Source organism: Erigeron canadensis, chromosome 7 (genome assembly GCF_010389155.1).
Source record: "Erigeron canadensis isolate Cc75 chromosome 7, C_canadensis_v1, whole genome shotgun sequence".
Classification (NCBI taxonomy): domain Eukaryota; kingdom Viridiplantae; phylum Streptophyta; class Magnoliopsida; order Asterales; family Asteraceae; genus Erigeron; species Erigeron canadensis.
In genome coordinates, this window is record NC_057767.1 from 17,784,179 (window position 1) to 17,856,267 (window position 72,089).

The 72,089-nt window shown below is 35.5% G+C and overlaps 2 protein-coding genes across 2 annotated transcripts; one reads left to right on the plus strand and one right to left on the minus strand.

Annotated features, from left to right (window-relative positions):
- Nucleotides 1-35,360: 35,360 nt before the first annotated feature.
- Nucleotides 35,361-54,521, minus strand: LOC122606822 (transcriptional corepressor SEUSS-like). The gene is made up of 10 exons (XM_043779688.1): nucleotides 54,184-54,521; nucleotides 52,627-53,857; nucleotides 52,431-52,550; nucleotides 50,962-51,010; nucleotides 48,953-49,167; nucleotides 48,785-48,853; nucleotides 48,468-48,565; nucleotides 47,674-47,767; nucleotides 47,146-47,215; nucleotides 35,361-36,915 (listed from the first exon to the last, which is right to left on the minus strand). Exons 2-10 carry the CDS (start codon nucleotides 53,635-53,637, stop codon nucleotides 36,023-36,025), a joined length of 2,619 nt encoding a protein of 872 aa, XP_043635623.1. The 5' UTR covers nucleotides 53,638-53,857; nucleotides 54,184-54,521; the 3' UTR covers nucleotides 35,361-36,022.
- A 987-nt stretch (nucleotides 54,522-55,508) lies between these two features.
- LOC122609037 lies at nucleotides 55,509-56,343 on the plus strand. Its single transcript, XM_043782099.1, has 3 exons — nucleotides 55,509-55,738; nucleotides 55,879-56,051; nucleotides 56,147-56,343. The coding sequence occupies exons 1-3, from the start codon at nucleotides 55,509-55,511 to the stop codon at nucleotides 56,341-56,343; spliced, it is 600 nt and encodes a 199-aa protein (XP_043638034.1).
- The last annotated feature ends 15,746 nt before the right edge of the window (nucleotides 56,344-72,089 follow it).

Here is a 72,089-nt window from a genome sequence, read left to right on the forward strand (position 1 = left end):
TCATTTGGAAGATGTTGATATTGAATAAGGGCGACACTCTGCTCCGGTCCCCGACTTCATTTAATCACGTTGTGTCTAAAGCTATCTTGCTTGATCATTAATTTGATCCTTATTCATTTTCTTAAGACACATTTGAGTCATATCTTTGTGATATTATTGCATATCTATGTGATATAGCCGGAACATTTGTAGTGATATCTTAATTGATATTCCACAATGATCAAATGGAAAGCCTACCAATGCTAACATATTTTCCAACATTGAACGTAGGTCTCATAATTACATTGATGTGATTATTGAGTGAACGAGAAGTCTATCAGTGACCTCGGATGTTTCCTAACAAGTCTTTAAGGATAATAGATTGTGGTTATCGAACGCCTTAGGTAACACTGACCATGATTTCTATTCTTTGAAGCAATCTCGTAGTTGAAAAGCTACAAGACCGAGCTATGAGTACATAGGAAATCCGAAAAATGTCATACATTTCTTTCGGTCATTTCATTAATCCTTTTGATTTTTGAACATGTTAACGGATCATCCTTATCCGGTTTTTCCATTTATCATCTCACAAACACAAAAACCACCAATATCATACTATAACATTTGTATCAACAACTTCAACCTTACATTTTAGTTACCCTTAGGATTCTTTGGGCTAGGAATATTGAATTGGGTTGATGTGTTGTTGTTTGATACTTCTTCATGCAAATCTAGTTTTAACTTGTGATATTTCTTTTGGTATTCGATCAATCAATGTTTGCATAATGACATTGGTTCCCAACTTTGTCATTATGAGGGGGAGAAAAAGATTATGATTGATTGAGAAAGAAAATCTTTGAGCTTGATTTGTGCAAACATGGAGTTAGTAAGAAGGTTGTAGTGAGTGTATGGAGGTTACGGATAAAAGATAAGAGAGAATATTTAGTGTATGGGATTGATGGGAAAATTTGAAATTAATAGAAATTCAGTCAATTGAGCTCAGATTTTCAGAGTTGAGTTGTTCATTTTCAGAATTGAGTTCTTGACTTGGAAAAAGGATAATTACAAAGATAAGGATATGATGTTCAAAGATGCTCCAAAATGCTTACACTCATGAATTGGGGGGAGCATGATTAATTCAAGTTTTGTTCAAAAGTTTACTCTCCAAAGTGTTTAAGTCAAAATGACAAAGATCAAAGCTACAAAAGTTGAAAGATTGATTGGAAGATTCAAGACAAAGAAGTAAAACTTCCAAAGAGTCTTCATCAACACATTTCATTCAAGATCTTCTAAGTCATATAATAATACTTGATCAAGAAGCTTCAATGCATATATCAAGGGGGAGAGTTTAAGTTTTTGATACTTCATTCCAAGGAAACAAATTTTCATTCAAGAATCGAAGATTGAAGAACCAAAGCCAAATTTATACCTTCCGTACTTCAAAAGACAACTCTGATTCATGGTTCAACAATTTTCAAAGATTCTAGACTCATTCATTTTATTCTCTGTTCAAAAAGAACATTGAGAATTTCATCATGTTTTAACTACAAGAAGTCCAAAACCAAGATTGATTCAAGTTCTCCAGAGACAATGAGAAAGCTTTGAAGACTTGTTTCATCACACCAATTGTCTTCACCATCGGGCTCATCAACTTACTTCCTACAAGACAAAATAACACGTACTTCATTCATTACAATATATCACTAAGGGAGAGAATGTTAAAAATCCAATAATAGTGATAAATTGTAATTTAAGTTAGTGGATGTTATTGTTGTTAAGACATGGTGAAATTATTTATAAGGTTGAGGGACTAGGAGTGTCAATTAGCTTAATTGTAGATTTAGACTATAAATACCCTCAACTCCTTAGAAATCATAAGCCTTTAATCCATTTTTTACATACAACTTATTCAGATCGTCTCTCTCTCTCTCTCTCTAGAAAATCACACACTAAACACACCAAGAACACACACACTTGAACCGCCATTGTTGAGATCGAATCAATAGCAGAAATCGTGTTGTTACATAACGATAAGAATACTTGGTCAATATTTATGACACGTGAAGACCCTCGAGTGTTTTGATCCACTTACAACTGTTACATGACGTGTCATGACTTTTTGAGAAGAAAATTCTAATAACCGACTTAGAAATGTACTAAATAAGTTCCTCAAATCGTACATTCGCCATTAGAACAATTAGACAGTTCTATTTAAATTAAGTTCTTGATATATTTGGACCCAATTATGTATTTACATGAAGGTCAATTTGATCTTAAATCTTGATTTAAATGACGAATTTATGATTTAATACGATAGAATACTAAAGCTCGGGTCGTAAACGTTCGTGTTCATAAAAGTTCTAGTCCAAAATGTTCACAAATAGTTCTTACATTTATTAAGTTCATTTAATGTTGGAAAACTATAAATAGAGGGTTTAGAGAGAGAAAGCATCAACCTTCATCTTCTTCTTCTTCTTCCACTTCTCTCACTAAAAACACACACTGCAGCCACCAAAAACACACACAAAAGCATCTCTTGATTTTGGATTGTTAAATCAAAATCGTTTGTACTTTTAGCATCCTCGTGATAATCAAAACACACTTCTTGAATCATTTTACAGGTAACAACAACATTTGATGAGCTTTTGATCAAATTAAAAATGTACTTTTTCAAGTTTATGTTCTTGATGATTTGGTCCCATTTTTGAATGAAAATCGTGTTAATAGTTAATGGGTTTGTGTCTAAATGTGTTTAGTAACATTTGTATGAACAAATTTGAGTCATAACATGCTTTAATCTACAAAACCCATTTTTTTTTTTAAAGTGAAAGTACAACTTGTTCTTGAGGTCACAATTTGTTCATAGCATGTTTTGATCTTATAATTAGTATTGTGTGAATATGTGCTAGTTTTATGACCCAACAAATCCTGAAATCGGTCTAGACCTTCGTTTTGTGTTCTCGTGCTTGTCCGGCCCGCTTGGTGAATGGGACGGTCCTGATGGGACGATCTTGGTCCCAAGATCGTCCTAGGGCAGCCTGTTCGTTCTTGTGCATGCTCGTTTGGTCTCGTGTGAAAGTTGTGATGTGTTGTGGTGTTGGAACACTCCTGGGTAACTGATCTTCTAAGATTGGTTTTGCTCAAACAATTGTTCTTGGCGCTAGGAAGATCTTGCCAGGAAGATCTTGCCAGGACGATCTTGCCAGGAAGATCTTGCCAGGAAGATCTTGACACAAAACGATCTTGTTTTATAACTTGGCATGCTTGAACTTAAATCAACTAGATCTTGTACTTAACCACTAGACCAGTACATTAAAACTCATAATTCATCTAAATCATTTAAAGAACAAGTTCTATGGTCGATCAAACTAAGTTCTTAAGACAAGAAAATCATTAGTAACGACATGTTCAACACATTACCATTATAACTACATATGTGTGTGTGATCATTCAAACTCTTTTTGAGTCAAAACGTTCAAGGATCTTTAAGGACCAAATCATCAGTTCATCAAGGACATTCCAATGATTAAATAATCACATGAATTGATACGTGTGTTCATTAATGATCAATGATCTATATATAGGTTTCCATCAAGGTGTACATGGATTTTGATAGAGATAACCTATCTATCTTGGTGCTTGTTCTCTGTGCTTATAAACCGTGCTTGTACCAGATCATTGTGAGTTTCATAGCCCCTTTTTACTTATATAAATAATTTGGGGTGAAAGGATACTCGTGCCTTTGTGTCTATCATCATTTATGGCTATATGACTGTACTGTATGATGTGCACTATGATACTTGATACTTGATGCTTGATACTTATGTTGGAGTTTGAGATGCTTGATACTTGATACTTATGGTGGAGTTGGAGGCACCAGTTGAGATACTTGATACTTGCACCGTTAGGCCTGGTATACCGTAAGTGCTGGTTGCATAGAGATACTTCATTCTTGCTATCATAAGTAAGTTGTTAGCCATATTGCTGTGTAGATCTTGATGATATTTCGACCTGGCACCATTCTTAATACTTGTTTACAAAACCTACGAACTCACCAACCTTTGTGTTGACACTTTTGAGTATTCCTTTCAGGTGTTCAAGCTAATCGTGGCTAGAATTGGAACTTGGGACTTGTAGCAGACCTCAGGCATAGGATTTGGAGTTTTGTATACCTTCTTTTGTGCTTGATGGCATTAGGCCTAATCTCTTCCCCTGTGTGGGAATTTATCTCATACTTTATTTGAATGCTTGTGAACTGTGTTTTGCATATTTGAATTATGAAATTGACTATCCATGCTTAATTTATGCACACATATAGCTATTCCTATGTAATATCCATGTGCGCGTGTGCTTTATCTTGCATTGCGAGTTTTCCGCCTTAGTCGGGGTGTGACAAAAATGCACTTTTTATTGGGAAAATAAAAGTTAGTGGGCACGTGGAGAAGTTAAGCCGTCGTAGCATTTAATGATGACACGGAGAATTAAATGTTTTGCTTCCAAATTCAAATTAATTTTTATAAAATATCTTAAAATTTTGATTTTTGACATCAAAATATTCTTGGTATTTCTTTGGGATTGTAAATTCAGTCTATAAATACCATTTATTTACTCCAAAACACATATACTTTCTTTTCAGATTCCTCATTTACTTCCCAATCATCAAAATTGTTAGGTCCAGTTTTTGCTGAAAACTGGAGCCTCTCCAGTTCGAACTGGAGACCAAAGAATTGTCCAGAAATATTAGAAGTCTAGTTGCAATGTACAGTTATGCAACTGAAGACTTCCTCTGGTTGAAGATCTGTAGAACACACCTGAAGACATTCCAATTGAAGTCACTAGTGTAATTGAAAAGAAGAAAAGGACAATCCAAGCGTCGTATCAGGATCACAAAAGCTGGTTCTGAAACTAAAAGTGAAACTTGTGATCTTGGTAATCTGTATGAACTTTGTTATACAGAGTAGGTGGAGCTATACAATATCATAGTAGGTATGCCTGGAATTCATCAACAGACTGCTTTTGAAGCCATAGAGAAGAACTTTGATATCATTAAAAAGTTCAATATTGATATCTCTGGGCTGCCAAAACCAAAGACATATGATTTGGCTGGAGAAGATGAGTCAATTGAGCCTTTAAAGAAGAAAAGAAAAAGTGTTGTTGGACCTAAAGCTCCTGGAGGTGATCATTCAGAATTTCTCAAAAATTTAAGTCCTTCAGAGTTCCTTGGTCAACTAGCACCTAATTCAATTGATAAGATGCTTGACCATCTCGATCTGTCTCTACCTGCTGGTGTAGAAAATCCAAAGTGTGGATTGTTCATTGAAAAGCCTGAGCATGGAATGTATTTTGTGAATGCAAGAGGTAAGCTGGTATTTCAAAGAACGACTGAGCTGAAGAAGGTACCTCATTTGCATTTCTATACCCTTTACAGATTCTGTCGTACTTTTAGTGAAAACGGAAATGGTTACGAGCAATATGTCATAAGTGAAGGCCTTGATAGAAAATTAAATGTAACCATTGCTCCATCCTTTGAGGTGAAACAAGAAGCTGTAGAGATGTTAGGAATTTGATTGTAATCAGCAATTCATGTAATTCCTCAATGTAATTTCAAGTTATCAAAATAAAGCAAGTTCTCTATCACATATCAAATTGAAAAGAACCCGAAAGATTCAAATGGTCACAATTTATATGTCTAAGTTATTTGATTCTTTGCAAGCTGATAGTTAGAAAAATGTGTTAGGTTTTGTCACCGTCAAATAGGGGGAGATTGTTGAGTCCCAATGATAATGTAAATTTACTGATGACAAATATGATGTATAAACACTTAGTAATCTTTGAGTTCTTGTAATCTGATCTGGGTCAGTGTGAGCTGACACAGCTTGCGATCTATCTTTGATCCAGATCATACTTCATTCTTTGTAATTGTAATATCTTTTGGAAGCTAGTGTTGTTCAAGCTGCATAAACATGCAATAGCATTCAATCCAAGTCGAAGAAGAGGATTGGAGATAGAAGACTAAGCTGAGAGTGGAAGACAACTTAGGATTAGCAGTTAGCTTGGAAACACTTAGTGCAGATTGGTGCTTCGATAAACGGCCCAATTTGTGTATGACAATCAAGTGAAGATAACAATCTGGATTTGTTGATAAAGATAAATGATGTGACTAGGATTATTTCCAGTATCCAGGTTGGTGGTTGTATTTACATGTGCATGTCCATACAGCGATTGGTTGAAGAGAGAATGTGTAGCAGTACGTGGGGACCACAAGTACGATGAAGAAGCATGATTGATTATTCCTCTGTCACCCAACCAGAATGATTTACGTGGACAATTTGGACACCAAGTGATGAAGAGCCTTCGCCTATAAAAGCTCTACTCCTTGACAGCATATGTGTGGCATTACTAAGAATCATTCTTCACACAAGTTTTTCTACTCATAAACACAAATTAGTCTATAGAAAATCAGCTTGGGCTGATTCTTTAGAGTTGAAACTTATTGATTGTTGTTTGTCATTTTAAGGGTTGTTTAGATATTTGTAGGCTATCTTGTTTCCGCAACAACCATGTAATTCTTTGTATAGATTATTTATTGAATAACAAATTACACTTGAAAACCACAATCTGTGTCCAAGTATGTTTTTACTTTCTGCTTTACTGTTTCATTGATTCTATTATCTACTTAATATATTTACCTTAACTGAATCACTAAACTTACTTTAAAAGTTTGTAAAGATCGAGTAAAGTTGTATTCACCCCCCCCCCTTTACAACTGTTCTGTGTACAATATACTCTGTATATTGATACACCGTGGGATGTGTCAATTAGTATCAGAGCAGGGGTTAAGAATTAACTTGGCTAGATCCTTACTCATTTATCTTTTAGTAAAGCCAAATGTCATCTTACGTTGATAATGGTTCATCGACTCGACCACCTATGTTTGACAAAGATGATTTCAGTGGGTGGAAGGGTCGTATGTCTTTTATCCTTGAATCCATTGATAACAATATGCCTGACATCCTAATGGATGATCCCTAGGTTCCTACACAGATTCTTGTGGTTAATGTTGTGGTTAGAGATGGTCAACTAACCATTCCTGCCACAGTAAAATCCATTGTTAAGGACAGGGCAGATTGGGGGGATGAGGATAGGAGGTTGGCAAATCTGGATGTGAAGGCTAGAAATTTCATTGTCCAGGTTGTGCCCAAAGATATTTACCATTCTATTAAAATGTGTACTACTGCTAAGAAAATGTGGGGTACTTTGAGTGTCATGTTTGAAGGTTGCTCTACTTCCATGGAATCTACCATAACTGCTTTAACCAGGAAGTATGAAAGGTTCTTCTCCTTGAGAAATGAATCATTAACTGACACTCATACCCGCTTTAATGCTTTGGTTAATGATTTAGCTGCTGTTGGAATAACTAAGACTAATGATGTTTTAAAGAGCAAGTTTCTTGACTCACTACCACCTAAATGGAATAATTATATCTCTTCTATGAAACTAAGTTCTGTGTATAAAGATCTTGATCTCCCTGGACTTTTTGGTTTACTCTGTTAGAAATCCAAAAATAGTGATACATTGTAATTTAAGTTATGGACATACTTGTTGTTAAGTCATGAGTTGATGATTTCTAAGGTTGAGGGGCTAATACTGTTAATTAGCATAGTTGGATAGTTTAGACTATAAATAGCCCTCAATTCCTTAGAAATCATAACTTTTGCATACCATTATACCTGAATAACACACTCTTGATCCCAATTCTCTCTCAACACACACACAAACACCAAGAACACACACACTAACCAAACACCATTGTTAATGTGAATTCGGTTGATAAAATCGTGTTGATTACATTTGGTATCAGAGAAAAAAATCGTTTTGATCTCGATCCATAACTGAATTCAATCACATCTCATCAAAAATCACCTTTAATTCTGTTTTTTTTTCTGTTTCTGTTCGTCATTTTTTTTCTTCTGAAAATCCAAAAATTAACATCTCAAATCACATAAAATCACAAATGTTTGTTCACCGTTCGATTCCTCATAGTTAAAAACATAATCATCTCAAGTTTCGTGTTAAAATTCAATCTGGAACAAAAGTTCAGATTTTGAGTTTTTGGCGCTAAAATTTGGGATTTGATTCTGTTGTGTTATAAGCTAAGTTGTGTTTATCGGATCATTGCTGAGGTGAAAACAAACTGTTTGCAAGTGGTTTCATGTTCCAATTCTCAGAAAATCAAAAGATATTGAAGCTTTAAAAATCGATAATGGAGGTGTTCATGTTCAGAGGTTGAAGACGACTGTGTGAAGCTAAACGATCTAATTTAGATCGTTTTAGTTTTTCTGTCCTTGATACATACATTTTAGTTTGTGACTTGTAAAATGATTCAAATTTTGATCGTTTTGACAAATGTGGTTGTTGAGATAAGAGTTGATTGTGGCTAACTGATCCTTTGGATTGGTTTTGGTCAATTCAAGTCTTGAAAAATACACAAGTTGTTAAGAAATTATAAAGAGGAACCAAAACGATCTCTTTTAGATCGTTTCAGTTCTCTTAGAAACCAGAACGATCTCTTTTAGATCGTTTCAAGTTTCACTTGAATTTTCTTTGGTTTGAGTAATTCCTGAAGAGTTGTGTTTGGAAATCATACTACTTATGGGTAACTGATCTTCGTGATTGGTTTTGCTCAATTCATTTCATTCAATTTCATACCAAAACTCTGCCCAAATCATTTCAGAATACTTAGAATTTTTCCTTCTTCTGAAAATCGTTTTAAGATTAGATCGTTTCATTCTTCATTCAATTCAGATCGTTTCATTCTTCATTCAATTCAGATCGTTTCATTCTTACTTCAAATCAAATCGTTTCATTTTCATTTTCATTCAGATCATTTCATTTTCATTCCAAAATTAGATCGTTTCATAGTTTCCTAATTTCTTCAAAATCAATTCAATTCTCAACACAAATCAATTTCAAATGACTACTCGTGAAGCATTATCTCTGGGTACTGATACAAGACCACCAGTTCTTTATCGTGGTAATTATGGACTTTGGAAGAAAAGGTTCATGGATTACATTGAACGTCAGACAAATGGTCACATGCTTAAGGACTCAATCATCAATGGACTTGCTATGCATCGTCATCCTACTACCCGTACTATTTTGACTCCTGATCTTTTAAATGCCGAACAAAGAGATCGTACTGCTGCTGACAACAGAGCTAGGTCATGCTTGTACCAAGCACTTCCTGATGAGATCTATGGCTCAGTTGATTCTTACGACACAGCTAAGGAGATTTGGGATGAAGTTGCTAGACAAATGGAAGTTTCTGATGTAACCTCAACAATTCGACTGACAAATGTCTTAACTGAGTTTGACAATTTTCAGAACTCTCCAAATGAATCTCTTGAGTCCGTCTACTACAGATTTTGCAATGTGATCAATGAACTGAGAAAGAACAAGGTCAAGAAAGATGAGATTGAGTTGAACATCAAGTTTATCAAAGCACTTGGTTCCGAATGGGAAGAATATGGAACTCAAATCAAACAACATCAAGATCTGACCAAATTCACCATTCATACTCTTTATGAATCTTTCAAGTTGAATGAGAGCAAAGTTCTAAGCAAAAATTCATTCAACAAAGTGCCAGAAGTTGTATCTACTGATCCTTTGGCATTGGTTGTTGAACAAAAGGTTTCTGAGGCTCTTAAAAGACAAATGACTATTGTTTCTTCGTCTGATGAGGAGGGAGAAGATTACTTGGCTCCAAGAGATGGTGTTCCTGATGAATTCTACCAAGCTCTTGCCGTTGTTACCAAGCATTTCAAGAAAAAATATTTCAAAGCGAGGCCAACTAACAACAATCTTCGAACTTCATCAACAAGTGCATTTCCAAATAAGGAACAATATCATCACAAGAGTTTTGAACAAGGTGAAACAACTGGATCCAAGAAAAGAGACAAGAAAGCAGAAAATGAGAAACAAATCATGGAGAAAGAATAGACATCTGACAAAAAGTGTTACAACTGTGGAACTCCTGGTCATTTTGCTGTGGATTGCAAACTGCCTCGCAAAAAGGATTATGCATACTACAAGCAGAAGATGCTTCTGGCAAAGCAAGTTGAAGCCGGACAAGCCTTGATTGCTGAAGATGACAAGTGGCTCTTGCTTACTAATGATGAAGATGAAGATCTGTCTGCCAATGTATGTTTCATGGCAAGGTTGAGCAAAGATAAAATGCTGGAGGCTGACAACACTGACGAGGAATATCCCGATGATGAGGTAAATCTCGACTCTATTTTTTCATCAATCAAGGATAAAGAGTCTTGTAGAATTGCCTTATCAAACCTGACGAATCATTACACTTATTTAGCCAACAAAAACAAGAAATTGAAAAATAGCATTGTATTTTCAAAAAGGGAATACACAAAACTTCTTGAAGAAAATTCTAAACTTCTTTTTGAGTATGATGCTATGAAATAAGAATTTCAAAACTATAAAGAACAAATGTTGGTTAAAAGAATGTGAAATGAATGCGTCTCCTGACTCTAAGTTATTGGAAAAGTGTCATAATTTAGAAAAGACCATTCTTGATCTTGAAAAAGCCAATCAAGATCTTGAAGTTCAAAAGACCAATGAATGGCTTCGTGCAAATGCAAGACAAATGGATGTTGATATTCTAAATAAGAAGCTTCAAGAAGCTACACCAAAAACAATTGAACTCGAAAGAAAAGTTTATGATTTAAATCATAACTGTTTTTTAAAAGGCATTGAGATTGAAAATCTTGGAAGACAAATTGAGGAACATAAAAAGAATATACTTTTCTATCAAGAAAAGTTGTACAAAGTTGAACAAAACCCTCTTTTGGATTTCACTGCCTATTTCAATAAGTCAAAAATTGATAGATCAGAACTTCTTCTTGGGTTGGGATTTGAGAATATCACTCCATTGCAAAAAGCCAAAGACAAGATCGAACCCTTGTATGATGAAAAGTTTTTGAGACTTGGTATGGTTCAACAATTCATTCGTCCATTGGATAACGAATTTGAGACTGATGAAGTTGAGAAAATTCAAAACAATAAATTTTTGGTTAATTATGATGCCATCAACGCTTCTTACGAAATGAAAAAGTCATCAATTTTTGAATTAGAAGAGATTGCGTCTAATTTTCAAAACCAAGAATCTGTCGGTTTCCCATCTAAACCAGCCAAAGTGTATGTTCCATCCACAATTTTGGAAAAACAAATAGAAGGTTTACAACAAAAGGTGGAATCTCAACAAAACCTTATCAATAATCTAAAGTCTCAAAGTCCGAATTCAAAGAATGAATCAATTATTGTTGATATCAAGAAAGTCTGTGTGAATGTTTCTACACAAACTGATTTTAGTATTTTAGTAGACCATTCAACTCAGACTGCTTGTGTTTCATCTACTAGTTCCTCCACCCAAACCTTGACTGATTCTTTTGAGTATTCATGTCAAAATACTGCTACTAAAATAGCTGATGATTATGTGCAATCTGGTTTATCGAATGACGAACTTGTGCATAGTTTAGTTTTGATATGGTACTACTTTAGGTTTTTCACTTGTGAGTTTCCTGAAGAGTTAGTTGTTCACCCTAAGCCTTGTGCTAGTATAGGTGTTGATACTTCTACTCAATTTTCATGTGAAACCAAAGAAGCGTCAGTTCAAGTTGATTATTTTCCTGAGACAACCAATAGTGTGAAGTTGGAAAACAAAACTCCTGATTTTTCAAAATTCTCTCTGGTTTCACCATTCAACAAATCTGATTTTGATAAATTCATGGAGGGAGAATATGTTTTTGATTCTGAAACTGAGAAAAAGATTGAATCTACCAAAATCAAAGTTGAATCAAAAAAGGAATCTGAATCTCCAAAATCGTTTTTCAAAGCTCCAACTTCATATTATTCAAAGAAACGGATTATTTCCAAACCCATCAAGACTGAACCAAAGACTGTCACCAAATCAAGAATCAATAAGTTAAAAACAAAGTGTCCTACCCTAGAAAAGCACATTAAAACCAAGCAAGATGAGACCAATCCCAAAATAAAATACAACAAAGTGAAACTTCTGGAAATCAATTCAAATGTTTCTTTGTTTAGCTCTCATTCTAGTTCAAATTCTAAAGTATCTAAGTCTAGCTCAGTTTTGCTAACTAGGGATGCTTCAAATGGTGCAACTAGGTATAGGGATAGATATGGCTGGTTTTCTCATGATAAACCTAAGAAACAAGAAGTTTCCGCACCTCCAAAAGAGTCTAAAAAGATAAAAGTGCTTCAAAACTCTCATTCTAATCTTCTTAATGCCAATCCAACAGGTGGAAAGAGCTTGATTAGTGAGTCTAAAGGGTAGCTAAGTCATTAGTACCTAAGATCACTAATGTTGATAAAAAGAAGAAAAGGCGAAGAAGAAAAGATGGTAGAAAGAAGAAGCATGTTTTCGTTGAGTCAAACAATTTATCTTTTAAGTCCTCTGTGTTAAACAATGTTAATGGTGCCAAGGCTAGGCCTTGTGAAGTTGTAAACAATGTTAATTCTTGTTCTCATATGCATGGTTTGAATGCTAGTAAACATGTTACTTTTGATTCATGCGTTAATATTAGGTTGTTTAATCCAAATGTGCTTGTTGATAATGTGCTTGTTAACAAGTATGTTGACATGAAAGCATGTTTGTATGCATCTCCTAAGTTATACCCCCTGCCTATTTTAACTAACCACAAAGGACCCGTCTTTAAGTGGGTACCTAAAGTCGGTTAAATTTTTGATTGCAGGATATAACCATCTGTCTATGGATACTCGACTCCGGGTGTTCAAAACACATGACTGGCAATAAATTATTGCTCAAGAATTTTGTTGAAAGATTCATGGGAACTGTTCATTTCGGAAACAACAATTTCGCTCCAATTCTAGGTTATGGAGATATTGAAATAAACGGAATTGTCATCAAGAAAGTTCATTATGTTGAAGGCCTGAGTCATAACTTGTTCAGTGTTGGACAGTTATGTGACAACAATCTTCAAGTTCTTTTTCGACAATCTCTGTGCAAAGTCCAAACTCTAGATGGAGTTGATATCCTATGCGGAGATCGTGAAGACAATCTTTTCACAGTTAATCTTGATGATAACCAACCAACTGATAATATCTGTCTTGTTTCAAAAGCTACTTCGAAAAATTCTTGGTTGTGGCACAGAAGGCTTTCTCACTTGAATTATCAAACCATCAATGCTTTAGTCAACAAGCAACTTGTTGAAGGCTTGCCTGACTACAAATATGAGAGTGAGCATGTCTGTCCTTCTTGTACAGTTGGGAAGATCAAGAGAACTTCTCATAAACCAAAGAAAATTCCACACACTTTGGCACCTCTTCATTTGCTTCACATGGATCTTTGTGGGCCTATGAAAGTACAAAGTAGAAATGGGAAGAGACATATTCTGGTTATCATTGATGATTATTCTAGATACACTTGGGTCAAGTTTCTTGCTTCAAAAGATGAAACAACTCAAATTTTGATCGATTTCATCACTTCCACTCAAGTGAATCTTCAACTTCCAGTCCGTTATATCCGATCAGATAACGGTACTGATTTCAAAAATGCCATCTTCAATGAATTTTGCAAATCAAAAGGCATTACTCACCAATTTTCTGCTGTCCGAACTCCGCAACAAAATGGTGTTGTTGAAAGGAGAAATCGTACGCTGGTGGAAGCAGCAAGAACAATGCTTGCTTATTCCAAGTTACCATCAAACATGTGGGCTGAAGCTGTTGACACTGCCTGTCATACTCAAAATCGGTCCATCATCAATCAGCGTCATGAGAAGACTCCTTATGAGGTTATTAACAAACGCAAACCCAACATCAATTACTTCCATATTTTTGGGTGTGTCTGTTATACCTTGAATGATCGGGAAAATGTTGGAAAGTTTGAAAGGAAAGGTGATGAAGGTTACTTTGTTGGTTACTCAAAGACATCAATTGCATATCGCATCTTTAATCGTCAAACAAACACGATTCAAGAAACCATGAATGTTTGGTTTGACGAGATGTCTGGCATGATATTTGAACAAGAAAGTTTGCTACCAACACTTAGTGATCCAAGTACTTCAAGTGCTTCCTCAAGGACGTCTACCTTATCTTCAAAATTCAAGAAATATCCAACTCCAACAAGTGAAGAGCTAGATATTCTTTTCGAAGAATTCTATAACTCAAAACCGATTCAAGAAAAGGAACCTCAAGTCATCAATGAACCAATGCCGACCAATAACCCCATTCAAACAAATGAATCCGTTCCAGACAACAATCATGAATCATCTTCAAATGCTACAGAGCAAGACGAATCATCTTCGAGTTATATTTATTCTCAAAAGAATGATCAAGAACAACCTTCTCAAATCACCCAAACAACAAATCCATCAAATTCTCCAAATGTGTATGTACCGCTGGATTTTGATCATCCAAATTTTGAGGAAAGAGTTCTTCCAAGCTATGATTCTATTGCTCAACAGAACTCTGAATTTAATGATGATAATGTTGACCTTCATCAACAAGATCCTCTTCCTCATGACAACAAGTGGTCACGTATGCTCAAAGATCATCCTACAGAACAAATCATCGGAGATCCACAAGCTGGTGTTTCTACCCGTACTACAGTCAATGAGTGTCTTGTTGCACTTTCACTGAGTAACATTGAACCCAAAACCATATCTGAAGCTCTTTGTGATTCAGAGTGGGTTAAAGCAATGCAAGATGAATTAGCTCAGTTTGAGAGACTGAAGGTATGGAGATTGGTTCCAATCCAAGGAAAGAAGAACCAATTCGCACCAAGTGGATTTTCAAGAACAAGAAGGATGAAAATGAAGTTGTAGTAAGGAACAAAGCTAGATTGGTTGCAAAGGGTTACTGCCAACAACCTGGTGTGGATTTCGACGAAACATTCGCTCCTGTTGCAAGAATGGAGGCCATTCGTATATTCTTAGCTTATGCTGCATTCAGAAACTTCACAGTGTTTCAAATGGATGTGAAGACAGCATTCTTGAATGGAGAACTCAAAGAAGAAGTTTACGTGGAGCAACCTGAAGGTTTTGTTGATCCTAAGAAGCCAAACCATGTCTACAGGTTAGACAAGGCTCTCTATGGTTTGAAGCAAGCACCCCGAGCATGGTATGATTCCTTATCTACTTTCTTACTCAAAGGAGGCTTTACCAAAGGTACTATTGACCCTACCCTGTTTATTCGTAAGCAAGGTAAACATGTTTTACTTGTCCAAATATATGTTGATGACATTATTTTTGGGTCAACCAGTCAAACTTTTTGTCGAAATTTTTCATCTCTAATGGTCAATCATTTTGAAATGAGCATGATTGGGGAAATGAATTACTTTTTGGGTCTACAAATCAAACAATTACCAACTGGTATTTTTATATCACAAGGTAAGTACATAAAAGATATGTTGAAAAATTTTGAAATGACTAATTGTACTTCAATTTCAACCCCAATGGCTGCTCGTACAAACATTAATGCTGATAAAAATGGAAAACCATTTGACCAAAAGAGGTACAGAAGCATGATTGGTTCATTGTTGTATCTCATAGCATCTCGCCCAGATATAATGTTTGCAACATGTATGTGTGCTAGGTATCAAGCCGCTCCGACTGATTTACATTACCAAGCTGTGAAACGAATTTTTCGTTATCTGAAGGGTACACCCAATCTTGGTCTCTGGTATCCAAGGGATACTGGATTCAATTTAACTGCCTATTCAGATGCAGATCATGCAGGTTGTAAGCTTGATCGCAAGAGCACATCTGGTACTTTTCAATTCTTAGGGGATAAGATTGTAAGTTGGTCATCCAAAAAGCAAAATTGCGTATCACTGTCAACAGCGGAGGCTAAATATGTAGCTGCTGCTAGTTGTTGTGCTCAAGTGTTATGGATGAAAACACAACTTACCGACTATGGTCTAAAATATGATCGTGTCCCTATCTATTGTGATTCACAAAGTGCCATTGCAATTGCTGTCAACTCAGTCAATCACTCACGTTCAAAGCACATTGATGTGAGATATCATTTTCTCAAAGATCATGTTGAGAAAGGTGATATCGAACTCTATTTCGTGGGAACTGACCACCAACTCGCTGATTTGTTCACAAAACTAGTGGACGAAAAGAGGTTTAATTTCTTAATCTCTAAACTTGGTATGCTAAATCTTGATCCTTAATTATCTTTACCATGGAAGGAATTCTTGATTCATTTTAAAAAAAAAAAAATTAAAAAAATTAAAAAAAAAATCAAATACAAAAATAAAAATTTTGAAAAATAACAAAAAGATTTTCTTAATTTTCTTTTCTTTTATTTTAAAGTGGCTTGCATATACTCAGTATGCAACCCGTTCTTCATTGAACTATTTATGTTTCAAAATTGGAAATAATTCATGTTGTTATACATATAAATTGATATAAGATAACACGGAATTGAACGCCTTTGTGTACTTCCAAGTGGTCTTATATGAATGCATATGTGTAATACAAGATGTTAATTGCAATTTTGTTACATCTGTTTCAAAAACTCTCAATTGTTGATATGAGAAGCAAAGGATTGAACGTCTTTGTGTACTCCTGAGTTATCTCATCTTGAACGATTGATTGAGTTCATTTTTCATAAAACCTGTTTTGATTTCACAACAAATCATTTTTGCTCCACCTTTTCTATGAGAATCTTTTTGATCTATCTTTGCATAGATTACGGGGGAGTTTGTGATTTCAAATCTCTTTCAAACTTCAAATGTGTTGTTTAAAATTTTTTTTTCACATTTGATGATTTTTTTTCAAAACATTTGCTTCAAAGGAAATTTGGTGTTTAGTTTGCACATGAGCGACTAGGTTTTTCTCAAAAAATTCTACTCCATGAATTTCATCAACGCCAATGAGTTCTAACCCCGGAGTATTCACTTCTTTCATTAGATAGTGAGGGTATTTTTGAGTGATGATGAAATTGTGCAACTAAGTTGGAGGGAGTAAAGTCGAAAAGTGAGAGGTTATGATGATAATGTTGTGAGAAAAGGGTTAAAAGAATTGATACCCTTCCCTAAAATTCTCAAATCGCCGGGTAAAACACATTTCTATCGGATGTCATTTGTTGATATCTCGGTATTGAAGAAGCCTTCATGGACCCAATGAAGCGATGCACATCTTTACCTAACCACTCAAGTGTTTCTTAACAAATGCTTGTTTTATTTCTCACGGAGGTTTTCTCATTTCTATTGACTCTTCATTTGGAAGACGTTGATATTGAAAAAGGGTGACACTCTGCTCCAGTCCCCGACTTCATTTGATCACTTTGTGTCTAGAGCTCTCGTGATTGATCAATAAATTGATCGTTATTCATTCCTTAAGACACATTTGCGTCATATCTTTGTGATATACATGCTTATCTTTGTGATATAGCCGGAACATTTGTAGTAATATCTTAAATGATATTTCACGATGATCAAATGGAAATCCTACCATTGCTAACATCATTTCCAGCTTTGAACGTAGGTCTCATAATTGCATTTTTGTAATTATTGAGTTAACAAGAAGTCTATTGTGACCTTGGATTTTTCCTAAAAATCTTTAAGGATAGTATAACATGGTTATCGAACGCTTAGGTGACACTGACCATGGTTTACATTCTTTGAAGCATTCTTGAGGTTGAAAAGCCAAAAGACCGAACTATGTTAGAGGTTTGCTTTGTGCTTTTCTCAATAATACATAGGAAATCCGATAAATGATAATACATTTCCTTCGGTCATTTCATTAATCCTTTCGATTTTTGAATGCAAACGGATCATTCTTATCCGGTTTCTTTTCTCATCACCTGAACACAGAAAACACCAACACCATGATACAATGTTTATCCCAACAACTTCAATCTTACATTTTAGTCATCCATAGGAACAATTGGGTTGGTTTATATGGATAGATTGATGTTTTGATGGTTGATAATTCTCCATAAGCATAATAACTACATTTCAAGTCATGATTATCTCTTTTAATATTCTTTTCAATCAATGTTTGCATAATGACATTGGTATTTGTCATTATGAGGGGGAGAAATTAGAATGATTGATAAGGACAAGGAGAAAAGTTTGTGTTTGGTTGTTTCAATTGCTTTCCTAGATACTATCATTCAGTTTCTTGATTGAAAGTTTTCAAGTTTATTTGAAGTTCTTTTCTCTCAAATTCTATTTGTGATCATTTTTCTTCAAAGTTTGTTAGTCAATTTCATTCCAAACTGCAAGGGTTCCAAATTCAACTTGAAGTCTATACATCTCGAAAGAAAAAGATATACATTCAAGATTTAACGAAGAAACTGTGATTACTCATAAATTAAGGGGGAGCATGATTACTTCATAAGAAACTTTTCAAAAACCTTATTGAAATATTTTACTCTCAAAAGTGCTTAAGATGATGTGACAAAGAAGAAAAGCTTCAAAAAGAATCTTCATCGAAATAAAGAATCTTCACATCATACAACAAACACTTCATCTAAAGTTACATGGCACACATCAAGGGGGAGAGTACATGTTTCTGAAAATTCATTTCAAGATTTCAAAGAAAAGAATTCAAGATTCGAAGATTGAAGAATTCAAAACAAATTCATACCTTCCGCACCTCAAAAGACAACTCTGATTCATGATTCAACAATCTTCAAAGATTCAAGACACACACACTCATCATTCTCTGTTCTATAAGAACATTGAGAATCAACAAATGATTTAACTTCAAGAAGTCCAAGACATAGACTGAATCAAGTTCTCCAAAGACAATGAGAAAGCTTTGAAGACTTGTTTCAACACACCAATTGTCTTCATCACTGGGCTCATCAAATTCATTCCTACAAGACAAAACAACACGTACTTCAGACCGAACAATATATCACTAAGGGGGAGAATGTTAGAAATCCAAAAAATAGTGATACATTGTAATTTAAGTTATGGATATACTTGTTGTTAAGTCATGAGTTGATGATTTCTAAGGTTGAGGGGCTAATAGTGTTAATTAGCATAGTTTAGACTATAAATAGCCCTCAATTCCTTAGAAATCATAACTTTTGCATACCATTATACCTGAATAACACACTCTTGATCCCAATTCTCTCTCAACACACACACAAACACCAAGAACACACACACTAACCAAACACCATTGTTGATGTGAATTCGGTTGATAAAATCGTGTTGATTACATACTCCATAACCAAGAATGTTCAGAGGCTGAGAAGCTAATTGCAATGGGTGATTTTTATAATCAGACTGCTACTGCACTTGTTGCATCATTGGCTGAACATCCCAGTACAATGTCTGATGAGATCATTCCTGTTGTCAATGAAGTTGTTCCTACAATTTCTAACACTAATACTATTTGTTCTGGTTCTGAATGTGAAGATTCTGATGGTGATGATTTGGCTGAAGAGGTTGCTATGTTGGCTGATAGAATCAGAAGAAGATCCCTTAATAAATTAAAAGGAAAAGGAAAAAGTGGCCAAGCTGATAAGTCCAAAAAGCCATTTGATATGTCCAGTGTCACTTGTTACAAGTGTGGCAAGACTGGACATATGGCTGGTGACTACAGATCTAAAAAGACTAAGCAAGCTGGGTCATCCAAAGGTGAAAGAAGTGAAAAATATTCAAAGCTCAAAAGAAATACAAAGCCTTGAAGGCACAAGTTGATGAGCTGAGTAAGATGGTTGAATCTGATGAGAAAAGTCTTGTTGCTAAAGATTGGGCAGAAAGTGACACCTCATCTGATGATGAGTTGTACGAAGAAGCACCATGTCTCATGGCTAAAGAAGATACTCAGAAGTTTGTTGAAGATCTTGAGAAAATACAAGAGCAATCTGGGTCAGCTCACAAAGCCTCAACCAGTCAAACTGATTCACCTGAGGTAATTACTTTTTCCAATCTGTCTGATAATGAAAAGCTATCTAGACTTAACCGATTAAGTGATGAGGTTCTCTTACAAAAACACTTTAATCAAGAACTCAAGCAGGAAGTTTCTTTGTTAAAACTTGATATTAGTTCTAAGAGTCACACCATTGAAAAACTTGAGTCTGAAGTGAAAGCTCAAAAACATTTAAATTCTATTTTAGTAAAAGAAGCTAAAACTGCAGAAGAAAAGTTTTTAAAGGTTAAACAAATTACTGAATCTTGGTGTATAAGCTCTAAAAGAGCTGCAAAGTGTGTGAACGTTCAAGTACCTCATCAAGTCCAAGCTGTGTTTGATGGTGATTATGATAGGGCTATAGCTATTAGTGAAGTCTGTGCTATGGAACCCTATTATCAGCCTCCTTCACCTCCTAAAGTCCAAACCAAGGGAAAGAAGTCCAAACCAATTAAGTTGGTTAGGGTAACTGGGATAGGTTTTGATGATCCTGAAATCAATGGTCAAACTATTGTTGAAGCTATGTTTGAAGCTGATAGAGTTTTTGAATTAAAACCCGAGGAAAGCCTTGACTTGTCTAAGCTGACCATTTCCCAGTCTGTGTCAGATTCTAAATCTAAAACAAACAATATCACTTTAAAGAAAAACAAAAGGAAAGCCAGAGATCATAATGTTCCTAAAGAGAAAATCAAATTGTGTAAAAGTGAGAAGTCTGGTTCTGAAAGAAAAATGTCACAACGCAAATCTGTGTTTGTTTCTAAATCCACCAAGTCTGACTCAGATCAATTAATTCTACATATGTTGAGTCCAGAATTGGTGATGGTCCTTCAAATGTAAATTTATTTAAAGATGTTTTTGATCCAAATATTGTTGATCAAAGTAAACTAAGAGCTGAGTGCAAGAAAAATGGAATAGGCAAAGGTTTTGCTAAAAAGCAAAATTTGAGTGTTGCTAAAAAGAATTTCAGATCTGGCAAAGTCCAAACTAAGCAACAATGAGTAACAAAATCTGTTAAGAGTGTTGGTTCTGTGTCACAATCTGAGTTAGACCAGATGGTCATCTCTGGTGAACCCATCCCTGGATGGGTTCCCAAAATGAACTAATCTCTTAATAATGCATGCAGGGCTATCAAAACGAAGATACATGGCACTTGGATAGTTTGTGTTCCAAGCATATGACCGAATGTAAGCCCTTGCTCAGTAACTTTAGGACTCGCGCTGGTCCTAGTGTTAATTTTGGAGATGATTCTCAAGGAAAGACAGAAGGTTTCGGCATACTTTCGAATGGTCCTCTTACCTTCAGAAGAGTTTCTTATGTGAATGGCTTAAAACACAATCTGATAAGTGTAAGTCAGTTGTGTGATGCTGGCTATGAAGTAAGATTCCGTGCTGATGAAGGAATTGTTCTTGATTTAGAAGGCAATGTGGTTCTGATTGCCAAAAGGGATGAGAATTTGTATTCTTTTGATATGAGAAGACCAACTGTGACAAGAGAAGTCTGTTTCATGTCAAAGTCTAGAAATGAGCTGAATTGGTTGTGGCATAAAAGGTTATCTCATATGAATTTCAAAGATATCAACAAGTTGTGTAAGAAGGAGTTGGTATCTGGTCTTCCAATGACCAATTATGAGAAGGACAAGCTGTGTGATGCCTGTGAGAAAGGCAAGCAACACAATCAACAAGTGTTTGGATTTGCTTCATATGGATCTCTTTGGACCAATTAGTACTCCATCCTTCACTGGGATGAGGTATTCTTTGGTCATTGTTGATGAATATTCTAGATATACCTGGGTTTTCTTTCTAAAGCACAAGAGTGAAACTGCTGATGTCATTATTCATTTTATTAAACAAGCTGAGGTTCTTTACAAAAGGCCTGTTAGGCAGTTGAGGAGTGATAATGGTACTGAATTTTAAAATATCTCTCTCAACTCATTCTGCAGTGAAAAAGGAATTTCACAAGTTTACTCAGCTGCAAGAACTCCTCAACAAAATGGTGTTGCAGAAAGAAGAAACATAACTCTAATTGAAGCTGCCAGATCTATGATGGCTGAAAGTAATGTAAAGTCTCATTTTTGGGCTAAAGCAGTATACACAACTTGCTTTACCCAAAACAGATCCCTGATTGTAAAAAGACATCAGAAGACTACATATGAACTTCTTAGGGGGAGAAAACCTGAAATTGGTTTCCTAAGAATGTTTGGAAGTCCTTGCTATATTCTAAATCAGAAAGACCATCTTGGAAAGTTTGATTAGAAAGCTGATGAAGGTATCCTACTTGGATATGCAACAATGATGAAGGCATACATAGTGTACAACAAGAGAACAAAAACCATTGAGAACTCTATGAATGTAACTATAGAAGAAGGTTGTTCAAGTTCTGAGAAACCTCAAGCTGATGATGCTATCAACTTTGAAAAACATACTGAACCTAAGAGTGAGCCTCCATCCAATCCACCAGTTAATTCTGGTAATGCTCAAACTCAGGGGGAGCAACCTGTAGAAGAAGATGATGTATCAATTTTTGAAGATGCTCTTGATGTTCCAATTCCTGAAGAAAATTTTGTTCCACTTCAAGCTGACCCAAACTCCCTTGTGCAAGTTGATTAGCCTTTACCTCAAAATGATCATGCTGAACCTCAAAATCTGAATCAGCCTGAAGCTTCTACTGTTGGTAATCAAACTCATGTTACCAAGGGGACAAAATATCATCCTATTAATCAAATCATTGGTAATCTTACTAGTGTAAAGACTAGAAGAAAGGCAACTGGAAATTTCTGCATGTTTGTCAATTTTGTGAGTAAGATGGAACTAACTGAAGTTCAAGAAGCTATAACAGATCCATCTTGGGTTAATGCAATGCAAGATGATTTAACACAGTTTGAAAGAAACAAGGTTTGGGAACTTGTTCCAAGACCTCATCACAAGACTGTGATCAGCGCCAAGTGGGTCTACAGAAACAAAATGGATGAAAGGGGTGTGGTAACTAGAAACAAGGCAAGATCGGTAGCTCTTGGTTATAGACAAGAAGATGGAATTGATTATGATGAGACCTTTGCTCCTGTGGCTAGATTGGAGGCAATCAGAATGTTCTTGGCCTATTCTGCTCACAAAGGTTTCAAGGTCTATCAAATGGTCTATAGAAACAAAATGGATGAAAGGGGTGTGGTAACTAGAAACAAGGCAAGATCGGTAGCTCTTGGTTATAGACAAGAAGATGGAATTGATTATGATGAGACCTTTGCTCCTGTGGCTAGATTGGAGGCAATCAGAATGTTCTTGGCCTATTATGCTCACAAAGGTTTCAAGGTCTATCAAATGGATGTGAAGAGTGCATTTCTGAATGGGAAACTGGAAGAAGAAGTCTATGTTGAACAACCACCTGGTTTTGAAAACTCCAAGTATCCTAATCATGTGTTTAAGCTTGATAAAGCTCTCTATGGGTTGAAACAAGCTCCAAGGGCATGGTATGATACTTTGTCTAAATTTCTGTTAGAAAACAAGTTCAAAAGAGGTAATGTTGACAAGACTTTGTTTGTGAGAAAATATAAGGATGATATTTTACTTGTGCAAATATATGTTTATGATATTATATTTGGGTCTAGCAGTGAAAGACCTTGCCAAAAGTTTTCAAATTTAGTGTCTAAAAAGTATGAAACAAGCATGATGGGAGAACTAAACAATTTTTTGGGTTTACAAATTAAACAAAGGAAATATGTTAAAGATCTCTTAAAGAAATTTGGTTTCAGTGACTGTTCACCTATGAAAACTCCTATGGGAACTGGTGATAAGCTGGGTGAAGATAAAAATGGCAAATCTGTTGATACCACAGCTTATAGGGGTATGATAGGTTCACTATTTTATTTAACTGCAAGTAGACCAGATATCATGTTTGCTACATGCCTTTGTGCAAGATATCAAGCTAGTCCAAAAGAATTTCATCTGAAAGCTGTAAAGAGAATCTTTAGATACCTTAATGGTGGTCCCAATCTTGGTTTTTGGTATCCCAAAGACTTAGGATTTGATCTAATTGGCTATTCAGATTTTGACTTTGCAGGCTGTAAGATAGACAGGAAAAGCACATCTGGTGCAAGTCAAATGCTTGGCAATTTCTTGTAAGCTGGTCCAGTAAGAAGCAGCATTCAGTTTCTATCTCAACTACAGAAGCTAAGTATGTTGTTGCAGGGAGTTGTTGCTCACAAGTTCTTTGGATGCAATATCAGCTTTAAGACTATGGTGTTACTGCTTCAAAAACTCCAATTTTCTGTGATAACACCAGTGCCATAACAATTTCCAACAATTCTGTTCTACATTCAAGGACCAACCACATTAATATAAGATATCACTTTATCAGAGACCATGTGATGAAAGAAGATGTTGAACTCTACTTCATTCCAACTGATAATCAATTAGCTGATCTGTTCACAAAGCCATTGGATGAAAATCGGTTCAATTATCTTATAAGTAAGTTAGGTATTTTAACTATGTAAGGATCAGTGAGATAATTAATAACAAATCTGACCCCTTGTAAATATTTCACCTTTTAAGGGGAAGCTGTGTTTGACACAGACTACTCTTTTATACCTGATTATAATAAAGTAAATCAGAATAAGCTGAGTCTGACCCGACTTCATGGTTATTTTTGTTGTTAAATATCTCAGTGCGCTTTATTATTTTCACTAACTCGAATGCAGATTCCTCTTCTAAATCTGAGATTCAATACCTAACTCCAATTAGCGCAAACAAGTTGTCACCTTATGTGGTGGGTAACAATGTGAATGTTGTTCCGACTGATCTTGATACTAGTAAAATCAAGATCATCAATCTTGTTTGTGCCAATGTTAATCCACCTTCTTGGGCAGAAGGTGATGATGATATAGTTGCTTATCTTTGGTATCATCCCTTTGGCAATATGATGATTGAGAAGCCAAATGTGGTGTTTAAAGATCTACTCTGTGAGTTTTGGGCGAGTTGTTTTGTTGGTATGACCAAGAAGAAGCATACTGCCATCTATGGCACCATCCTGAATGGTAAGAAAAAGGTATTTATCACTCTTGAAAGACTTAGGAAAATCAGCAACCAAGCTGACTCAAGCTCAGACTGCTTTAGAAGAAAATTTAAAGAAGGCAGTTGACTTGATGCAGGAAAATCAGAGGAAGTTGACTGAGTCTCTTGATTTGTTTACAAAAGCAAAGAATGAAGAAAAAGAAGTAAACAAGAGTACTCTGAGTCAGATTGAAAAAGCAGCAACCAAGTTCACAAGAGATGTCACCAGTGAGCTAAAGTCTTCCACAAAATCTAAAGCTGAATTTAAGAAAGAATTCGTGGATGTCTCTAAAAGTGTGAAATAAAATCTGGCAAATCTCCACAATGACAATATTGATCTCTACAGAGCACATTTTATCACCAACTTTTATGTTGAGTTGATTTCTACCAAATTGAGTGTTGTTTTTGCAACACCTGTCTCCTCTATCCCTAGTGATGATGACAAAAAGGGGGAGAAGACTGAGATGGAGAAGGAAGCTGAAAGACAGAGAAATCAAGTTGACAAGCAGGTTGCTGATTACATAAAGAAATCAGATGAAAGACTGCTCAAGGAGAGAAAGTAGAAGGAAGCCAAAGATAGAAGGGTTATTGTTTTTGGTTCAAGGGAAGAAGAAGAGAAAGAAAAGATAAAAAGATCAGAATCTGAGTCTGATCATGGTGAAAAAGATATAAGGAAGACGAATCAAACTGAGGGGGAAGTAGGTGATGATGTTAGGAATAAGGAAGGAATTTAATGTTGAAGAAGTTAGTAATGTGGAGAAGTCTGTCCAAGCTGACCTTGTTCAAGCTGTGTCTGTTCAAGCTGACCCAGCTTCCAAAGAAAAGTCAAGTGAAGACAACATAACTCTGGATCAATACATGCTAAAGAAAAGAACAAATAAAGAATGTCCAAGTGGAGTGAAGGTGTCAACACTTAATGAACAAGATTGGGAGTTGGCTGTGCTAAAAGCTCCTGAGATGAACATCACAGTTGAAGAAGCTTACAAGATGATTGAAGAAGACAGACTAGATTGAGAAAGAAGGGCTAAAATAGAAAATGATCCAAAATTTGCCAAAGCTGTGCATGAGGCATTTCTTAAAGAAGCTGAGGAAGAAAAAGCCTTGAAGATAGAGTTTAAGAAGAAGATGACTAGCAAAAGGAAGTCAGTGGTGGTTCATTCTAAGCCATCATAGAAACTAAAGGATGTGAAAGAAAGTGTGAAGTTCCATGACCAGTGGGAAGCTCATAATAAAATAAAAGTCACTGGTGTGCAATTGAAAAGAAGAAAAGGACAATTTGAGCCTTGTATAGGATCACAAGAGCTGGTTTGAAACTAATAGTGAAACTTGTGATCTTGGTAATCTGTATGAACCTGGTTATACAGAGTAGGTGGAGCTACACAATATCATACTAGGTATGCCTGGAATTCATCAACAGACTGCTTTTGAAGCCATAGAGAAGAAGTTTGATATCATTAAAAAGTTCAATATTGATATCTCTGGGCTGCCAAAACAAAAGACATATGATTTGGCTGGAAAAGATGTGTCAATTGAGCCTTTAAAGAAGAAAAGAAGAAGTGTTGCTGGACCTAAAGCTCATAGAGGTGATCATTCAGAATTTCTCAAAAATTTAAATCCTTCGGAGTTCCTTGGTCAACTAGCACCTTATTCAATTGATAAGTTGCTTGACCATCTCGATCTGTCTCTACCTGCTGGTGTAGAAAATCCAAAGTGTGGATTGTTCATTGAAAAGCCTGAGCATGGAATGTATTTTGCGAATGCAAGTGGTAAGCTGGTATTTCAAAGAACGACTGAGATGAAGAAGGTACCTCATTTGCATCTCTATACCCTTTACAGATTCTGTCGTACTTTTAGTGAAAATGGAAATGGTTACGAGCAATATGTCATAAGTGAAGGCCTTAATAGAAAATTAAATGTACCCATTGCTCCATCCTTTGAGGTGAAACAAGAAGCTATAGAGATGTTAGGAAATTGATTGTAATCAGCAATTCATGTAATTCCTCAATGTAATTTCAAGTTATCAAAATAAAGCAAGTTCTCTATCACATATCAAATTGAAAAGAACCTAAAAGATTCAAAGGGTCACAATTTATATGTCTAAGTTATTTGATTTTTTGCAAGCTGATAGTTAGAAAAGTGTGTTAGGTTTTGTCACCATCAAATAGGGGGAGATTGTTGAGTCCCAATGATAATGTAAATTTAATGATGACAAGTATGATGTATAAACACTTAGTAATCTTTGAGTTCTTGTAATCTGATCTGGGTCATTCTGAGCTGACACAGCTTGCGATTCATCTTTGATCCAGATCATACTTCATTCTTTGTAATTGTAATATCTTGTGGAATCTAGTGTTGTTGAAGCTGCATCAACATGCAACAACATTCAATCCAAGTCGAAGAGGAGGATTGAAGATAAAAGCCTAAGCTGAGAGTGGAAGACAACTTAGGATTAGCAGTTAGCTTGGAAACAATTGGTGCAGATTGGTGCTTCGACAAACGGCCCAATCTGTGTCTGACAATCAAGTGAAGATAACAATCTGGATTTGTAGATAAAGATAAATGATGTGACTAGGATTATTTCCAGTATCCAGGTTGGTGGTTGTATTTACATGTGTGTGTCCATACAGCGATTGGTTGAAGAGAGAATATGTTGCAGTACCTGGGGACCACAAGTACGATGAAGAAGCACGATTGATTATTCCTCTGTCATCCAACCAGAATCATTTACGTGGATAATTTGGACACCAAGTGATGAAGAGCCTGCGCCTATAAAAGCTCTACTCCTTGACATCATATGTGTACATTACTAAGAATCATTCTTCACACAAGTTTTTCTGCTCATAAACACAGCTTAGTCTGTAGAAAATCAGCTTGGGCTGATTCTTTAGAGTAGAAACTTATTGATTGTTTTTTGTCATTTCAAGGGTTGTTTAGATATCTGTATGCTATCTTGTTTCGCAACAACCCTGTAATTCTTTGTATAGATTATTTCTTGAATAAAGAATTACACTTGAAAACCACAATTTGTGTCCAAGTATGTTTTTACTTTCTGCTTTACTGTTTTATTGATTCTATTATCTACTTAATATATTTACCTTAACTGAATCACTAAACTTACTTTAAAAGTTTGTAAAGATCGAGTAAAGTTGTATTCACCCCCTACAACTGTTATGTGTACAATATACTCCGTATATTGATACACCGTGGGACGTGTCAAGATCAGTGGACTGGAGACCATCAGTGTAAATGCACTTAGAAAGCTTTACACTGATTTCGAGGATGACCTTTTACTTTACATCCTTTTACCCGGACAATAATCTTGTCTTTGGTCAAAAAGAACACAGATGTAAAGTGGTTGAATAAAGTGACATTCTGCCTTACTTTATTTAGCATAAACAAGAATTAACTATTAATTTTTTGTGTGCTGTCAACCATATTTGTACGTCGAAGTTGAAATCCATTGCTCAACCTTCGACTATAAATAGAGGTCCTTGCACAACCAAGAATCAACTTTTGCATATCTTACTTTGCAATATTCTTGGTGAACTTGTGCAATATTCTCTCAATCCCAAAAAGGAACATTTCACAACTCTAAGTGTTTCGATTGTTAAGAGAATTTACAAGTATTAGATCAATTGTATTTCATAGGTTGTTAGGATATTTACACTCTTGTATTATCTTGGTTCTGCAACAACCTTGTATTTTATTTAAAGTTAATAAATAAAATACACTTGAAAAATACATATGTACCCATGTCTCATGGGGTAAGTCCTCTTCTTGATCCTACTGGAAGAAGAGGGTCTAGAGAAAAGCTCGAGGACCATTGGTCTGAAGAGGATCGTAGACTAGTTGACCTTGATACCAGACTGAAGAACATGATCCTTGGAGCTATTCCTGAAGAACTAATTCCAACACTTGTGTTGTACCCCAGTGCCAAGGCAATGTGGGACGAATTAGTCATTCAGTATGAAGGAGATGATGACACCATTGTCACCAGAAAGGTTGCTCTAAACAAGAAGTATGAATCTTTCTTTGCACTGCCCAATGAAAGTTTAACTGTTACCTATACCAGATTTACTAGCCTCATAAATCAACCGAGAGGCTTGGGTGTGGAGAAGGATAGGGATATTCTTCTTGAGAAGTTTTGTCATATTCTTCCTTCCAAATGGGAAGACATGGTTCTTGTCTTAAGACAAGGAAAGACCCTACATAGTCACACACTAGCATTGCTCTATGGAGCCTTCAGATTCACTAAAGATAATAATGCTGCTAGACTGGTGGTTGAGCAGGATGCTTTAAACCATGCCTAGAGTTCCAAGGTTACTAGTCTAACTGGTCAACCTTGTGCTGATTTAATGTCTGCTGAGAGTGTCCAGCCACATTCCATTAAGGAGATGTTAAACAGTTTCTTGAACTCTAGTCTGACCACTGAAATCAGTGATGGTTGTGATGAAACTGACGACGATGATTTGGTCGCCATGATTGCTAAAACCTTTAACAGTTTTAAGGATAAATCTAATAGATTTAATGGGTCCAATAATGCTTCCAGTTCCAACTCTCTGGATAACGCCAACCTTACCTGCTATAAGTGCGGTAAGAAAGGCCATTTCATGAAGGAATTCAAATCTAGTCAGATGAACAACCAAACTGGCCCCCCTGTCCCTCATCAAAATCGGTCAGATGACCTTTATAAGGCTAAGTACAAAAGGCTTAAGGCCCAAATTGCACTCATGTCACTTGAAAAAGAAAATAAAAAGAACAAGTGCATGATTGCAAAGACTGAAGAGAAATCGGAACTCTCTGATGACTCATTTGATGATGAAGAAGAGATTAGGGATGTGTGTTTCATGGCTTTGGAAGTAAAACATCATGTTGTGAAAGATGATGTCATTTTTGGAAAATGGGTGGACATCATAATGAGGAAGGCAAGGGATTATGACACTGAGCTTGATACCGAACTGAAACTGGACTTGGCTGAGTCATTAAATGCTGATTTAATATTTGTTGAAAATGTGAAAGCTGACAGTGAAAGATATTTAGAAAATGTCTTAATTGAACTAAACAATATTAAACACAACCTAAATGATTTACAAAGTATCCAATTGATGCTCAAAGAGCCAGTTTTTAAAAGTAAGGGTTTGGAACTTGAAAATCAAAAGTTGAATTCTGATTTAGAAATAACATAAATTGATTTTCAAGTCCTGGGTAACATCATCTGATACAAATTATGATGCTTTCACTAAAACTATTAATGCCCAAAAGAATGCATGGAAATTAGGTGATCTCTAGATGGCGGCAACAATTCCAGATCTTCATGCATTGCCCAAAACTCTTCAGGTTGAAACTACATATTATCAACCTAAGCGCATTAAAACTGAAACTGTCGAAACCACTCATGTTGAGGTCAAGACTAGAGCAAATCAAGCTAAAGCTCCAAGTAAAAAGGCAGGTGGTGAAAAGCCTTTACCTCAAAAGTCCATCGAGCCCAAGACTCCAAAGACTAAAACTCAACCTGAACCCAAGTCCAAGGTTCAGGAGCCTAGGGAAAAAGACATTTTGTTAAGACTTGAAAGTCAATTTCAACAGTTGAGTCGGCAGGTTCGAAGTTGTACTGCCAGAATTAAAAATCTAGAGGGAACCTCATCCTCTCCAGTTGAAAAACAAAATGCAACCCCTTCAAAGCTTAATAAAAGGCAAAAGCAAAAGGTTCCAACTGGAACCAAATCTGAGAAGAAAAAGGGGAACATGCCTATCAAGCCAATTGTTTTTACTCCTAAAGCTGGAGCTGGTGAAAAAGCTCCAGATTCAGCTTCCAGTTCTAACCCACCACCATCAACTGAGACAGGAGAAGTCCAGTGAACCCATCAAGAAAAGATGGGTTCACAAAAAAAACTGATAATTTCTGTGGGTGTGCAGGGCGATCGCAAGAAGCATACATGGTACCTGGACAGCGTAGCTGGCCGAACTATGACAGGATGTAAGCCCCTGCTGGAAGAGTTCACTGTCCAAAATGGACCGACAGTGACATTTGGTAATGATGGAAGTGGAAAAATTGAAGGATATGGTGTGCTTAATAATGGACAAGTCAAATTCACCAAAGTTGCATTTGTAAATGGTTTAAAATATAACCTGATCAGTGTCAGTCAACTTTGTGATGATGGCTTCAGAGTTTTGTTCGATATTCCACAAGGCGCCATATTTAACAAGGATTGGCAAGTGGTGATGATTGCACCAAGGAAAGGAAATGTGTACATCATGAACATAACCAGCTCCAAAAGAGCAGTGTTTTTTATCCCAAAGCTGATGAGGACACCAACTGACTATGGCACATGAGGTTATCCCACTTCAATTTCAAAAATATCAATAAGTTGTCTCGAAAACAACTAGCAGAGGGGTATATGATGAGCGTCTGCTCATCATTGTTTTATTTTCTTGGACTGTTTGATTGAGGACAAGCAAAGACTTAAGTGTGGGGGTATATGATGAGCGTCCATTTTGTGATAAAAAAAACCCCTATCGAAAGGCCTCATTTCTATGTCTAAAGTGAGTTAATATTCCAGAACTATCGGTACATAATGAATCGTATGTTTACGCAGGTTCACAGAAGATGCGGGAAAGGGTAAATGACATCAAGTAACTCAAGATGAAGGCCTATGAAATTACAAGACACAAGGAGGTGATTCGGGAGCCGAACGAAGAAGTACGAACTGCAACAAGAGCTACCAGCGCTGTTGGCAGCCAAGCCAGCGCCGCTGGCAGACACATAGCGCCGCTCCCACTCATCCAGCGCCGCTGGCCCAGTCCCAACGCCGCTGGCAAGCCCAGCTAGCGCCACTGAGCAGCCCAGATCAGCAACCAACTTAAACACCGATTTAAGTCGAACTAACCCTTAAAACCTAGGAGAAAGCCAATTCAGCAGGCCTAACCGCCCATATAACCCTAGGTCGACTTTGCATATTCCAAGGAGGTTTTGGAGCTTCTAACACCTTCCGATCGTCATCCTCGGTCTAGATCTACTTTTTATTTTACTTTCAGTTGGTAAACAATGTCTTTCATCTATTCAAACTTTGTTATGCCTTTAATAATGTTAGGCTAGTAGGCTGAATGCTTGTTTGGATCAATGTGATCATTTAGAAGTTTACTGTTTTACTTTGTTTGTTAGAATTTGTTGGAGTGTGTTTTACTATTTGTCGTAGATCCATGTTTTACTAGTTCTTCATATTATTATTGGTTTTATATCTGCATGTATTGATTTAATTCTGATGATTGGTCTATAATAATCTACTAGGATTAATACATAGGGATGGAAAACACTAGTCGGTCTTTAACTAGTTATAAAAGGTGATTCACTTGTAACCGAAAAATCCAGAACCATAGTTTTTAGGATGACTAGAACATTAAGCTTAACAATGTCATACGCGATCCTTTGACTTGGAAACGAGCACTGTGATCACTAGAGATAATTATATCTGGTATGGCTTTAAGAGCCGGGTAACTAAAAGATGAATTTGTAACACAAACTTTAGATCAATAATGCTTAAACAATGAATCTAACGAGAATTTGTTTATAAGTTAGTGTGACTCTATTGGCAACACTAGTATTAGGCGAAGTGAATCTAACGAGAATCTGAGCCGTGATTAAGTTTCCAGCAGACTAGCAAGTAAGTTTAGTATTCGGTCGTACCATGAGATCGGAGATGGCAAACAAGTATTTTAATTTAATTATTGTTATTAGGTTTTCCATTATTTTACGTTGTTTCTTCAGAAACGGTCTGACCCGGTAATACCGGATATTTAATTTTCAGTATTAGTTTATTAGGAAATCGTGACAAACCCCCAAACCATTAGAATTACATATATTACTAGATTAGGTAGTGCAAGCGTCGTTGCGAACAATCATGTAACTTATCACTAGACTATACTACACTGGCCAGGTTCTCTGCTTGTAAGTGTGTGTGTTTTCAGATAATTACTTGTACAACAATTTATAAATTTAAAAGCAAAAATAAACCGCACATCATCTACCTAGAACAAGATTGGAGAGCATTAGCGTAAAGTACTTATAAAGCTTTACACTCATTACGAGGAAGACCTTTTTACTTTATGTGTTATTTTCCGGACAATACCCTTTGTCTATGATTAAAGTACAAAAATGCATAAAGTTGGATGGATAAAGTTAATTTATGTTTTTAATTTATCAAGCATTTCTAAGGAATTAAATACACTTCCTTAAATGCTATCAACCATATTTGTACGACAATGTCAACCTTTGCCTATAAATAGAGATCTTTGCACAACTAAGAAATAACTTTGCATATTCAAACATTTGCATTCTTGGTGAACTTGTGCAATATTCTCTCAACCGCAAAAAGGATTTCACAATTTTTAAGTGATTCGATTGACAAGAGAATTTTCAAGTATAGATCAATTATATTTCATAGGTTGTTAGGATATTTACATTATTATATTATCTTGATTACGCAACAACCTTGTAATTTATTTAATATTAATAAATAAATTATACTTGAAAATTACATACTGTCTTACCAGATTTACTTTACAAGTATTTAATATTTGCATTGTCTTTACTTATGTATTTGACACCTTAATAAGTAATCCTCTAGCTGACATGGTATATATCGTTCATTGTAAACTAGCAGTTGTCTAGTTCATTGAACATATTGCAAAGTAAGCTCGCCATTGACATAAAGGTGTTTTCAATAGTATCATTTTTTGAGTTGAGACTTACACAAAGCCTTAAAAAACTCTAGAACCCTATAAGTAGAAAAAGCAACCTCTTAAACAATTAATACAAAGAATTAGGCTAGAATAGTAATGACCAGATAGCTACCCGACATATTCCACATATAAATAAACTAGAGCACCAGCAAATACGATTCAATGGGAAAGATACAAAATGAAACTTAAGACAGACTTAACAAAATGAAAATACAAAAACAAAATACAAGCAGATCGTAGAAGAAAGAACTTACCCTCATAATACACAAAATTTGTCATTCAATTGGGTTGTTTAAATATGCATTGGCTATTTTGTTCCACGACAACTATGTAGTTCTTTTCATAGATTTATTCTTAATAGAGAGGTACATAGAAAAATTACAATCTGTGTTGAAGCTTCTTTAATGTACTTGCTTTACCGTTTTATCTAATTCTAGTCTATATATTTACTTTATTATTTTCATATAAGTTTGTGAAGATCGAATTAAGATGTATTCTTTCCCTCTACAATTAATCTTTGTTCATCATACTTTGATACTTTGAATCACTTGTACTTATTATTTACTATGAAACTTTAACGTTGTGTTGGATTCAAGTTTTAAAAAATTTCTATAAATTTTACATTGCGCCTATTCGAATGATTATCAAGCCCCACCAAATCGAAATTACACCAAACATCTGATTTTCGAGATGTAGTTGACACTCAAATGACCGTTCAACTTCGTTCATTTAACGATCGAAGCATAAGAACTTTGTGTTGCCGTTTTCAGTGTTTTAGTGTTTGATATAATGAGTGTTGGGATTAAATAAATTTATATAAAAAAAAATTAAAAATAGGTTTAAAACTAAGAAAAACGGCTATGAACATCTTTCTAATAGCTAATTTTCAATCTCTGAACCGTATTCAAACTGGGTTCTCAAACCGTCGTGGAGAAACCAGGTCCAAACCAGTAGGTTTTGGATAACCCAAGGGTTCAATCAAACCCGATTTTTGACGAGATTCTGTTTCGTGTTCAAGTTTATTGTACATGCCTAGGTCCACATGGTCTACAAAAATTTCTCTTTCTTTAGCGTTTACACCTCAGTCAACACACACACCCACATAATACATTAAACTATCAAATCAATTCAATAACTAATGGGGCTCAAGAGTCCAAACCATCAAAACACTTCAAAAAACCGTGTTTTTTTTTAAATCGTAAGTTTTTATGACTTAAATATATGGAGATCTAACATTGTTAATATCGTAAATCCCGTGTCCAGTATTGGACACGAGTCTAAAATCTAGTTAAAGACTTTAAGCCGGTCAGTCGGGTTGACCCACCTAAGGTTCAAAACCTACATGAGTAATTGAGCTCATATTGTGTAAAGTCAACCTATGAATAAAGTTCGGGGATGACCACACGTTGGCCACATAGGTACAGTGATGAAGTGTCTTTCAGGTGGCTGACCTAATGCAATTGTAATAGCAACGGTGAGGATATCAGCTAGATGGCTATGTTGCAGAGGTAAGAAAGAATGGAGTATGTTTCAACTAGATGATTATCGTGCAAACCATAAGAGCACCACTGTTGTCTTTGTATCCCAGATTCCCTGCTACTCCCTAGATAATATTTTTGTTTTTTTGTCATCAATTTGATGTTATAGTATTTTTTTTTCCCCCTTCTTTGTCAACGATTTGATGTTATACTCATTAATAAATTCTAAAGCAAAAACAATATTATCACAATACACAGAAACCCAACATACATGGGGACACTAGCAAACATAAAGCAATAAGGCTAAACATAAAAACAAAAGAAAAGAAAAAAAAAAACACTAAACGCTACATTAAACTGCTACAACATTCCATTGATTATATACACTCACTTTTAGCAGATAGAGGGACAGAGGTATAGAGCAGCAGCAACAATGGCATCTGACCTGCTGATGCTTCCTTCGGCTGTGTCGACATCAATATGGCCGTTGGAGAGTATCCAAACAAACCAAGCAACAGAGCAAAGATGCAACCCATTTTAATGCAAAACAAAATGAGAAGCCAAAAAAAGAAAGAGAAGAAAAAGAAACGAATAAGTAACCTAACTGCCGTGCTATATCTTTCTTTTCACCTCTGAAATTAGTACAAAGCAGGACACCAACATTATCATTATTTTGCTTCCAGTTATCCCATCATGTCCCTATATATCATCATCATCATCTCTGAATTCCAACCAATCATGAGGCGCCTTTTCATTTTCTTTGCTGTGTCCACACAATATTTTTCAAAACAACTCGACGACACTGCCACTATAGAATACTCTTTGGATTTAACAATTAATGTTACATCTTCTAAGGAGAAGGTTTCCAGTCAAATGGTAGATTATTGAAGCCATTAACAGATCCAAGACCATTAAGCAATTGGCTCCCCAAGTCCTGCTGCTGTTGGTGATGATTCAACATCTGCATTGCAACCCTTCCATTCATACTCAAAGAATTATTATGACCCATTACCCCTCGCATTCCATTGACCATACCCATTTGACCAAGTCCACCACCACCCATTATGCCATTTCCCACAAGACCTGAATTATTGCGTTCCTGAATTAAATCATTAGAATTTTTCATCTCAAATCCAACTGATCCAACACCACCGACACCACCGCCACCGCCGCCGCCGCCAAGTTGGGATGACATCATCATTTCCTGTATTATTTTCTGAACAGAGCTTTGAGAGTCACTAGCATCGGCGTCACTCATGGAAACATTAGGAGAAGTGGTAGAATTCAAATGCGCTCCGGATGCAGCCATGCCACTGTTATGTGAGCTTTGAGGGACATTGTTAGATATGGATGCCGTTGGTGATTGGAAAGGTTGTGGTTGTGGTACTGTACTGGAGGATCCAGGGGATGGAATCTGAATTTGAATTCCCCCAGTTCCTCCACCATAGTGACCATTGGTATTGGTAATAAGAGGATTTTGGTGTCTAGAATTCATAGAATTCTGATGGAGCAGACCAACGATGGTACTATTGGAAGAAGTTGGAGGTACGCAGTTAGAGTTATTTACATTTGGCATCATGCCATTAGTGGATGCAATCTGCATAGCAGATGTTTCGTTGTTTGATGCAGTTTGAACCACTGTTTGCAGCTGCTGGTTATGTTTTTTCAGTTCATCAGGTTGTTGGGGCTGACTATGAAACCGAGATGTTGAAGACATCTTTCGAGGAAATTTAGCCAAGCTCTCTGTCAAAGAAAAGAGGGAGAGTAAGATCCTTTAACAACATCCTCTAAGTGGGAGCTTCGAATAAATCAAACGTAAATTATTCAGCAAGATTAAAGAATAACTATGTGCAGTTAGACCATTGATGGTAGGAAAATGGGCAGGTATTTAGTTGACACGGGTAAAATAGAGCTGGGTTGACATTAATAGCACTTTTTTTAACTAATGCTTTAAACACGAACATCAAATTGTGATTATCACAATCTAATATATAATATTCAGCCCATTTGACCACTCCCTTTTTAGCATAAATTTTTATTTGACCCAGTTGGAATAGCATAACCTAAATAATATATTCGCTTTCTAATTCAATTTGTTTAAAACATATTCGCTTCCAAAACTATTCACCAACTTTGCTATTCCACCCTTCATCACATTATAATGCATTCCAAAAATAATATTTTTAAAGGGTGACATAGACATTTGACTATATAAACATAATGATTGCACATCCCAAAAACTGTGTTTTTATCTAGTGGGCCCTTATTTTGGGACGAAGGGAGTTCTGAACAGTAGCAAGAAACATACTAAATATACCATTTACCAGATTACCGAAGTTACAAATTAAACAATCTGCCATATGATGTTCAATTTAGAACATATACTCCAGATATGCTGGAAACAAGTTAAGTGATACAAACCGATTCCGGTTCGTATTGATAAACAAAGAAAACGATAAAAAGGTTCTTGCAATTCGAGAAGCAAGGATCTCCTAAAAGTCATAAGACCTCGATTTAATTCATCCATAATAATATTACAGCCCTAATGATCTATATAAATACTAATTCATAGCTTGATTAGCAAGCTAACTAAATAATATTAAATATAGGATATCTATAGCAATAATAATACTTTCCTAATAATAATAATAATAATAATAATAATAATAATAATAATAATAATATAATTGATAATATTATCTAGTAATAAAGTATTAATAAATCAGATCGTATCATTACTCCCTCCCCTAAAAACACCTTGTCCTCAATGTGTTGCTTTGAAAAGTTTCTTCATGTAATTCCAGGATCCCATGTTTTGATATGTAGTGATGCCTCTTCTGGATCATAGTAATGCAGCAAAACAGAACCCGGGATTTGCTGCCATGACTCTTCAAAAATAACATCACCTCTTGTGTCAAAGTTTGACCCATACATTGCTGCATTGTTTTGACGCGAAACGAACCCAACAAAAGCCACATCATACTCAGATTGAATCCTCCTAAAAGCCTTATCTACCATCTTCTTACATGCATGAACAAGAGGCCCCGTTCAATTATTATTGCCCAACCCATGTTGAATATCTGCTAACAGATTTTGCATATTGCATCTGCCCAACCTTCAACGCTGCCTCATCACCACCTCCACCGCAAGTAGCCTCATCACTGCCTCCACCACGAGTACTCTGATCAACTTTATGATCGGGACCACCAACATTGATGTCGTTATATTCATTCTCGTTCACACTTTCTATTGGTCCGACATCTTTTTGTTTTGCTTCTATCTCTTCATGTACTGGTTTAAGAACCTTTTCTAAAGGCTGGACACTTGATTCGGTTTGAGAAGGTATTTCAAAATCTAAACCATAAAAACGAGTTCTAGGTTGTGGTACCTTAGGTTGTTCCAGCTTAACAAGTGAGAATAACTTTGTTGTTAAAGCAACCGGATTAGCTAATATAGCAGTGAGAAGGTTCAGTATCTCCGCATGTCTCTATTTCACTTCCAAACGCAAGGTTCTAACTTGATCTCACCGATCTGCTGCTGCTCCTGTTTCTTCCTTCTTTGTCATTATTCAGCTTGTTTTTCTTTTTATGATGAACAGTACCTCGTGAACAGTGGTTTTTTTTTTTTTTTTTTGATAAATAGGCCCAGAATAGTGCTCTGCTACCAATTGATACGAAACAGAATGAAGAGAGATTAGATAGAACCCAAGGGTCCGGTTCCATAGTGATTTCGTCTGCTTTTGGAACTTAATTCCTAGGACAGATCTTTCTTATTTATACAATAAAAAGAAGAAAACGTAGATCTTGATTTGGGGTGATGCGCACCTAGGAAAGCGTGGAATAGACCTACATGTCGGCCAGTGCGGGGGCCAGTCTCGTCATTCACGCAATTCCCCCGTCCATCGATTGATCACGCACTAATCCTCGGCGCGGAATATAATCCTAAAGTACTCCAAAGACGGTTCGTATCGATAAACAAAGAAAACGATAAAAAGGTTCTTGCAATTCGAGAAGCAAGGATCTCCTAAAAGTCATAAGACCTCGATTTAATTCATCCATAATAATATTACAGCCCTAATGATCTATATAAATACTAATTCATAGCTTGATTAGCAAGCTAACTAAATAATATTAAATATAAGATATCTATAGCAATAATAATACTTTCCTAATAATAATAATAATAATAATAATAATAATAATAATATAAATAATATAATTGATATTATCTAGTAATAAGGTATTAACAAATCAGATCGTATCATTAAGCATTAAAAATGTTATTCACCCGCCTATATATATATATATATATAAAAGATACTGAACTGTTTGTGGAGACGTAGTCATTGACACATTTGGCAAAATAGCTAATGAACCTACCTCATACAAACCAAATGATTGTATACTATGATAAAAATAATTAGATAGATATGCTCGGTTTTAAGAACTAGGAAACTCTCAAAGTTGACTAACAACAACAAAATTTTGAATGATATTCAACACATAATAGAGTTACAACACCTAATGTTCTATTTATTTTTATATTATTCCTATAGTTTGGTTAGCAAGCTAACTAGATAATAATAAAAGATATCATAGACTATACCCATAACACTTAGCTATTAATAATAAGAATAATTTTTTAATAACAACAAAACTAACATAGATAATCTTGATCGTATCATTTATCCCCGCCACATAACACACATTGTCCCCAAGGTGTCTTAAAAGATTATTTGAAATACCCACGGCTCATGTGAAAACCCGGAATCATGTCAATAATTCACTCCTTGCCCTGGATGAATCAAAGACCCTCAACAGAAAATTCTAGATTAGTGAAGATGTTGGTTTAGACTTTAGCCATTGGCTCATGTGCAAGTATTGGGGTGGCTACGGTGGTACGTGTTAGGAACCTTAGCCTTAAAACAATTAAACAAGTAGATTACAAGAAAATAGATAAACGACGTACGGATTAAATGTGGTTCAGGGTCCTACACCACCGTACCCCCACTCCACCACCGACAACTAAATAGATAAACGACATGCAGATTAAATGTGGTTCAGGGTCCTACACCACCGTACCCCCACTCCACCACTGACAACTAGGTTATTTTATCAAGTTCTGAACCATAAGGTTACAACTACATATATCATATGGGATATATATGTGAGAACACATAGAATTAATAGCTTGGTGAACAAGTTAGGCTAAACGGGCCCTCTAATCATCCAATAAACAAGCCCATATAGCTAGGACTTCAAACTCAACAGTACGTTGCGGTTGGTGGTGCTTGTTTTGGGCCTACTTTTGATGGCATAGTTGGCGTGTGTTGGACTGCTTTGATGGTAGACATCAAAGGGAAGGTAGGGGTTGTTTTTGGTGGAATTGTAGTAGTAGCTGTTGGTGGTGATGGGTTATTGGCAACAGTCGGTGGTGGTGGTGGGTTATTGGTAATGGTTGGTGGTGATAGGTTGTTGATCCAATCGTTCAATACTCGGGCTTCGTTTCTTTGGATTTTGATCAAATCAAGAATCAAACTTGACTCGATTTAATGTTGCGTTCCACTGTTGAGCCTCCATGGATGGATGACCCACAAGAAGAACGGCTCTTATACCAATTGATGTTTACCAAAACGTAATAAAACAGAAAGAAAGAAAAAAGGTTGATAACACAAGAATACAATAATTGTATGATAATAGATAACATAGGTTAGATTACATAGCTGGATTCGAGCTCCATCAACCTAAACTAGTTTACTCCTGATTATTCAAAGAACTAGACAATGAAAAAGAACCTGATTGTTCAAAGAACAAGAAAACAAAATCAACCCTAACCTGGCTCTTATACGAACCCATCCCAGAATAGGCTCGCATCAAGCCATAAGCTAGGTATAGTACTCACTCCAAAAAGCTAGCTTATAAACCAATAACAAAATCCTATACTAGCCAATGTGGGATCATAACATTATCAGTCATCCTCAAGAGAAAGAAAATTGAAAATGTAACAAGGTCTGTCATCAATCGTTAGTCTGGGAAAAATAATATAGAAAAACAAAATTACATAAATTTGCTAGATATACAACTTATATTTTGGAGACCTTAGAATGAAATGTTTTGACATCCCTGCTTTTATTTGCATTAGTATGGTCCAATTAGCCTATGTTTAACTTTCGTTTCTGTGATTATGACACAGGTTGCCAAAGAAAATCTACCAATGGAATTCACTATTGGGATCTAATTTCCAACATTTAAGATCCATTTCTCATTTTCCATATCCAAAAAATGTGAGTTCAGAAGTTTCTATTGCCATCATTATATTTTTCATTTTCTACACTTCTCATCTTTTATACATGTATGTGAATACTTTCTTCAAATATAGAATAGAAAAAAGTTTTGGAATATGTCAATTAAAAGCTACCCAGTTTTTAACTGGTGACACTTAATGCTTGCAATTAATTGATTATTTCTAATTCGATATTAAAAAAAAAAAAAATTAAACCTAGATCTGCGATAATATTAAATTTATGTAGTAGAACATAATTTTAATATAGAAGTCCATATATTGTGATACAATTTCATATCACTGACAGAAACTCCGAATATATATTAATAATGGTTCATGTTAAAAGATTTGAGGTTCTTATTTAAGCAGTTCACTTTTAACGGTAACCTTTTTGTGTAGTCGCTACCCAAATAATGTTAGAAAATATCTGTTTAGGGTAGATTTATAATGTATACATGACTTGACAAACAATAACAGTTCTATTGCATGTATAAAGTCAAGCCAACAAAAAATCAGTCTTGCTAAAATAAACTGAGATTGATATAATGAAATCAAATACAAGTTAACATAGTATTTGATGCAGTTTCACACGCAATCAAATGGCTCAAAAAATACTCAGATTAATCAAAGACTAAATAAACCATAAAGGTTCAATAACAAAGTTCTTATCATTTAATATCAATCAAAAACCATCTTATAATTGAAAATAAACCCAATATAAATACTAATCCTAAGCCTAGAAATAAGGAAACAAATATCTTCTAAACAACTAAAAGATAACGACAAATAAAGCTAACAATAATAGAAATCACTAATTAAAGACTATTCCCATTGACCCTGGATTATTAACATTTCGATAGTAGATCCATGAAAAATCATGTGTGATTTAGCAGCATAAATGAATAATAGTTATAAGAACAGCAAACCGATGATTCAATCATGTGTGATTTATCAGCATAAATGAATAATAGTTATAAAAACAGCAAACCGATAATTCAATCAACAATGCAATGAGAGATGAGAGTTTTTTTTATGAGAAATGGAAATTTAAAGGTAACGTAGTTAAGAAGTCCTAGAAATTCATAAAATCCATCACAGGAACTCAGCAATTATAAATAATGTTAATATGTCTAGGACCTAGAATATGGATATATCTAAGATGTAACTATGTGATACGAACCCATCCCATGATAGGCTCACATCATGCCAGTATACTCGGGTCTTGGTCAAATAAATTTCTTATTTAAAGATTCTTATATTATTTATGCTTTTTTATAATAAAAGATCTATATTAATCAAACACCTACTATTATCTATACTACTATATAAAAATTATAACCCCATGTTGAAAGTTTACAAAAATGGAATATGCGAATTGACCAAAATACCCTTAATGAATTAAATTACCATCAACCCTTAATATTAAATTACCCCATTAGTCCATTATATTACTATAAAATACCTCTACTAACCCCTTTAAATCAAATACCTTTAACTACACCAATAGATGTCGCCACCACCGTCATCTTCGGCTTGCCGCCGCATTGCGCGGGTACCATGCTCGTATTCTTTTAAACAATATGTTTTTATACACCATTTAGATCTTTAGCTCATATTACCGGATCAGTACATTACATGTATATTTCAACGATTTTTACCGTCTGTTTTTGCCATGTTATTAATTCAAAATTGGTGTAGTGAAGACGAATAGCGCCAAGCCCCAACAGCCATCTCACCTTATCGTACTCACCTTATCTCACCTTATGGATACAACCCCAGCTTTACAAAACAAGTCGGATGTGTTGATTTGGATTAATAGGGATGCTAAGAAAGGAAAGTTTTCGACGGCCACACTATCGTGTCCGTGATAACTCGGTTCCATGGGTGAACCTGGAATGATTCTCGCAATGTATTCTGGACATGCATTTAATTTGTGGCTAATATTGAAAAGAAAACTAAAAATGCAAGAGCCCAAGACAGGTTGAAAGCTTGGGAAGTTGGGGACAAACTAATCTGAATCTCATGTGTTCCTCGTTGTGCAAGTATGGGCTGGACTATCATGATCATCTTTTTTTGAATGTTCATTCTCTTTTTCAGGATTCATCATTGGTTAAACCACTATATGGCATGCAACTGGTTGGCACTAAATGGGGAGACATTGCCGATTGGCTTATGCCTTTATCCAAGTTGAGTTCGATTAAGATTTTTTTAGGAAGTTTACTTGTTGCAACCACCGCATACTTTATATGACAGGAAATGAACAGTCGTTTGTTCTCTAATAAAAGATCCACTCGGAAAATAGAGAAAAGCATCTTGGACTCTGTTCGATTGAAGTTGGCATCTCTAAAGTTTAAAGGGACGGCAAGGGTGTAGAACTACTACAAAGCTGGAATTTACCATTGCTTGTTAATTATTAGCGTTCAAAGTTTCTCTTGTTTGTTATCTTACATTATAGTAGAATATTGTAATGTAGGATATAGAGAAGTGGTAGTGCTATTTGTTATAGCTTGTTTTACACCACACATGGCGTGTCATATGGGTAAACTAATGTGACATTCGGTCACATTACTTCAACTTTATAGTTTTGGGTATTATAAAATTCATCATTTACCCCAAGAATACTTCTAATGTAGTTGTTTTTGTTGTATTAGAATTGACATGATGGTTGTTATCGTCAAGTAATTATTGGATCTAGTTGAAAAGATCATTTATTGAGTCTATTATTGGATTGGTGGACTATATTTTGTATTTGCATCAATTCTATTTAATTGATACAACGTGCTACCACATTGGGTCTTGTTTCGGGACTAAAATTACCAAATTACCAAATTATGGACCTCTTATCTTGCACTTACTTTACGCAGATGACGCAATTATATTGGGTACATGGTCTTCCACTTGTGTATCAAATATCTCTAGGATTATAAGATGTTTTCATCTTGTATCGGGCCTAAAGATTAATCGTCATAAGTCCAGTTTTTTTGGTATAAATCTATCCCCTGATAGAGTCCAATCCTCAAGTACCATCCTCAATTGCACAATAGGCCAATTCCCAATTACTTATCTCGGCTTAATTGTTGGCGCGAACATGAATCGTGTCAAAAAATGGTACCCGTCATCCAAACCTTTGAGCACCGTCTAGCCATATGGAAAGCCACAAACCTCTCTCTTGGTGGTAGATTGACACTAATCCGTTTTGTGCTCGACAACCTCCCAACCTACTACTTCTCTCTGTACAAGGCCCCAGTAAGTGTTCTCTACAAATTTAAATCACTGTCGTACTTTTTTTTTTTGCGGGGGTTCAGGTACTAATAAAAAGTTCCTAGGGTTTTCTGGGACTGAATAGTTTCACCTTTGAAAATGGGCGAACTTGGTTGGGTTGTTAAAAAATCAAAAATTTATCTCTGCTTTCTAAATGGTGGTCGCGATTCCACAAACAACATGATAGTCTTTGGAGACTTGCCGTCATAGCAATACATTCATCCTTTAGGAACTGCTCCTATCCCGTATAGATCGAATTTGATAGGCGCTTGGTTCACCATTGCAAATATGAACTCCCATATGCATTATTACGATGTCTCGTTGGGAGTGTTCTCACAGGTCCTACTGTAGGTAATGGTAACACTTTGAGATTCTGGATTGATACCTGGCTCGGTGATCGACCCTTAAGCTGTTCCTACCCAGATTTGTACAGGTTAGAGAGTCATAAAGGCTGGGTGTACTAATGGTGGAAGGTTTTCTCAATGGGAATGGAAATGGACACGTCCTCCATCAACACCGACTGAGCTGAATAACCTCCAAGACTTCCTCTTTCGACTCTCTCGCGTTAATACAACAATTTTTTAAGACGCCAGGACTTGCAACTTAGATCCCTCAGGCAAATTCTCTGTCAAATCTATGACCCTTAGACTTCAGAGAGCATCACATGGTCCCAGCCACTGGATTTTTCCATGGAATAAAATTATTCCTTTAATATCATGGGATGGGGAACAGAGCAAAACCGTATTCCAACCACTGATCAACTTGTAATCAGGAACATTCCCATATTCTCGACACTTTGCACCCTATGTCACGTGCAACAATAAACTGCTATGCACCTATTTCTTCAATACCCTATTGCTAACTCACTTTGGTCTTTAGTTCAGCAATGGTGTCGACTTCCATCAACTTACCCTGCTAGTTTGAGAGAGCCATGAGTACCACAATCTGGTCGCGACAAACTCCCATAGAAAGCACATCATCCAGCTAGTTATTCTAACCTACCAGTGGATAATATGGAAGACCCGGAACGAAAAAATCTTCTCCAACAAGGAGCCATCTCTTCATTTTGCATTCAAAGAAATTAAAAACACCAGCTACTTGTGGCTGACGAATCGGAAATGCTCCCTCGATCTTAACTGGACTAAGTGGAACCGTTTTCAATTTTGAGCTCTTTCTTTTCATGGAACTCTACTCCGTACTTAATCTTTTGTAAGTAATACTAGCATCTTGCTAGAATTCATATACATCATAAAGTTGAATATTCAAAAAAAATAATAATAAATCACGTATTAAGTCATTTTTAAATATAATTCCACACAAAAAAACAATACTGTACTATGACATCTTAAAAAATGGCCATTGAAAACATATATATCTCTATAAACAGCAAGAACTTAACACATTAGAAATCCATAAATGTGGGATATGTATGGTTATTGTTCAAAAGCCATGAATTCAAACATGATTGAGCTTCAGTAAGCTAGAGGAGCTTAGCATATTACTACCTAATTAAAATAAATTCACGTTAACAGTGATTTACTCCTCACGTAGTACATAAGTTTATGCATAGATTTGGTTTACTCTTTTTTTATACCCTTGGTGCATTCTTTAAGCAACAATCGACACAAGTATATAATCATTATGTAATTCTAATCTTATATCATCATCATCAAACAATTTAAATGCTAGAAGTAAATGCTAGAAGATAGTATAGAATATTGTTTTCTCAAAAATCATAACTATAATTGTTAAAATAATAAATAGTAATTGAGTGGGAACCAAGTGGTAATACTTTTATTAGTTTTTTAATCAACCTCTACACATTTTTTATTAGTAGTTTAACATAAATTAAGCTACCATTTCTTTTTTTGCTTTTTTTGTTGCTTTACCTAATATCCTAATATAGAAGGTCCTTAAATTTGATCAAGTTTAAGGCCCCAAAAATCCTTAAGTCAGCACTGATTAACCCATAGCACCTTTTTTCATATGTAAAATAGATTATACATAGTTAAAAAAAAAACTCTATCTACTTAAAATACAATTTATTATCTCCGGCCAACGGTAGGGTGACAATGTTTTAGTGTTTTACATTTTATTTTTTTTATTACACTACTAAACTTTTATGTATGAGGACTCATGGTAAAGTTTGATCTTTCTTTATTTTGACAATCAAAGTTTTTAATTTCTTATTTCATCTTCCGGAAATGTTCATAATTTTGCATTTCACCACTATAATATTTTGTTCTAAGACCTACGGTGTATTGATTAATCATGTGTTTTGCTTCTATGATGGTAGCGGTTGACATTTTAAATTTCATGATCCGTATTCAAGTCTATATTTGGATGTTATCCCCGGCTAACGGCCAGGTTTAACGCTAGTTTTGTAACAAAATGTTTACAAGACATATCGTATAAATTTAAAAACCTTACCCATAGGTCCAGTCCTAGTTTCTCGGCTGTAATCGATCAAATCCTTCATACTATTAACCACTTCCGATATCTGTAGAGAAAAAACCAAAGTTCATGTTACGTAACCTAGTAAAACAAACAATTTCAAAAATTAAAATCAGACATCTAAAGGGTACAACTCAGATGACATCTGTACAAAACTACTTCGTGATAAATCTGAAACATATACAAGGGAGGGCTTTCAGCCAAACAGATACTATGAGATACAGCCAGGTCAACACCACCAGTAATCCCTTTTGATTAAACAAAACGAAATACAGTTTCTTGTGTTCTCAACTGAAGATTATGTGGTTACATCACAATCCTATACTTCTTGCATCAGTATAAATCATCTTCTAAATTTCTGTTAGAACAGTTCAGCTTAGTTGCTAGTACTGGGATTCAATTATTACAACTTTTTGCAAACTTTATCAACCATTACATGTGAAGAAACTAGAGTTAAAACATCTAACCAAGATAATTATGAAAACTTTATCCTTGACCAATTACCTGAAGACATCGAACATATCTCTTTGTATATCCTAAATCATTAACTAACGGTACTTCCAAAGCTTTTGCCAGCTGACGAGCTGAAGCAACAAACCTGCAACATAGAGAATTGATTTTCTCAAGACAAATTTAAAAACTGATCACAGATATCTTAAACTAACCATTAAAAGCTTCTTGATGAACATAAGAATTATATTATATAATAACATATATGAAATTAAGGTATGTATGCAATGAAAGGTTAAAAAAACAAAGAACAATCAACGCCCAGTTCCAGCAAAATAAAACGTAAAACATAATCGCCGGCCAACTATATGAAAGGCCGGGCCACCATAGCTACGCTATTGCTTTCCGTCTATGCGTTTATCTTTTCCATAACAGATGGACACAAAACATTTCGTACCAACTGAATGGAAAAGTAAAATCATTTTACAATATGAAAAGAACCTAATTAGATAAATCCAAGCACTATTCTATGTTTTCATGGTCCAAAATCATTGATTTAGTAAACAAATGATGTCGCTATTTGACTTTAATGAGGCTTGGCTTTAAGCGGCAGACATAATTTTTCATATTTCTTCTCAAACATTCAACTCATCTATTGAAAGCGACGTGTACCCAAAATGTGTTCTCAATTTTTTTTTCTAATAAATTCAAAAGACAGTTAAAAAAAAAAAAAAGAGCAGTGATACTTAAAGGGACTATTTAAAGAGCATCGAAAAAATAAAGTGAAGGGTAAGATAGTAAAAACAGCAAAACATTCGATAAAACAAATAAACTCGAGTGAGACCTACATGTTACAATTGTTCTGCAATTCTGGTACAGACAAACTTGATGAAACATTTTGAGTCGAAGCTTGGTATTTCTGAGCTGCATTACCAAGCTGATTAACCTGCAAAAGAAAATTAAAGCACAGCTACACCAATAACGAATCATTTTATTTGTTGTACAACCATATACACAATGTTATTTGCCAGCATGCAAGATACATCTTTTGATGAGAAGCATGCAATAACTCAGGCGTAACCAATGATACGTAGTTCTTACATCCAACTGAATCCTATTGCTGTTCTAATTAAAAGCTATGCATTTTCCAATGATTAGCAATTACCTGTGGTATCAGCAATCTCCTAGGAATAAGCTCTTCATGACGCCTTGCACAGAATTCCCAAGAGCATATCTATGTTTAATAAGAAAAAGTTTGGTAGTTGTTATTTTGTAGATACACATGCCGACATTAAGCAACATCAACTGTTTACAACAACAATCAAATTCTGACCTTCAAATCCGCAGAGAAGACTATTCGTAATTGGCCATCACGGACCACTCGCAATTGCTCGAAAACACTTTCTTGTATGGCTTTTGCATAGTCCAAGACAATTTGACCGGAAGAGTTCTGATATTCTCGGGGCATATCAACGTAAAGGAGCTCCTCCAATGTACCACTTTCATATTTTATTTTGAAAAGCCTGGGCAGAACTTCCACAGTGGCCTCTGAAAGCACATTCACATAAGTTAGCTCAAAACACACCAAAAAACAAGTGTCAGAAAATTTTTAAAAGAATTGCTCAGATATTTAATAGAATAATTCACCATTTGTCCGCACAACAGAAAACTTTGATTGTAACCTAATACGGAATTACATATATAATTAGAGATTTAGAGTGAAGTTCAATTAAATTCATGAACACCAGCTTCCATATTAACTTCAAGCTAAATAGGCATCTTACAAGGTTCTACAAATGGCTTCAGGTTATTGTCAACCTAATTACACTAGGACCAAATTGATATGGATCAGATGTTACAATAGAAAAAAAGTCAGGGGGCTAAGTGTTGTTTTTAGTAATTAGTTAATTAATTATAGTAATGTCTTGGTGGACAAGTTAGATTTCTGGTAGTTCTTTAAATAAGGCCGCCGCCAATTGTTTAGGTCGTGGAGATTATTATTAATTGTTCGCTGGGGCATTAATCCAGAAAACTGGGCTACTAGAGCTTAACCATCCAGATTATCTTTCTTGTGTTTGTTCGTTTATCCAATTTGTTAGAATTTTCTATTTGCCCTGATACATATGAATTGGTACGAGAGCCGTCCCTCTGCAAGCTGTGGTAGGGTTTTTTTTATTAAAAAAATTATATTTTGTTCATCATCGTGCACTGTTCATCAAGAAAAGAAAATCAGACGTCAACACGGAATTTGCATTGGAGAAGATTATGGGAATTAGCCAAGAAAGTACTTTAAAGAATATCGCGCTTCGTTTCAAATCTTATTCGATCAAGTTAAAAATTTGGAAGAAATTTCTGAATCTACGTTATATACCGATTCATCTGTGGTTTAGAACCTGAATTTAGGGACATACTAGATTCTTAAGGTTTGCAAGATTCTTTCTCTCCTTTTGATCCTACTTTTTGTAAAAAAGATTTGGAATTTGATAATAAAAAAGAAAAGAACAAAGCTGCTTTAAGTGTTGGTACATGGTATTGAAGACGTCGACGTCATTGAAAGTGCAAAATCAGAATATAGCAAGGAGCTCGAGAAAGAAGCCACTATGATGGTCAAACAAACGGTGGTAGAAGATATTGGCAAAAACCGTGGGAATCAAAGAGAAGTTTGTGGTAGTCCCATTACAAAGCAAATGTTTTGGGGCTGGTTGAATGTAGCCAAAACCAGGAACTTTGGCCAATGTGGAAGAAAAGATGAGAATGTTAGGATCTAAGAAAAGGAGAGGTGGGATCCAAGAATCAACTAAAGTAATTTTTGAAGCACACCTTGAGGACAAGGTATTGTTGGGGATGGGAGTAATGATATGGATCAAATATTCCAATAGAAAGAAAGTCAAGGGGTTAAGTGTCGTTTTTAATAATTAGTTAATTAATTATAGTAATGTCTTGGTGGACAAGTTAGGTCGTGGAGATTATCATTAATTGTTCTTAGGAACTTAGCGCCGCTAGGGCATTAATCCGGAAAACTGATCTACTAGAGCTTATCCAGATTATTTTCTTGTGTTTGTTTGTTTATCCAATTTGTTAGAATTCTCTATTTGTTGCTGTTTTCTGCCCTGATACATATCACAATGGTAAAAAAATCCCTCATATATCGACAATACTTTATAAAAATAGAAAATAAACATATATGAAAAGCATATCTAGACACAGGATATTATGAGCCAGTCATCATGGGATATTTCAATCCAGCATCTGAAATAGAGATCATGATTGCTTTTCCATAAAACATATGTAATAAGAGTACCAAGCAAAAAGATTTGGAAAGGGAAACAGAAAACAACCCACCAAAACCACGGCCTGGCTTCTTGTTGCATATCTCACAATGCCATACATCCTACATAATTATAAACAAACATATCAATATGTTACTTCAACTGATAAGCAACAATGAGATCATTGGGCTTATAAATCCATCTCTAAACCAAGAAACACTGAGAGTTATCGAGTCCGTAGTTCATAAACAACACGTGATAAGAACTGAAGACATTATTATAAGTAAATAAGATAAAAACTGCAGGTTAACACCTTGTGTAACTACAAACTAGATTTTAGACCCGTGTCTAACACTGGACACAGGTTTTACGATATTATCAATATTAAATCTTCATACATTTAAGTTGTAAAAACTTATAAATTTGAAGATACACGCTTCTAAGTGTTATATTTTGCAAGTTGTAGTACAACATAGGTTTGTCACTCTTATTATTAGCCTAGACATATTGATGTAGTTGTTTGTCGTAGTCATTCCACAAGACACATGCTATAATAATTTCTCTATTATAGAATATTTTGAAACCAGTTGTACTCATAATGTGATGTTATTATGAAAGATAATCAAGAATTAAAATATAGACATACTTGTGATCTGTACTTGACATTTAAGTATATGTATTTGATCATGATGCGGACCCATAACACGCATAAGTTTATTTTCAATCACCTGTCCTATGATAATTACATAACAATTAGGACTTTTTTATATTATTTGATAACAAATAGGACTTTTGATTTGAGTGACAACTGTAACTTTAAACATTAATACGCAAAACTAATATATAAAAAAGGAGAAAATTATGTACCTTTTTGATTGAGAGATAGAATGAATCTCAAATGAAGTTCATATTGATTTGGATTTAGTATTGAAATAACTCTTTGTTGTAAATCATGTTTTGTTTAGTGATCGTCTCATGTTCTGTTATTCCTATAATGTTTAGGATAATGATATTGTATATCTTCATCTATTATTATGTTTAGGATATGTATATAGAGTTCAAATTCTGTTTAGATTAAATCTTTACTAACTACTAATATTTATAATTTATAAAAATCTAATCAAATATTTGTTAGTAAGTCATTAGGTTTTGAAAAAAAAAATTTTAAATAATAATTCATACGTTGAAATTTATTTAATTAATTAAATAATCGTAAATTTTAAAAAAAGTTCTCAAGTTGATTTTAAAAATAAATATATATTAAGTATTCAGGGCTAAAAAGTGTAAATTATTGATGGAAAACAAAAAAGTGTAAATTAATGAGACTTTTTCTACAAATTATAATAAATACTAATATAATAATATATTTGGATAATGATTATTATGATTTCTAATTTGTAGTTAATCTAAATGATGACATAAGAGAGAGTCAATTTGATAAAATTGAGCGATTTGATTGGTTAGTAAGTTATTAGTTCAACTGTCTTATAGTATATATTAAGATTAAGATGCAACAAGAATTTCTTCACTAAAGTAAATCACCTGAGGAAATACTCCAGTCGTATGACGTCCATTACCATATAAAGAAACACACCATTTCTTTCTAGCATTAGGAGCAAAGTACTCGGCCACAAATTTTCTCCAAAACTCAATGTTGTTGTCCTGCAAAAGAATAAAGCATAAACAACACCTCAAACAGTCCAAAATCTATAACTCTACTCAAGCAATTCATACGTACTTCAGGCCTATGTTGTTGCTGATACATATAATGTGTCAACCGTCTCGCACACATTCCAGGTTCATACACTGGTTTTGCAGAAGATCTCACTGCTAAATGCTGTTGTTGAAACTGTGATTGAATTGAAGGACGTTGCTGAGGAATACTTTTTAATAGTTGTTGTTGCTGTTGAAGCTGCAAGAATCTCTGTTGGTGTAAAAGATTCATTTGTGCAGATGAAGCCTGAGGCGATTGCCTTGACATGTGAAGCAACTGTTGTTGCTGCTGCTGTTGTTGCTGTTGATGCAGAAATAATGATGGGTCAGAATGTTGGGGCTCGATTTTTATAGACGGTAAGTTTTTCATTGTCTGAACCTGTTGCGATTCCATTTTGACCTGACCAAGATTTCGCAAAGCTTGCATCTGTTGAGAGTTTTGATCATTTGACACCCGTGGCTCCATTTTTACGTGTCCTGATCCACTAGGACTTGTTTGGTATTGTTGCTGCTGATGGTTATTGTTAAGGACAGAATACTGCTGCTGCTGCTGCTGACTCTGTCGCAAGTTTGGGGATTCTCGTTGTTGCTGCTGATCTGGCATAATCTGATTGGTAGATGAATTTGAAAAGTGCTGACCTGGTTCATTTGCATTGACCAAATTTGACGGACCAAGGGATGAGGAGGAAGGCGTATTAAAACCACCCATCCCATTTCCGATGTTAGACAATGGATCAGACTCTGTTGCCCCACTATCAATTATGCCTCTTATTAGGGAAGTCCCGGGGCCTGAATTTGGCCCACCACCACCATTACCATAAGACTGTTGAAGAAGGGAAGATACATTCCCAATCATGTTCATGTTATTATTAAACTGATTACGTGGTGACACAAGTGAAGGAAACCCAGATTGAGAGCCACCTCCTTGACCACCACCACCACCACTACCACCCAATAAAACAGAATTTGACCGCAGCATTGAAGATGGAACAGACTGCGCTCCAGCAAGTGGAGTAGGTTGCCCTGAAGGTACCATCTTCCCCAACCCAACCAACAAAAAATATAGCCTTCTTTTCCTCTTTCTAAATGAACTAAAACAACATGAATCCTCAAAACTTTCTTTCTACCTAGCACACTAGTCTACGATTTCTAAAACATCACCCAAACCAGCAAGCAACTAGAACTTTAAACAAAACGAAATAAAAAAAACTTTGACATGCTTGGCTGTTAAACTTCAACACATTTCATGACTGCTTCTGCATTTAATATATAATAATAATACATCATAACAAAGAATAAAATTCAATATAAAATGGATTTAAAATATCAGAAATTAATAACTTAGAAACTAAATATTGAACTACGATAAATAAAACTAAATTATAGAATACAAATAGGGAAAATCAAACAGAATCCATACATATAGCTAAAATGAAAAACAAAGTAATTAATAAAAATTGATTCGAAGATTGAATTGAGTGTGATACCTATCTAGGGTTACAATCAAAGTTTTCTATTTATAAATATTAACAATAATAATAATAATAGGAAAAGATCGAAATTGATAAATCAGTAAACTCACCACTATAACCAACTGAAACTGCATATGAATTTGTTGATAGTCCACACGCACATAGACACATACACTGCGTGTGTGTTAGTAAATGTATAGTACTGTGGTTCTTTCAGTATGTATGTATTCGTGTATATATTTATATGTAAAAAATATTGAGGGGGAATTGAAAGTTGAAAAGTGGAGATGAAGAGGACTTGAAGAATCTACTACTACTACTTGTGTTGTGCGTTTCTGGAGACAATTATGAGGGGAAAAAAAAATATTTTTTGGTGTTCTTCCCTGTTTAGAGAGAGAATGCAGAAGAGAGAGAGTATATGTGTGTATTGGTGTTCTTGCGGACGTCAAACCACAATTGTATTCGGTTGAATTTCTCTTTATCCTTTTTCATTCCATTCTTTCTTTCCCCTTTTTTTTTTTTTTTTTTCCTGAATGGAAGTCAAATCTATTTCTTATGTGTACCGGTCGGAGTAAAAAATCGAATATAAGACCCGTCCTTATAAAACGTTTTCCCGGCGTCCGCCGCGCAGCGTGGTGCCGCCGCTATTAGCACTGCAGTGTCTTGGCCTGCATCTTGTTTGTTTCTCCCAATTCTAGACGAGCGGCAAAAGTGAGTGTGGATCTCGAAATGGAGATTAGCCGTTGCCAAAATAAAATAAAAAAACATTTTTTAAACCAAAATTTAAAACCAACAACTAGTTGGTTGAATTTTTTATTTTTTCTTTTAATTTCTTACTCCTATTTAAACTTCATTTACACTACCATTTCAAAACACAACAACTTAAACATATCCATTCTTATAACTTTTAAAGCATTTCCATCACACACTACTACCAAAAATATCTGATTCATCATCGTCATCCTCTAGTGACGATTACATATCAAACGATTACGAAGTACTCAATAATGTTGTTACGCAAATGAATGTTATTTTCAATCCCCAAGCCATAGGTGCGTGTCTTAACGTTATCTTTGACGAAGAAGAAAACCAACACCAAGAAGCGTCAAGTTCTTCAAAACCCAAGTTTACTAGAAGGGTGATCTCGCGAGATCACGTGGGTCTCGCAAAGCTTTTATACGATCATTACTTTTCGCCAGAACCAACTTACCCACCTGATATGTTTCGTAGAAGGTTCCGAATGCGAAAGGAAATGTTTCTGCGCATAGTGCGACATAAACTCCTTTGAAAGAAGTGAACCACTACCGAAACACTTTTAGTTCTTCCACAAAGGCGCGACAGATGCTACTGGTCATCCCGGTTTCAACATTTTCCAAAAATGTACTTCTGTTTAGCGTATAGCTTTAAGGTTGATGCTTCAGATGAGTACTTGTAGATGGCTCAAGATACGGGCTACCAGTGTTTACACGCTTTCTACAAATGTGTGATACACCTTTATCAACACGAGTACTTAAGAAGGCCAACAGAAGCCGATATCGAGTGGTTAACTGCCAAACATGAGCAGGTTCATGGTTTTCCGGGAATGCTTGGTAGCATAGATTGCATGCATTGGGTTGGAGGAACTGTCCAGTGGCATGGCAAGGGCAGTACACCCGGGGCGACAAGGTACATCCAACAATCATGCTTAAAGCGGTTGCTTCATATGATTTGTGGATCTGGCATGCCTACTTTGGCCCTGCTGGTTCAAACAACGACATCAACGTTCTCAACGAGTCAGATTTCTTCGACGATTTGCTATAAGACAGGGCTCCTAAAGTAAAGTTTTCGGTTAATGGGGAGCAGTTTACAAAGGGATATTACCTAGCAGATGGTATTTATCCAAAATGGGCTACTCTTGTTAAGTCATTCAAGTGCCCAATGGACCCGAAAGCCACCAAGTTCAAAAGATACCAAGAAGCTGCAAGAAAGGATGTCGTTGGCAGATTATTGAACAATACGTACGGCCATACAGTACCAACAGAATAAAACCAATCATGTTATGTTGTGTGATTCTGCACAACATGATCGTTGAAGATAATGGGCGTGCAATTACTGAGTTTGAAGAAGAGTTGATAGCTAATACTACACTCCCAACCCGTACGTGGACTGAAAGGTGTTCAACGCAGCTTCGTATGTACGGGGAGCTTCGCGATAGAATGGCTCACCATCAACTCCGCAATACTCTGATCGAACATGTTTGGAACCTCCCGGAACATGGTCGTCAACGTTGATGTCTAATTTTTAATTTGCTAATAATGTTGTTTTTTATAATTTATTTACTTTATGTTTTTAGTGTAATATTTAATTTTATAATAAATGTAATGTGTTTGTTTTATTAATAAAATGTGTTTTATTAATTTTGTGTAAAAGAAAAATGGAATAATTAAATAATAGATGAATAGTGGAAGAAGTGCGTAGTATAAGGAGGGGAGTGTTCTTGGGGTGTTCTTGGAGAGAGAAAACTGATGAATAGTAGAAGAAATGGGGAAGAAGCGGCTCCTATAAGGAGAGGCCTAAGCAAATAAAAAATTTTAGAAAAAAAGAAAAAACTTTAGAATAATTAGTAGAAAGTTTTAGACTTAAAAAGAGTTTTAAAAGATATCAAGTATACTTTTAATCTCCTCTTTTTAATTATAAGATAGATAAATGTTTGGTTAACACGAAATGGAATAGACATGATAATATATGATAATATAGAGAACATGAACTCGGCCGGTTGGACCGATTGGACCATGGTCGGACTGGCATTTTTAAGAAATCCGGGCAGATTGACCCCGGTCTGAAGGCAGATGCTGAACCGTTATGAACCGGACTGAATCGGGTGAACCTGGTGAATCAGACCGTTATCTGAGCCACTCAATACTCGGCCAACACACCGAAATCCTTAGACTTTTTTTCTTATTTCAGAGAGTAAGAAACAAAGATATAGACAAACCCTAGCCACCACCATACTCCATCACAGCCGTCGTTAGCCACTAGAAAATGGTGGTAGAAGTGGCAGTCATGGAAGGTAGAATCGGTAGTGGTGTGATGTATATTCCATTGAGAAGAGAGGGTGAGAGTAGAGAGAACTTTTTGTGATGAGAAAGATTGAAGAAAATATTGAAGTGAGGTATTATTTTTGAAGAGATACACTTATGTGATGATAGTGTTTATCAAAAGCAGAGAAAATAACAATTGATATCGTAGAAGTGTAGGTGACTTCTATAGCTATTAAAATAATATACGCAGTTTAACAAAACCATTTATGGTTTATGCAATGTTTTTGTAAATTAGTTTTATAATCATGTACTATAAGTAATATTATGTGAATAGTACATTAATAGTAATATTTAATAGAATAAACTAATTATATATTCCATTAAACATAATATAAAAAAACCCAATAACAATATAGTATACATGTTGAAATCATATTATTGAAATTATGTTATGTTTAAGTTATGTTGTTTTTGGTTATATTTAGGTAAATGTATATTTCGTCAAAAACCCATTCCAACTCCGGTCTGACCGGTCCGATCGATAAAATATTATGAAACTGGTTTAGTTGCCGGTCCGGTTTTCAAAACATTGCCCAAAACCAAAAACCAAAAAAACTCAATAAAACAGAATTGAGAAAACCATAAACGAAACCAAACCAATTGATTTGGTTTTGGATTTTTAAAACTAATTGGATTTGTTCGAGTTTCGGTTTCGTATACGAAAGCAACCCTCAAAACAAACCAAACCAAAATCCATACATTTTTTAATTTATTTAATAATTATATTGTATTTATATAGATCAACTGACTGAAGTCATCCCTGGTTTTGAAGTCATCTCTGGTTTGACTTCAGGTCATGGGTTCGTCTCTCTAAAGTGACATATCTTAGAGGGTTTTTCCATTGAATTACCTGTAACGGCTTATGATCTACATCTCGTATTGTAGAGTGCGTGTAGAGCTTCACCCTTATACGGTGAAGTGTCCCCTGATCTCAAAAACCGAGTGACTATTCAATATATATATATATATATATATAGACTTTATGTTGCATATGGTATGGAAAATCACAAAGTTATATATTAAAGATAATTACATGAGTAGCCATATTTCGTTATGATTATATCTAAATAGCCAAGTTTCTTCTGACTATTACAAAATAGCCATGAAAATCGCAACAAAAATTGAAAATCCCAACAAAAAACTAAAAATCGCAACAAAAAAAATGAAAATCGCAACAAAATATGCAGTTTTTTTCTTTTTTTTGCTTTTACTTTGTGGAAATAAATGATTTTTTTTGTCGAAAATGGCAACAAGGAATCGCAACAAGTTTTAAATCGGAATAACTAGCAAATATATATATAGACACATTGTTAGGTCCAGCTTTGCTGAAAACTGGAGCGTCTCCAGTTGCATATGGAGACAAGATGATTTGTCCAGAAATAATCGAAGTTCAGTGGCCAATGTGCAGTTGATGCCACTAGAGCTTCCCTCAAGTTGAGATTTGATCAAGAACTGAAGACATTCTAGTTGAAGTCGAAGACAACAAGTGGAAGATAGAAAACGTCCATGGCAGCTGATGATATACCCATACGGAGCTCTAGCTCCATACCCAAAGCAGAATACGAAGACACTTTCTTACAGGTAATAAATATATATGTCCATAACGGAGCTTACCTCCGATCAAAACGATTATCCTGGAGCCCCAAAGGTAACAATTACCCAGCTCCGAGGAGACATACAAGAAAGATCGGATTAAGATCTTCCCTATAATTATCCCATTAAACATATATCGAAGTTCCGATATACTCGGACGTAACTTGGTAACAATATTACCACGAATCTTCTCAAAAAGGAAACAAGATATTCATAGAGGAGAAAGAGATTTACCCTAATTCTCTTACCATCCTCTCCAAGTTAACTCTTCTCTATATAAATAGAGGAGGAAACCTCACGGCACATAATCATACACATCATACGCATCATACACATAAACCCATACTCATAGTTTGTTCAGCCTCCGAATAAACCCTAAAACAAACCTTTAAACCCTAAGTCGAACAAACTGACTTAGACATAAAAAGACCCGGCGTAAAGCGACCTCTCAGACCTCTGACCATAAGGGAATCGTCGATAAACACGAACAACTTCACTCACATCTTTGTTTCTGCTTCTGGTACGGAGCTAGAGCTCCGTATAGGGTATATCATCAAGTTGGATGCAAGGAACGAGATTAAAAGGGAATTAAGTGTGGGTATTCCGAGCCTAGATGGGGATGCTTTCTCGAAGGAAATAATTCAGGTTGAATACGAATGGCAGCCTCTTCGTTGTTCTCACTGCAAAGTCTTAAATCATACTGATGTTCATTGTCCAAAACAAGTCAAACAGGTACAAAAAGTGTAGGATGTTAAAGATGGGGATTTTACTGAGGTTGTTAATAAGAAAAACAAGGTTAACAAAGGAAAACACATTGAAGATGTCAAGTTATCAAAGCCAAAACCTAACTTTGTATATCAAGTAAAACAACCAATGGCTGCTCAAAATGAGAGGAAGGCAAATCTAAATGGAGCATTATCCAGTAATGTGATTTCTAGTGGCATTTCAACAAAAAATTCGTATGACATTCTAGCCGGAGCTGAGGATGAGGTGCGTGTGGTAAATGATTATAATACTGCTAGTATTGTGAAACCTCCTTTGTAGAATAATCATGATGAAGACGATGATGACATTGAAGAGGTGTAGGATGAAATGGATGAGTATATGATAAAAAATGAGAGGCCAAGCACTCTCGGTGAGGAAATTCCTCATGTATAGTTTCACATCTTGGAATATTAGGGGTTTGAACTTCTCCCCTAAACAAAATGAGGTTCGGCAGGTAATCAATAAGAGTAAGTTATCTATTTGTGCTATTCTCGAATCACATGTTTCTGTTTCGCAATTAGATAATCTTTGCAATAGGGTTCTTCAAGATTGGCTTTGGACTTCGAATGCTATTATGTGTGAAAAGAATTCTCGCATTATACTAGGGTAGGATCATAATGTCGTGGATTTGATGGTTGTATGTCAATCAGACCAAGTTATCCATACTCAAATTAATTTTAGAAGTGACAGAAAGGTGATGTTTGCGTCCTTTTTTTATGCGCATAATTATTATGTTCATAGGCGTAAGCTGTGGCGTGATTTAATTACCCATAAAGCCTTTGTTAATGATAAACCTTGAGTTCTTGTTGGAGATTTTAATGATGCTCTTTTTCTTGAGGATAAGGTTGTGGGTTCATCAAAGATCGATGTGTTTATGACCGATTTTAAGGACTGTGTTGATGTTCTTGAAGTTGTTGATGTGAATAGACCTGGCCTGTAATTTACATGGAACCAAAAACCAAAAGGAAAGCATGGAGTTTTGAAAAAATTGGATAAAATCATGGCGAATGAGGCTTTTCTTTCCGATTTTGTCAGGGAAAATGCAATGTTTAAACCTTATCGACGAGCTGTTCTTTGTTTTCCTAAGGTCTCAAAATTTCTCCCGAAACAGTTTAAATTCTCTAACCTTTTTGTTCCACATGAAAAGTTTAATCAGGTGGTAGCTGACTCGGAAAATTAATATAGAGGGCTTTCATATGTTCCAACTTGTGAAGAAGTTAAAGACACTCAAACTTCCACTTCGTAAACTTCTCTATGATAAAAGAAATTTACATGCCAAAGTGTCAAAGCTAAGGCATGATTTTGATAATGTTTAAAAGGCAATTGATGGTGATCCGTTCAATATCGAACTCCGGGAGGAACAAGCTGCATGTTTGAGTGATTTTAATGATGCAATATTAGATGAAGAGAGATTTTTGAAGCAAAAAGCGAAAGTCAATTGGTTGCGTGTTGGTGATTCAAACTCTGCATATTTCCATAAGGTTGTTAAAGTTCGTAAAGCTAGGAATTGTATAGATTCAATTGTTGATGGCTCCGGGAACTATTGTGATGGGGATGGTGTCGCTGCAGCTTTTGTAGCACATTACAAAGCATTTCTTGGTTCTCCGGGTATGGTTTCCGATTTGGAAGTGGATAGATTATTCTCTAATAAATTGACAGTCGATCAAGCCAATCTTATGGTGCGAAATGTGACTAATGAAAAAGTTAAGCAGGCTATGTTTGAAATGGGGGATGATAAGGCGTCGGGTTCTAACGGGTTTACTGCTGCTTTTTTTAAGCATTCTTGGTATATCATCGACCCAGATGTAATGGCGGCTGTACTTGATTTTTTTAAAAGTGGAATGCTTCTAAAAGAGGTTAATCATACTATTATCTCTCTTTTGCCTAAAGTAGCTTATCCGAATCATATTACGGATTTCAGGCTAATCTCTTTATGTAATGTGATATTCAAGTGCATAACAAAAATCATTGCTAATAAGATCAAAGACAATTTATCTAGTCTAGTTGGGATTAATCAATGTGCATTTATCCCTGGAAGAAACATATCTGATAACATTTTATTGACAGAAGAACTAATGCATAACTATTATTTAGATCGTGGTGTTCCTAGGTGTGCTTTTAAGGTCGATATTCATAAAGCGTATGATATAGTGGATTGGCAATTCTTGAAGATGATCCTTAGAGAGTTTGGTTTCCATTCGCAAATGATTCACTAGATAATGACATATGTTGCTACATCATCTTTTTCCATTAGTCTTAATGGTTCGTTGCATGTTTTTTTTCTCGGCATGAGAAAAATTCCCTATGGACGTTGAGGTTAGACGCAGGGTGATCCGTTATCTCCTTATCTCTTCACTCTCGTGATGAAGATTTTAACCTTAATGTTATGAAGAAGAATCCATCTGTCTGGGGAGTTTACTTTCCATCCTCAAAGGATATTATTAACCTCTGTTTTGTAGACGATCTCATTATATTTTTACATGCGGATGTTTCTTCAGCAATGGTTATAATGGAGTCTTTGGAAGAGTTTAAAAATGCATCCGGGCAAGCGCCTAGTCTCCCCAAAAGTATGACTTATTTTTGTAATGTACTCAGTGATGTTAAATTAGCTATTCTATCCGTGCTACAATTTGAGGAAGGCAATTTAGCGGTCAAGTATTTGGGTGTTCCATTAGTATCTACTAGAATGGTCTATAATGATTGTCGCGAACGGGTGAAAAGAGTACGTAGTCGTGTGACTGATTCGAAGAATAATTTTTTATCTTTTGTAGGTAGACTCCAATTGGTTAAATCAGTTTTGTCATCCATGTATGTTTATTGGAGTACGATGTTTATGTTACCAACAAGAGTTATTTAAGAAATAGAATAGATTATGCGTAGCTTTTTGTGGTCTCAAGGAAGTCTACCAAAAGGTAATCTAAAGTTTCATGGGAGGTAGTATGTCTGCCGAAAGATGAGGGTAGGTTGGGAATTCGTAGGCTTCATGATTTTAATGTGGCATTGATAGCGGTACATGTATGGAATCTGCTTATCCGTAAGGAATCATTATGGGTTCAATGGATACATATGTACAAAATAAGGAATAAAAGTGTTTGGGATATACCGATCTGGGGGAATATGTCATGGAGTTGGAGAAAGATGCTACAAACTAGGCCTCTTACTCGACAACATTTATGGTTTCGCATTAGAGATGGGATGAATATTTAAGCTTGGTTTGATAATGGGAGTGAGTTGGGCCCTTTATATAATCGTTTGTCTCCTCGTCTTATTTCACAAGCAGGTTACACTCTTACAGCTACTATTTCGAATCTCATTTCAAATGGTCAATGGACCTGGCCGACGGAATGGAATAGCATATTTCATCATCTTACAGTCCCTTTGTTGTCTCATGCTCGCCGTGATGAGATTGTTTGGAGGGATAGAAATGGTTTAGAGTAAGATTTTTGTGTTTCAGAAGTTTGGAATGCTCTTTGACCTCGTGATACAGTGGTCCTTTGGTATGACGTTGTTTGGTTTACACAATGAATTCCAAAACATGTTTTTCATCTCTGGTTAGCTGTGAAACAGAAGCTAAAGATGCAGGATATGTTGAAGCCATAGGATGTTCACCCGTCATCTAACAGTCCTCTATTGTGTTCATTGTGTTGTAGCCAGCCTGACTCACATGGATACTTGTTTACATGTTCTTTTTTCTCGCAGGTATGGAATGGGATATGTACTCGCAATAATCTTGACTACTATTCTGACGACTGGAATGCCATCTTGTCAAGGTTTATGTCTTTTGCCAAGAAGAAAACAACAAAGATTATTATTGCAATATTGGTTCTTGTTGCGTCTGCTTATTTTGTTTGGCAGGAGAGAAATGCTCGTTTATTTAAGCGACAGAAGCGATCTGTTCAACAACTAATCGAGGTGATCACATCAACGGCCAGGTTAAAGCTATTGTTACTTCATTCTGGAATAAGAGACACATTGAAGAGATATTAGATATCTGGAAGTTTCCTAGGATGGTCTTGCTATGTAATTGGCTAGTTGTTTTTCCTTTGTTTGTATATAGGATTGGTTGTTACTAGTTTGTTTAGATGTCATTGTATGGGTGGCATGTCACTCATCTTGCGAATGGTTGTTGCTTTGTCTAGCATGAGTCTGTAATAGTCGCATTAAGAATTAGTTAATGTGCTTGAACTTCATTGTTTTTTGGTTATTTATACAAATCTAACCAGGGTAATTCCTGTTACCCAAAAATTAGATAGATTTAGTCAAACAAGTCATTCAAGTTCATACTCATAAATACAAGAACTTGAAAAGACTTGGCAATATTTCAGGACAATTAGGGAGAATTTGTTAGGTCCAATTTTGCTGAAAACTAGAGTGTCTCAAGTTGCATCTGGAGACCAAAAGAATTGTCCAAAACTATATTGAAGTCTAGTTGTTATGTATAGCTAAGGCAACTGAAGACTTCCTCTAGTTAAGATGTGACCAGATATAGCAATCATTGCAGTTGAAGTCGAAGACAACAAATGGAAGATAGAGAATGACAATGGCAGCTAAGCCCAATTGACATTCTACCCGGATCAAGACTGGAGAGCATTAGTGTAAAGTACTTACAAAGCTTTACACTGATTATGTGGAAGACCTTTTTGCTTTATGTACCTTTATCCGGAAAATAGCAATTGTTTATGATTAAAGTACAAAAGTGCATAAAGCAGGTTGGAAAAAGTGACTTTATAAGCTTTATCAAGCATTTCCAAGGAATTCAAATTGCTTCATTAAATGCTCTCAACCATATTTGTACGACAAAGTTGGAATCCTAATACCAACTTTGTCTATAAATAGAGGTCTTTGTACAACCAACAAGCAACTTTGCATATTCAAACATTTTGCATTCTTGGTGAACTTGTGCAATAGTCTCTTAATCGTAAAAAGTAACATTTCACAACTTCAACTGTTTCGATTGTTTAAGAGAATTTCCAAGTATTAGATCGACTGTATTTCATAGGTGGTTAAGATTTTTACATCTTTGTATTATCTTGGTTCCGCAACAACCTTGTATTTTATTTGTAACACCCAACTAAGGCGGAACAATGAGATGTACAGAAAGTCGAGTATCACAACAAAGGATAATAGATAAACATTCACCATAGCTTTATTTGATAAAAGAAATTTACAAATGCACAAGCATGTGAACCAATTCCCAAGTGCAATGCATCCACCGTACTTGGATATTAGGTCCACGAAACAAATAACAAATACATGAAATATTATACTACAATGATCAAGGCGGATTCCATTGCCCATCACAAAGTTTGATCTTTGACTCGATGTGAGTCCCTACACAAGATGTTAGTCGAATATAACAAGATAATACAAGTATATCAAGTAACCCGACTGGCAAGTAATTCTGATCTAGATAAAGACTAGTTCAGAATTATGATCCAGATATGGATATGAACACAAAGTAAATACGAGAAACATGTGCTTGAAACTATATAAATAATATGTATAATCAAGTATTAGGCAAAGAGTCACAATGCATTTTTCAATGTATTTTACTCATTGATATAAACAAAATACAAAGATTGTTGCGGAACAAAGATAATCACACTTGTGAAAATATCTAAACAACCTTGAAATACAAATGATCTATCAACTAGGAAATACTCGTAAGAATTACTTAGAGTATATCTCACAAGTTGCAATGCCAAAGTTCCAAGCATTTTGCAAGTTGTGAGAAGCCTTGTATTTATAGGCAAAGTCCATGATGACGTGGACTTTGCCGTACAGTACATGGTTGGGACATATTTAAAGAAATAAGCAATATTCCTTAAATCATGTATTTTAAGGTTAAGTGTGAAAGTCATTTAATGTGACATTTCACACTTTATTCCCAACCATTTGACTTAACCAAAAAGTGTTTCAGAAAAATGTTATTAACTGGATAAAGCATGGTAAAGTAAAAAGGCTTTCTAGTAATCAGTGCAAAGTGGTGTAAGTACTATACACTGAGCAGCGTCAGATCTTCAATCAGATAGAATCTCCTCAGAGCTCTGCTTCTCAGAGGATTCTCTTCTTCAGTCTTCAGTCTTCGACTTCAGAATGAATATCTTCAGTTGGGCTGATCTCGATCTAAGTGAAGCTTCAGAGAACTAATTCTAAGAGGGTCCTCAGAATTTCTGTACAAGTATTTTCTCTGATCTTCAGATATTTCTGAACAAATTACACTTGGTCGATTTCTGACCTAACAAATTCCCCCTATTTGTTTTGAAATATAACATGCATTTTTAGACTTCTATATATACATGTTTGTAAGTCTAAAATCCAAGTTTTGTTTAAGTTGTAAATTTTTTTTTCTAAGAACATCTTATAGATCATTGATGTCTTAGAATTTTACTTGTGTTTTTCTAACTTAAACCTATCATCTACTTATTGGTTGCAACTTGTAACATATATACAGTTGATAAATTGAGAATTTGTTACAAGTACATAAAATTCTAAATATTTACAAGTACATGATATTCTGAAAAGTAAACTACTTCTTTGCAGGCCTCAAACCAGAAGGTGCATCAGTAGCTTTTCCTCTTCAGTGGAGACTGATCCTTCTTACCAAACAATCTTTCTTCAATATCAACCTTAACCCTCATCTTTTGTTGAATTCTAGACAACCATGCACCAATTAGATGAGACTTAGGCTTTGACTTCAAAATTTGGATCATCTCCTTATGCTTAGAAATGCCAAACTCATGAACTGACACTTGAGTATACTCTTCTCCTGCTCTTCCTTCTCTTTTCACAACCAGATCAAACAGTCTTGGTCCATCTTCCTTGACAATATTAATGTCCAGAATCTTGGCAGGATTAGACCTATGCTTCATGTAATGCTCATATTGATCTTTTTCATGCTTGTACTTGATCTGAGCAACATCTTCAGTCATTGGCTTGATAGTAGAAAGGTCAGCATCTCGAGCAGTTTTCCTTGATGATCTTGTGCCAGTTACTTTTGGCTTGGTGGGTGGCCTTGCCAGTTCTTTCTCAATCTTTAGAACACTAGCCAGAAAATCTTTCTTTTTAATTCCCATCTCTTTTTCTCTGTTCTTCACCAAGTCTACAATGGACATTTTGAAAGTGAGATGGTCCATTTTTTGTTCCAAAGAAGAATATTTCACTTTTTGGGCAAATGATGAATTTTACAACACCACCCAAAACATATAAGTACAAGTAATGTGACTGAATGTCACATTAGTTCACACATACGACATGCCGTAAGTGTGTGAAATAAAAACCAGAAACAAAACTAGCACTAATGGCCTACAAAAAGCTAGAGTACATGTAACAAAAATAAGAAAACATAACCGGTTGCACATCCAAGCTTCCAAACAATATAAGAATACATCATTTAAAATGCGCCATTAATTAAATGAAGGGGCAATTTCCACAATTCCATCAGATGCTTAACCTTTGCCGATTGTTTGAACTTCAGCGACATTAGTTTCAATCTGACCGTGTTAATGACGACCTCTTTCAGCTGATTAGGGGTCCGCTTCTTGTTGGAGAACATGCTATTATTCCGTTCTTGAAGAAGAATATTTCACTCCATATTCATAGGCACCCATTTCTTCTAAGGCTTTTTGCACTTTTGGATCATTCTTGATCTTCTGATATCTTTCAAACGTAAGTCCAAGAGCTGCAGCATCAACATGATCAAGGGACCCTATTGACAAAAGTTGGGCCCTTTCTCTTTCCTTATTTTCCCTCCACATAATGTATTGATTAGAGACTTGTTTCTATAAAGCCTCTAATTTCTTGCTATCAGTTTTAGTATCATGCAGGGGATAACCATACTCATCCACATTTTCTCCAACCACAAGCCCAGAATCTTTTGAACCTTTGGACTTGGGTTCTTCAATCATCTGGGCCTTGCCCTTATCCTTCTTAGCAGGTTCAGAAGCTTTAACTTCAGATTTCTGAACCTGTTCCCCCTGAACTGAGGCACTGCCATAAGGTACCTCAGTTTGCTTCGATTATTTCTTGAGTACTTGAAATCAAACCAATAGGCACATTTCCCCCCTTTGGGAATCTCTGCAGGCATCTTAGCATACAAATCAATGGCAGTCTTCATTGCCTTTAGAGGTTCTCAACTTTGCTTCTCTAAGCTGTCAGAAATTCCCTTTGCCATGGTAGCAAACTGAGCCCTTAATCTGAAAGAGGAGTTAAGGTTTAGTGCTTCTTGTTCTTTAAGTTCTTGCAACACTTTTCTATCAGATTCGGTGAATGAGGAAGCAGGGGGAGCAACAACTTTATCCTTATGAAGGAAGGTTAGAATTTCATCCGGTTTCTGAGATTGGTCTTTTACTGATTTGTCAAAAGTGGTTATAGATTTTTGAACTTCTTCAACAACTTTGTCCACTCTTTTATTTGTATCTTTTGTAAGTTCAGCGACCATAGTCCTAACCTTCTATTCAACTTTTTCAACCACTGAAACTAAAAACTGAGAGATAAGACTCTGAGAGAGAGCAGACTCCAGTTTCTCAAACACATCACCACTAATGGAAGAATCAAGGGGGCCTTTTCATCCACACTTGGCTTCTTTTATAACTCATTCACCTCATTTCCACCTGCCAAGATATCTTCCTGAATAATCTTAATGGAGGATGTCAAATTTGCAACTACTTAAGTTTGAACATCCATGTTGGCCAGATGGAAGGATTCCCTAATGGCCTTGTTGATGTTATTGCAAGCCAACACCAAATCATTTAGCTTCTCAGTTACCACTCCCTCATTTGTTGCATTTCAGTGCCAATAAAGACTTGAGCACTCTTCAAATCAGTCAAGGACCTGGTGTTGGCAGTTAGAGACTGAGATAAGTTCTCCACCCAGAGAAGTAGGTTTTGAACTTCGGTATTTGATCTCTCTAACTGTGCTTCTACACTCAAAGGAGGGGGCAGTTGTGTAGAAACAGAAGCAACAAAGGGAATATTACCAAGTCCATCCAAAGTTTTTCCAATATGTCTGGCAGTTGGGCTCTCAGATTCAATGGAAGAGTCCAACTCCTTTTCTTGTGGTTCATCGTAGTTGATGGACTTGGGTATTTGATGAATTTGGGGATGAAGGTGTTGAAGTTGTGGTTGAAAAGTTGGTGAAGTGATATAAGCTGGTGTTGAGCCTGGTGGAAAGTAAGGGTGTTTATGAGATGTTGGCTGTGGGCGATATGGTTGATCAAGATTTAGGATTTCTGGGGGAGGAGGGGCGTTTGCAAGGTTGAAGGTTGGCTCAGAATCAGACGACTGATTCTCCTCCAAGAGGTCCTCGTCAAACTCAAAGTCAGCTTTCTTCGGTGCCAGACATCTTGTGAGATCAAAAGGGTTATAAAATTTATATTTTCAACCTTCAGGCTCTGATACCAAATGTGAGTCCCTACACAAGATGTTAGTTGAATATAACAAGATAATACAAGTATATCAAGTAACCTGAATGGCAAGTAATTTTGATCTAGATAAAGACTAGTTCAGAATTATGATCCAGATATGGATATGAACACGAAGTAAATACGAGAAACAAGAGCTTGAAACTATATAAATAATATGTATCATCAAGTACTAGGCAAAGAGTCACAATGCATTTTTCAATGTATTTTAATCATTGATATAAACAAAATACAAAGATTGTTGCGGAACAAAGATAATCACACTTGTGAAAATATCTAAACAACCTTGAAATACAAATGATATATCAATTAGGAAATACTCGTAAGAATTACTTAGAGTATATCTCACAAGTTGCAATGCCAAAGTTCCAAGCATTTTGCAAGTTGTGAGAAGCCTTGTATTTATAGGCAAAGTCCATGATGACGTGGACTTTGCCGTACAGTACATGGTTGGGACACATTTAAAGAAATAAGCAATATTCCTTAAATTGTGTATTTTAAGGTTGAGTGTGAAAGTCATTTAATATGTGACATTTCACACTTTATTCCCAACCATTTGACTTAACCAAAAAGTGTTTCAGAAACAATGTTATTAACTAGATAAAGCATGGTAAAGTAAAAAGGCTTTCTAGTAATCAGTGCAAAGTGGTGTAAGTACTATACACTGAGCAACTTCAGATCTTCAATCAGATAGAATCTCCTCAGAGCTCTGCTTCTTAGAGGATTCTCTTCTTCAGTCTTCAGTCTTTGACTTCAAAATGAATGTCTTCAATTGGGCTGATCTCGATCTGAAGTAAAGCTTTAGAGAACTAATTCTGAGAGGGTCTTCAGAATTTCTGTACAAGTATTTGCTCTGAACTTCAGATATTTTTGAACAAATTACACTTGGTCGAATTCTGACCTAACACTCGAAAATGCAATGCAAATAATCATGAAGCATATAAATCCTCAAAGTTTAAGCTTATTTCCTGAAAAGCATGAAGAAAAAGTGTCAACTACGAAAATGTAGTTGGTGAGTGCATAGGTTTTTATATAAATCTTGGTACATATCCATTTTAACACTTAGAAAACATATTATTGTTACATTTCGTAATACCCAAACCATATGACCGACAAAATCCTCATCTCCAAATATCAAGTTTTCCAAATACCGTAATGTCATTTCAAGACATGGAAAAATCCATGGTAACTTATAGAGTTCTCATTTGTCAAATGAGAGAAAAGTATGTAAATCGATTAATCATATATCACATCAAAACCATTCGGTCATCAAGATTTCATTATCGTCAAGTTCAACATTTTTCAAGATTCCATATAAGGTTCAAAACCCAAACCGTAGGTTCATTCCATAAATCCATCCATAAACAATATCAATATAATTTAGCCAAAGGCATAATAAGATGAGTTTGTGCTTGAGCCAGTACTAAGACCAATTCACGTTGAAATAATAATAATGATAATATGTCCCGAAGAATTGATAATAGGAGAAGCACATGCTGTCAATCACATGCAATATTAATAATAAAGGGGTCGTGCCATGGAGATGACCAATAATATATAAAGTAGATTAGAGCACCCCATGACTAACACCATTGAAGGCGGCCACGTAGGCGGCCAAACAACCTGTCACCACTGATGTGAGTGAGGGGACGAATCCTAGTTGCATAACCCTCTAACTACAAGCCTCAATGAGTTAATAGTAGTGTGAACCGGGGACCAAGGTTTGACAGTACTCGAACTCATCATATAACATGTATCACATTGAACATACAATATATATCCCATATCATAATCATTTTTTTCAAGGTATCATTTCATAAAAGAAAACAATTTTATTTATCATGCTTTTCACCTCGAAAGTAAAACACATAAAAGAGTTTGAAAGGGGGCTATGACTCACCTTGATATGCTGAGCATTATATCTACTTATCCAAAATGGGTACTTCCCATATATAACTTCCTTGATTATATATTTCTTACGCTCCTCATTTTCATTTCAAAGCCAAGACCTTTCCTACGCGAAACTTAGGGGATTAAGGCCCTATCTTAGGTTATCATATAGAAATGTCATATTAAGTTATATTATCCTTATTCATCATTTGATGTGTAACCGCTTTTAACACGAATTAGCATTTGTGATATCAATTTATAGTTTGGCTAACATAATTACTTATGTCCATTTCGCTAAGTTATCTTTTGTTTTACTTTGATTACACTTATCTTCAACTCGCATATTTCCCGATATGTCTTATGATTACTCGGTTTATGAAATTCATTTAAGTGTTATGAGCCATTATCAATTTGGGCCTAAGTGTCATGGGCTTCTAAATGTTTTGGGCTTAATTTAGTTGTCGGGCTTAACCTTATTTGGGCTATATGCTTAGTGGGTCAAGTGGGTTATTGATCCAAATGGGCCTACGGATTTATGGTCCTTTTAGGTTCACTAATTGGGCCGGTTTAGCCCATCATGGCCTTTAGTCCATTCCTTAGCCCATTACACAAATTATTAGTTCACTTCAGAATTCTTCTACCACGATGCACTTTGCTTCATGATCTTGTTCCATCTTAACTCCCTTTATCTCCGCATCCTTCCAATCATACCTTTTCTTTTCTGGTCTCTCTCCCAAGATGCTTTCCGGGTTGCCTTTGAATATTCCTTCAAATTTTAGTTTACCTATGAAGTTGTTAGGTCAAAAATCGACCAAGTAAGATTTGTTCAGAAATACCTGAAGTTCAGAGAATAATACATCTACAGAATTCTGAAGCCATTCAGATTTAGTTCTCTGAAGCTTCACTTCAGTTCAAGATCAGCACAATCTGAAAGCATTCATTCTGAAGTCGAAGACTGAAGACTGAAGGAAGAGAATCATCTCATAAGCAGAGCTCATAGAAGATTCTACCAGATCAAAGACTGAAACATCTCAGTGTAAAAGTACTTACACCACTTTTACACTGATTACGAGGAAGCCATTTTACTTTACCATTCTTTACCTGGATAATAACATTATCTAGGAAAGCTTTTTGGTTAAGTCAAATGGTTGGGAATAAAGTGTGAATAGTCACATCAAAATGACTTTTACACTTTACCTTAAAATACACAATTTAAGGAATCTTGTTGATTTCCTTAAATGTGTCCCAACCATGTATTGTACGAACA

What these genes read in the sequence shown, in the direction of transcription:
- LOC122606822 (XM_043779688.1), bottom strand. Translation starts at nt 53,637, where the DNA reads ATGGTACCTTCAGGGCAACCTACTCCACTTGCTGGAGCGCAGTCTGTT. An exon ending in TTGCAGAACAATTGTAACAT is followed by an intron (nt 47,768 to 48,467) that starts GTAGGTCTCACT and finishes TCTATGTTGCAG; the next exon opens with GTTTGTTGCTTCAGCTCGTC. An exon ending in AACTAGGACTGGACCTATGG is followed by an intron (nt 36,916 to 47,145) that starts GTAAGGTTTTTA and finishes TTTCTTTGACAG; the next exon opens with AGAGCTTGGCTAAATTTCCT.
- LOC122609037 (XM_043782099.1), top strand. Translation starts at nt 55,509, where the DNA reads ATGGCTCAAGATACGGGCTACCAGTGTTTACACGCTTTCTACAAATGT. An exon ending in AGTACACCCGGGGCGACAAG is followed by an intron (nt 55,739 to 55,878) that starts GTACATCCAACA and finishes GCTATAAGACAG; the next exon opens with GGCTCCTAAAGTAAAGTTTT. An exon ending in TGCAAGAAAGGATGTCGTTG is followed by an intron (nt 56,052 to 56,146) that starts GCAGATTATTGA and finishes TGATCGTTGAAG; the next exon opens with ATAATGGGCGTGCAATTACT.